This window comes from Haemaphysalis longicornis, unplaced genomic scaffold (genome assembly GCF_048455015.1).
Source record: "Haemaphysalis longicornis isolate Haplotype H1 unplaced genomic scaffold, Haemaphysalis longicornis Haplotype H1 scaffold_5, whole genome shotgun sequence".
NCBI lineage: Eukaryota > Metazoa > Arthropoda > Arachnida > Ixodida > Ixodidae > Haemaphysalis > Haemaphysalis longicornis.
Genome location: NW_027526385.1, coordinates 45,590,946 through 45,660,623, shown reverse-complemented (window position 1 = coordinate 45,660,623; position 69,678 = coordinate 45,590,946). Strand labels below are relative to the sequence as shown.

Below are 69,678 nucleotides of genomic sequence, written 5' to 3'. Positions count from 1 at the left end.
TGATTATGCGTTGCCTTTGTTTCTTCTGGTTGTCAAGACACCATCAGGGTACGCAGCTGCTGGCACTTTTATAGTGCAGTTTGAAACATCTTTCTGCATTGCTGAAGCCCTGAACATTTTCAAACAGTGGGGCAACAACTTTTCCCCACAGTACTGGATGGTGGACTATAGCAATGCAGAAATCAGTGCCATCCGGCAGGTGTTTGTGAACAGCAGGGTAACGATCTGTGATTTTCACAGAATACAGGCATGGCAAAGGTGGCTCCGAAGAAAAGAAAATAACATTTCTCATCCAGAGCATGCCCTGCAGCTAATGAAACGCCTGGGCAGTGCTTTAAATGAGGGCGAGTTTGAGAAGGCACTTAAAGACCTAGTTAGCTCAGAGTACTGGAACAACGAAAAATATCGCAGCTACTTTGAAACGGTGTGGCTAGGTGTGAAGGAGCTGTGGGTAATGTTTCATAGACTTGAATTTGACGTTGTTCTAACGACAAATAACGGCATTGAAGCCCAAAACAGGGTGCTCAAGGCCCACTATGTCAAAAGTGCGAGTGGAAAGCGGTCACTGACGTCTCTGATCGCAGCAGTTGTTTGTGGCTACCTTCCTGACAACGAGAAAAAGTTCCACGAGTCGACAATGAGGCAGTCATCACTGTACAGACAGTACAAAGACGCTGTCCCCGCATTTCTTCACAACCGGCCCCACAGCTTTATTAGGCACATGCTCAGGCGGCTTGTAAATGCAGAGGAGTATACACGCTCTGACATTAGGGAACTGCCTACTGAAGGTGCGTTTGCTGTTCAGTCGGAAAGAGACGACGATGAAGCGCACACAGCTGAGTTCTGCAAGCCTCTGTGCACTTGCCCTGACTTTGCCAAGCACAAATACCCATGCAAGCACTTCTGTGCTGTTTTTAAGCACATTAGTGGGTGGTCGTTTGCATCTCTCCCAGATAGTTACCGTAATCGGCCCGAAATTACTTTGGGCAGCTGTCCACCATCAGATACATCCTCTGATGTTCTTGATCTCGTAGAGCTGCCTGTTTTTGAGGCCCCTCAGCAGGCTCTGCATTCCGAGAGAGAAGCTCTAGGAAATCCGGCAGCATCAGTGCTGCGAAAAGCCATAGCTGAAGAATGGGAAAAGTGCAGCTCCCTTCTTCATTACTGTCATGACGTTGATGCACTGTTGGACACCAAGAAAATGGTTGAATCAGCGTTTCGTAGGTTAGCTGAATGTGTGCCACACAGTTCAGGTCTTCAAATTCGAGGCTCACCAACCAAAGGATGCTCATCTTTGAAACCCCTTCCAAAGCGGAAACGCCTATAGTGCACTATCCTTAGCTGACTTGCGAGTGGTATATGAACTCTTTCCAAGTTGTCCACAAAATGCTTTGCACTCAAAAGGCCATGAAAGCAAAATACAAGTTGTGAAAGATTTGGTGTTTTACAGTGCCTCCAGCACTTGTCAGGCAGCAAACAATGCCTTATTCACTGAGAAATTAAACAATTTAAGTCTAAATTTTCTCCCGGTGCATTGCATGTTTCGCGACATCAGCGATGCATATGTAGGGTAGGTTCCTAAAACAAAAGTGTGTGTTGACTAAGCTTGCTGCAAACGGCGAGACGTGTCATTTGTTGTCTTTATTTACCGTCCACGTTCCTATGTGGCACAATGATACCGCGCAAAGACAGCTGTCCACACTCGCTTTGTTTTTGACCGGATGTGTACCTGGCTTATTTTTGTACAGTTCATAGTAATCGTTTCGTGAAACACTGGTTATGCTCGACAAACAGAGTTACGTAAGTGGCAATGTAGCTTATGCCAGTTAACAGTGTCGTGTCAGACAAGCCCATTGTGCTCGACGGCTCCGCAGCTTCGGCCAGCATTGTGCGTCCCGTTAGCACTGGTGCTTTTAAGTTTATGTTTGTAGCTTTCATTGTTTATTTTATCATTCTTACCGCTATAAAAGGAATAGGCACCAAACTTGGATGCAAATATCTCATTTTACACGCTTACGACCCCTGTTGAATTTGTGTTGCACTTTGTCGGCATCAGCCAATCGCAACAAGCTGCTCATAATGCATCATACAGTGCGAAAAAGTAGCTAGGGTGTTGCATGCCTTTTCTGTTTTGCTTATTAATAGCTTATTTGAGTGAAGCTTGCGCCTAAAGTGGTTATTGTAATGAGGCACTTTTTCAAATAAACCAAACTTGCATTTTGTCTTCATGGCTTCTTTAATGTTACATTTACACTGAAATTTTGACACAGATATCCCGGGAGTGTGTTTTTTGCTGAACTGAACTCCCTGTTCTAAGGACAGTGGCTTGCATGATATGTTCGTGCTCACTTGAGTTCAAAAATGTTCCATCGGCAGGCTGTGTCATCAACTGATATGTATGTAGTTTTGGCGTCATTACTGTATCTATGCCACATGCTAGTTTTTCAACTGCTATAACATTAAAAGGGTCACTTGAGAGAAATTAAATTCATCAACAAAGTACTGGTCTGTAGTATATGCTTAGCAGTCCTCAAATAATAGATATTTGTGTAATGTACATGCTTTGTTCAAGTTTATCAGAGGGGTGTTGCCTCCACGTGTGGCATACATGTAAGCTATACATGCTAATGTATTGGAATTTACCTGACTTCGTGCCTTTTGTATTTTGAGAACCAACTCTTCTCTTTACTGTGTTTTTCTAACTGACCATGGAACAATTTTTGTGGAGGCTTTGTGCAATGCCCGCGAGTTTTAATTTCACAGAGGTGCAGTGTCCTAGTATCTGTACAGCGAAGTGCAAGTGGTCTTGTGTTCTTTGATTTTTATTTTATTACTCCACATAGGATTGTTTACCTGTGTATATATTAGTCTGTCTTTCGGTGTTATTTAACTTTGAATATGTTTGTACACCCACATGTACCTGAGGCCTGCTCTCAAATAAATTGGTGTCTGCTCAACTATCCTGTCTCACAGATCTGTAGCATTGTTGAGTGCAGTTAAGTGGCTTATAAGCTACAGCTTAGACAGTCATTACCATTTGAATGCTTTCCACTGTTAAGGCAGAATTACAGGTACAAACAAGCAGTCAGTCACATCACCAATAAACTACCTACCTGCAAGATATTGCACTTTTTGAAGTAAAATATTCTTTGGTTTTTCTCGTGTTTGAAGTGTACTTATTGAATTCTAATTTTACTTTCGCAGTTAATGGCCTGTTTGCACATGTGCTGATTTTATATTTTATATATTTTGTTTTACCAGCAGTTTCTCTAAAGCATGTGGGAAATGCTTGCTGTCATTTTAACTCTGCCTGATTAACGTAAAGTTGTGATGTACAGCAGCGGCAATTAAACATCGCAACTGTATCCGCCATAATGCAAGCATAATGTTTGGTACAAAATTTCTTTACAGCAAGGCTCTTTCAGTTGTTGCTGACACGCAAAAAAATGTAAAGTTCCTTTCAGGCTTCGGTAATGGTTGCAACTAACGTTAGTGCAGTAGAAGTATGGCGGTTTCACAATTAATATGTAAAATTGGTTGCGAACTAGGAATACTCTTACTAACACTGCGAAACTATGCAGGTCATTACATTAACTTTGTTTTAGTGCGGCTTGAAATAAAATTGGAGAACAAAGAGCAGAATGCACATGGACACTTCAATACCCAGAGGAGGATATATATCAAAAGGCGGGGGTAAGCGCAAAAGAGTTTAAGCGGAGGTTGTTCAGTTAACATGCCTGAATTATAGCAGCCCTAAAAGGGCACTTGTAAAGTGGCCATTTAGTGCAGTGTAATTGCTGTATTTTTGTAAATCTGAAATTCGAAGCTGTTACTAGCTACAGAACCTACTTTTTGTCGTTCATAAAGCTAGGTTATGACGTCCTAGTAATTGGCAGAAGTCTTACCTTTATGCTGGAATAGAATAAGTGCACGGGAGAGGGATGAAGTAAACAAGCGTCCTGCTGTCAACATGGTCTCCGTACCCTTTCACCACCTCCGGTGCCATCTTTCGTCCCCGCAACGCGCAGCATGTTACGCGCGTACCAGCTCCGTTGAGCGAAACAACCTCCCTCGGGCGCTAACCGAACGCCAAAGCGATCGTAACTGCCAGCGCAACCGCGCGTTGCTTGCAGCGGCTGCCTGCAACAATCGCTGCCATGCAAGCATCGCACTTCACCGCCGAGTGCGCTGACATGAAGGGCGACAGCACAAATTAATCGGTACATATGACACAACACACCCTCCACTCGACCACATCTCAATTGCACATTTACCGCAAAAGCCGAGTGTGCTAAGACGTCGAGCTCTACGCTCCGATGCACACAATCGAACCTCACGTCGCCACATCACAGCACGGCGTTTGTTCGTGTGGTGATCTCTGGCACGTTGTTGCATGTCATTACTGATGGCAACGTGACTTGTAGGATAGGTAGTGCAGAACTAGTGGTGGCAAACTTCGTCCTCGATTCTTCACGAGACGGATCGGTGTCGTCGAGGTCACCGTTTCGCCAACGAGGGCTCAGCACGCCGGCTTCACCCGTGAGCTCCCAGCACAGCACACAACGAGAATAGACCTTTCCGGAAAGTTGCGCGCGCCCCCAAACGGCGGCCGCAAAGCAGCCTGGGAACTGTGAGCGCCGCAGCAGCCGCCGCGGGAGGTTCCCGTTTGAACCCATTCCCATTTCACCCTTCCCGCTTGTTCCCTCCCGTTTCAACCCGGCGCAAAACGACCTTCCCGTTTCGCCCTTTCCCACTTGGCCCGTTCCCGTTTGAACCCGTTCCCATTTGAACCTTCCCGTTTGTTCCTTCCCATTTCAACCCGGGGCGAAAGAACCTTGCCGTTTCGTATTTTCCTATTTATTTAGCCCGTTCCCGGAATAACGTACCCAGTTTATGAAACGTTATAAAAAACATTTTCATATTATTTTTCATTTGTTCCCGTTTGTCGCTGCGATAGCATGCTCAGTACATCCAGAGTCCTTGACTGCTTTTCATACCTGGGCTTCACTTTTTGAATATACAGACGATGAAATTTGGTTACAATTCAACTCATACCAATTAACAATTTTTTTAAATTAACAAAGCCTAACAAACAAATTAACAATTAACAAATTAATAAACAAATCTTTTAAATGAACTAACAAGTCTTTTAAATTAACAAACCAAAAAATCATAAAACCAAAAAGCCTAGAAAAGCGCCGCGGAAGCACAAATAAACAATAAGAAATCGTATTTGGCGGACTAACACATTTAATCGTTATATTAGCGCAAGTGTACATCAATGTCGAAAAGAAACAGATGAAAACTATAAAAGATAAAAATATGTATAAAAATAAAGTAACCCTATGTATCTGGATACATACGCCACATCTGGCTATAAAAAAATAGCAGTCATGAGAACCAGCGAAAATTATAAACTTAGCTTTGCGTTTTATTGATTCTGTTTATTCCGGTCACTCTAGCGTACTCAATTTGCATAATAGGGCAAACCTTCAAAAACTGAAGCAGTGCAGGGTCGTCTCTATAGCCTAAATTTTCTTTACTACAGAAATTTAAAATTGTCGCGGGAATACTACCTCCAAGGACCTTTCAGACGTTCAGCCAGAAGACATCATAGTAAGACTATTAGGCAGCCAATCAGCTCAATTACTATTCGAAAGTTCTCTTTGTTTCCTCGTGCAATTTCTTACTGGAATACGTTAACTGAACGAACAGTGAACTCGGTATCGTTAGAAGAATTTTCCCCACGTATTGTAAATATGTGTTCTGATTGAATCGTCGTATTTTAAAATTGGAATACATTACGAATGCATATCCTTGTTCGGACCCCTTTGCTCTTTTACATATTTATGTATTTTACTTATTTGTGCGGGGCGTTTTTAAACTACGCTAACCAATACTGATGTGCTTTTATGTTCACTCCTTCATGAGCCCGACGAGGCCGTAAAGTATCAGTAAATAAATAAAAATATCTGCCATATTACTCACGTAGGAAAGGCATTTGTAGCCAATTATCAGATTTCTGCACATGTTTTTGCCTTTTTTAAAAGTCTCTCCTGTGGACATCTTTGATCTATAGATCTCTCGAACCCGAAGACAAAGCTACGCTCCAAACAATGAGCATAAGAGGGGCTGATAAATAAATTTCAGCTGCACGTACGAACACCAACTGCAGAAAAATCCAATGCGTGCATTCCTCAAGATATTGGGTATCTTTATAGTACACTTTCGCTGCTACAAATTTTGTGTCAAGAGGGCAGTATCGACCTAAGGCATTCGGAAACTTTTATCGGCCGGAAATACCGGTCGATTCCGCAAAATTTGGTGCATACAAGTTTTTAGTGCATGACCCGTTGCTTGTAAGCACATTTTGGGGAACAGTTTCGAAGACGGTAACGCATATTTTCAGAAATTCAAATGGTTTGCAACAATGCGGGTTCAAATGAGAAGGGCGCTTTGGGAGCGGGTTGTAACGGGAAGGGCGTTTTGGGAACGGGCTGAAACAGGAAGGGCCCAAACGGGAAGGTCGTTTCGGGAACGGGCGCACACGGGACGGGTCAAGCGGGAAGGGCGTTTCGGGAATGGGTTCAAACGGGAAGGGGTCGAATGGGAATGGGTTCTTTCGGGCTACACCCGCCGCCGCCGCTGCCGCCCGGGCCGCTCTTCATGTAGCTCTACCGTGTCAAACCGTGCCGTGCGCGACAGCGCCTGTGGAGGGAGCATTTGTTGACGGTGCAGCTTCGGCGTTTAACATTGTGTGATGCATGCAGAACATCTGCTGTCCTGGACAGCTGACCCGCCGCGGTGGCTCAGTGGCTAAGGCTTTGCGCTGCTGAGCACGAGGTCGCGGGTTTGATTCCCGGCCGCAGCGGCCGCTTTTCTGATGGAGGCGAAAAGCAAAAACACCCATGTGTACGAGATTTCGGCGCACGTTAAAGATCCCCAGGTGGTCAAAATTAATCCGGAGCCCTCCACTACGGCGCGCCTCATCGCCTGCGTTGCGTCGGCGCGTTAAACCCCACAATCAATCAATCAAGTCCTGGACAGCTGTTTTCTTCACTGGCTTCTTTTTCAAACTTCAGCATTCTTACCACCGTCCGCATTTCTTCAACAAACTGCTGCATTTTGGGGAGTTGCAGTGTGTATACCGTCCATTCATACTACACTATGTCTGCATTTGTTTCAAGTACTGGTGCCCAAGAGGTGGCGAGTCTTATTGTGCAATCCTAAGCTCTTTTGATGTTTTCGGCTGTGTGTAAATATGAAAATAGAAATGTTTATTTCAGTCGAAAAAAAAGACGTACACTTTTAATTACTCCGTTAGAAAAACTAACCAATACCGACTAAAAGGTAAAACTGTTCAGAGGGCGCTAATGCAAAACACGCATAGTTGACATTTTGCTTAATTATCAATTGAGAAGTGGTTCATGTGTGAAGTTGCTCAGGTAGCAACAAATTTTCCGTATCCGGTTTGGCTTGTCAGCCATGGCATTTGGGAAAACATACCACGGTATTCTCAAGTTCTTCACTTCTCGAATAACTCGCTTAACGTGTCTCCTTAGGTTGGCGATTTGCCGTGTGCGTGTTTCCTCCGTTATAGTGTCAGTTGACGCCGACCATTTAACATGGGGGATCTGTTCAATTTAACGCCAAGTTCACAGAGCTCATCTTCGATCAAGAATCCTGGGTCAGCTATGACGAGCTGTCTCCTTTGTTTTCTCACAGGAAGTACACCACACCTTAAAAGTGGGAAATAATAATTCCACAGTGAGCGACCGAAAAGAAATAGTCGAAATGCTGAACTCACTACAGCAGAAACCCCGTTACTCCAATGCCGCAGGAAATGGGCTGCAGGCAGTCGCTGTCGTTGGAGAAACCGCATCGTTGCCTGCTGGAGTGAAAATATTGCTTTATGCCCTGTTACGCCGTTTGTGCTAAAAATCATTACAAAACGGGCGTTGATTACTCTGAGCTGACAGGGGTATCTCGACAGTGCTGCATATCACTAGTTCGTCTTGGATGCCTGGAAGCGGATGCCTGGAATTTACGTTATAATGCTGGGCGTACCTGTCTTTACCGTAGGACACCTCTCGGAGAAGACCCGGTGTGGAAAAATGGTCGCATACGGTTCATGTAACATTTGCGTCTGCTCGCGTTGAAATGGGCTCCACATATCCTGTGATGTTCGGACGGCTCCCACAAAGCGAATCAGCCATCACGACCCTGGCGATTTATCTGGCGAACTTATTTCTTTTGAAGTTTCTTGTCCTTCGGAAACTTGTGCAATGAAACATGCCGGTCTCGTAGCGTATTGTTGTCCCATCCGATCATACAGGACGTTTTTCCGCCTCCTGCAGCTTCCTTGGCGCCATATCGTCAGTATCGCGTGAACTACAAACGCTAAGGCAGGTCGTAAACGAGTGTAGCTTTACACACGCGGAAATGCATCACGAATAACGTGTGCACACGATATGAGCTTCTTCGTTTTCCCACACAGCTCCCCGCGGGCTGCCGGAGGCAAGAGCTGGTTATTTGTATTTTTCTTTGGGAGCTCAAGTGCACATTTGTTTTTTATTTCCTCGTGTCGAGGAATTTCTATTTTCCCGCGGGCAGCAAGAAGCACGAAGACGCTTGCAACTGCCAGCAGCTAGCAGACGACGTTGCTAGCAGGCGACAAAAGGTTCTCATGCGGTGCAGGCAGCTTCAGAAGGATGCGGAGTTTATTTCTTATTTTGGGTTCTATGGTTTAAAGATGATTTAATTGATGCGCAACATAACTTTGCAAGCCCATCCTTTCGCTCCTTTGACGGACGCCGCGAACGCGGCGCGCGGCGCGACCACCCCGTCGGCGCTCGCCCCGCGCGCGCACGCAGTTCCCATGACGCCTTGCGCACGCCCGCCAGGGGAAGGAGCGGCGCTGCAGTTTCTGGAAAGGTCTATTGCCGTTTTTTCATCAACTTGCACAAGTAGTTTGTCCCCCCAGTACACAGAAGTATTTTTTGTACCAGACTTTGCAATGGTTTTCGATGGGAAGACTAAAAACTAACGGAATGTAACATGTACAACCCGACATTGTGACTTCCGAAAAAACTATTTCGGGAACAATTTTAAGCGGGTTAATTTTTATTGAATGGTCAATCGATGAAACCTCTACAAAGAGCACCCCCTTGCAGGTGCTGTTAAATTTCGCCGTTGACGGGAGCGTTGGCGCTGAAAATCCTTGGCTCTCAGAGGGTTTTGGAGCCGTTTGGCTGAATTTTTGCAATTTTCAAGCTTTTGGAGCAGCCTGGCGCAGGAAAACAAATTTTTATCGAAAATGCGCAACATGCGCAGCTGTCTCACCCCTGATCATTTTCATAAATAAGGGAGCTTTGGCATGGTAGGGGAATTCGGGAGTGAATGCAAATCAAACCCAGGGCCTTTGGAACGAGGGTCGACTGCGCATCCTTCACACCACTTCAGTTGCACAAGTCCAACCTCCGACATATAAAAAGAAATCCGTACACGCACCTCCACGTAGAATGAGGTAGCACTTCCTAGTGCGTCATTAGGCTCAACGTTAAGGTAACCACCCATTAAGGGGGACCCACCTGTTAACATTCCTATTCGACCCACAGACTAATAAACCATTGTGTACCTATACGAAAAGTTTTGTCTACCCATGAAGATGCTCCATGCGGCCTAGTTTGCTTATATCAAAAATATGTCACTTCTGTACTGAAACTAAGAAATAAAACTTTGTTTTGCTTGACAGCCTAGTGAAAGTAAATGAACTAAAATGCATTTCACATTTGTTTTTTATTTAAGTAAAAAACATTTCTAAACGAAGCAAACTAGGCCATCAGTACCATTTTCATGTATTTGTACAACTTTTTGTACAGGTACACGATGCTTTTTACGCCAGTGGGTCAATGAATTTGTAGGTCCCTTAGGAATGTGATCCGGTCAATTTTCCTAAGGCCTGCCAACATACTTGCTCGTGTAGATTGGCCAGTGACGATGACAGCAGCTGACGGGAGCAAACGGCCGTTCCGTTAATTCCCATTTGGCTGCGACTTCAACATGCCCGCCCACAATTCTCACACACCCACCCAGTGGGACTGACTAGAAATGACAACAGCTGCTGCCAGAGGCTCACGGCCGGTTTATTATTTGGCTGCAGCGTGAATGTACCCACTTGAAGGACAACTCTACGGTGTTCACACTCTCGGAGTCACAACACGTAAGTGCTTAGGTGTCATCAGACTTTATTATCCCTTGTCCACTAAAGGTCCCTGTCTGCTTTGGTATTCAAAGCTTGGCACACAAAAACAGGATAGCCTCTCAAATGATGTACTCAAGGCCACACAACCTTTGTGACCACAAACATGACTTTATACAGTCGAAACCCGCAATAACGAAATCGCCGGGGAAACCGGAAAAATTCGTTTTCGCGAGGATTTCGTTGCCGCGAGTACGAGACATAAAAACAGTGATATGGCCAGCAGAACGAAAATTTATTGCCAGAAGTCAGTCAACTTACTTTGCCGACCCTTGCCATGCAACAACTTCAAAGCTCTCCCTTCGCACTGAAAAAAGTGGTCCATTGCCACGTCGTCGTCATGTGCGGCGAAGAAGGACCGAAGAGTGTCGAGGGCATCCAAAACAACCCGCGGGTTGGGTTTCTCCGCGTGCTTGTCTTCTTGGTCCTCGGTGTCGTCAGCTTCGCGCACGCTTTCGATAATGGCCTCGTCGGTCACTTCTTCATGCACGATGACATCGTCATCGGCGCGAACGAACGCATCAACCGTGAGCCCATCTGGGATGTCGATGTCGATGGCTCGAAGTGCCCCCCAGGCGTTGGTCAGCGATAGCGGCACTGCTGGCACTGCGCTGCCAGCACTCTCGCCGTCAAGTGCACCTTCGTCGAAATCTTCGTCTGGTGAAGCTGAAGCGCAATCCGTGCGTGATGCTTGCACGGTGGTGGTGAAGCCCGCGTGCCTGAAGCAGTTCTCAATCAGGGAAGGGGATGTCGCAACCCATGCGGCGGCCACCATCTCGAAGGCCATGCACAAATTCACGTCGGTGGGACGCTTGTGGTGGAGGTTCAGTAGCAGACGCTGGATCAACCTCTCCCTGTAGGCGCACTTCACGCTGCGAATTACGCCTTGATCGAGCGGCTGCAGAACGGAAGTGCAGTTTGGTGGAAAAAAAACCAAGCGCACGTTCGTGAGCTCCGTCTCGTCCATGTGGTGGGCGCTGCAGTTATCTAAAAAAAGGGCCACCGACCTGCCCGCCTTGCGCATGTCGGCATCGAACGCCTCAACCCAGCTGGAGAAAAGAGCGCGAGACATCCACGCCTTCTTATTAGCGGCGTACTGAACGGGCAGCGAGCGGCGGTTTCCTTTGAAGCAGCGGGGCTTCTCGCTCCGGCCGATGACTAGAAGTGGCCGCTTGTCTGTGCCGTCCATATTGCAGCACAACAAAATGGTAACGCGTTGCTTGCTGTGCTTGCCTCCATGGCATTTCTGGCCTTTCAATTCCAGGGTCTTCGACGGGAGCATTTGAAAGAACAACGCCGTCTCGTCCGCGTTGTACACGTCGCAGGGCTGGTACTGGTCGAGTACTTCTCTGTTGGTCAGCAGCCATGACGACGTTACAGGGTCAACGCTTGCTGCTTCTCCCGAAATCGCCTTGGCCACGATGTCGTGCCGGGCTTTAAAGCGACCCAACCATCCAACGCTTGCTCGGAACTGGTCGTGCCCGAGGATGCAGGCAAAGTCCAGTGCCTTCTGCTGTAGTATTTTTCCCGTAAGTGGCACTCTGTTGGCACGCTGTTCGCAAAACCACGCGAACACCGCCTTATCGACGTCCGGAAAGGCCGCCGCGGTCACCGTCTTGTTCTGCGCACGTGCGCCATTATCAAGCGCAGCGAGAATGGCATCTTTGCCCTTCAATATGGTCGAAAGCGAGCTGCACGCAATTCCATACTCGTCGGCGATGTCTTTCTTTTTTCTGCCCTTATCAACTTCCGCAATGATGGCAGCTTTATCGTGAAGCGTCAGAAACTTCCGCTTTTTGGCTGGTGGCGGCATCTTAGCAAGATCCGATGGGCCGGTCGCCACACACACAACGAACTCACGAACTCGCGTGTGCGATGCTACGGAAGTGACGGAATGACGGAAGCAACGCAGGATAGGATTGTGTCGCCCCCTAAGGGTGTCGCTCCAAGGCTGCTTAACATGATGATGATATTGTTGCCGTTCTTTTCTTTCTCCGCGATAACAGAGAATCTGCTCCCGGCGTCAAGCTTTTCTCAGGCACAATTGTAACTTCGTCTCGATTTCGCCACCAGTCCCAGTCTTCTCTTCGTCGTTTTGATTGATTCGAACTGTTGGTGTTGCTTTGGCCTGTTGAGCTCGTCCGATGGCGCCGTCTGGTGGCACCGCTGACCGTATCAGCATGATTGTTTGCCATCGCCTGCTGCAGTGTGGCCAGGCATGTTGCCTGACACAGACCCCATCGCCGATTTATGTAAACAAAAATGGCGGTACCCACGCTAGCACGCCAAAAGCAGACGTTTACGAATTTTGAGTGCGCACAACACGCGTACTAGCATATTTTTGACAGTTAACCTTTGACGGGCGGATAAAATAAGGCCCGCACCGCAGTAGAAAATTCGTTAATGCGGGATCGCTGTTGAAAAACATTTCGTTGCCGCGAGATATGAAATACATGGGCTTCTATGGACGTTCGCCGGGGATCCGGAAATATTTCGTTGCCGCGGGGATTTCGTACTTGCGGGATTTCGTTATTGCGGGTTTCGACTGTATAACATTTTAAAAATGAAAAATAACACTTTCACATTGCTGTGAAGGTGCGTAAAACACACGGACAACACGTGAGTCCAAGTCCGCAAGACTGTCAATTATTGCAGAATTATAAGTTAGCAAAACTCGTCAATTACAAATTGCAAATTGTACATTTATACAAAAGTGCACGGGCGCAGGGGCCAGTGGCAATTAAAATGCACTGCCGGCAATGTCATAGTGATAAAACAAATAAAAAAGGGCCATGCAAATATTGTGAAAACGACCATAAAAAAAATTGTAACACATCATCCAAGCTCTCAAGACTGAAGAGATGGTTAAAGTGAACAAGGCAAACTGTAATGACATGAAGGAGATGATATGTAGTATACATGCTACCACTTGTAAATGCTTCCGTCAATCATGTCACAACTCGTGACACTATACAAAGCCAGGATGAAGCAGGGTGGAAGAGTTTTCATCAGACCATGCCAGCACTGATGCTCTGAATCATCTCTTGCATCTTCTTCAGCTTGTCCAAGTCGGCGGCCATCTTTGCAGCCTGCTTGGTCTTGCTCTGGAGTGCTTCTTCCTTTTTCTGGTACTTGATTTCGAGAGTTTGCAGCTGCGTTGAGAGAAAAAGAGAAAGAATGTTTCTATCAGACAATGAAATATTTCAAGGAAGCGGGCTGGCATGGTATCATAGATCCTTGAGTGGGGCAAACAAAAGGATAATAGTTGCAAATGTCTGCTTAGATTCAGGGTGTAGCTATATAGTATCCTGGACAATGAGTAGTGCTGTTTCCAGTAAGGGGATGGTTTGATGGCTTAGGTAAGCACTGCACATTAAAAATCTGAAATTTTTTTAACATAGTTTTGCCTGCCACAGTAGAACCTCCTTACAAGAGACGCTGTTACAAGAGTTGGTTATAAGAGACATTTTAAAATGGTTTGGTTGGTTTTCTTATGTTCACCATGTTAGCAACATTGCATACAAGATACACGGTTACAAGAAACACTCTGTTACTGAAGACAACTTTTTGGGGTCCCAAGAGTGAATTCTACACCAATTAGAAGACACTTTATAGGGGGGGCCTTATATGAAGGACCTTGTGGAAAACTGCCCTGAACAGGAAGCTTGGGCCTGCATCCAAGAGACCGCAGAGGTTCCAGAGACTTTTGAGGAGCTTGTCTGCAGATGTGGACTTGTCTGCGCGTTCGAGGAGCCTACAGATCATGCGATCTTCACGCAAGTAAATGGTGCCATAGAGGATGAACTAGAGGAGTAAGATGACGACGGTATTGTAGGACAGAAAGTGTCGGCAGTTAAGGCTGACAATTGTCCAAGAGCACTTTAATGGCATTGCGAGAACAGGAACACCTGCAAAGTGAAGGGCTTTACCTACAAAAGTTGGGAAGGAAGCTAATACAACCTGCAGTCCCTAAAACTAATACGAATGAATTTTTTAAGCCATAGCGAGAATTTTCTTGTCGGCCTGTCTGAATATGCTTTGATCCTGATTTGTAACAAAGTGATTACATTCAACTCACCACGGTGTTTAGAGTTTTTGGTTACAAGAGACATTGGTTACAGAAGACATGTTTCCCGGATCCCCTGAGTGGCTATTGTAACGAGGTATTACTGTATATACAAACTGAAGTCACATAAAAAATACCTTACACTAAAAAAATTCAGCAGAAGTTGACGTTGCATCTACCTTTTTCTAGTAATGGTTTACGCATGCGCACACTGCCGATCTGCCTTTTGGGGGGTGCCTCGGGTGATATAAGCAAACGTGTGCATCCTCAGATTTCTGCTGGGGCAGCAGCTATTGCTTTCTGGCGCTGCATCTTTTTTTAACACGAAAGTGTTTTATTCCCGGATGCACGAAGATTTCACTGACGTCATATCCGTCACGGAAGTGACGCCTGTACAACAAAGCAAGCGGCCTGTAAAGGGTGCACCCCTGCACAGAGGGTCTTGTTGCGGGAAGCAACCTTTAATACTACAGAGTATGTCATGCTTAGGGTTGTTCGTTTGCGGGTTTTATATTTCATAACGAAAGTGTTTTATGCCGCGATACGCCAAGATTTCACTGACGTCATATCAGTCACGGAAACGACGCCAGTGCACCTTTGCTGAAGCGACCCGCCAGCAGGACGTCGCTCGCCAAGCACACCCACAAGACAGCCGCCGACCCGCAAATCATGCTCAGCTGCAGATTTCGCTGCACATTTCACTTTCGCATTTGACTGATTCCTATCACAGAGGAATCAACCACAGTTTTTTCCCCAATTTTTCAACCAGAAAGCTTGTACAGGGGTTGAAGCAAGCTTGAGCCTTGTGGGGCTGCTCAAGGAGCAGGAATAACACTGTTTTTGGGAAGCATTGGAGCAGTAACAGAGGAGTTTGGGAGCAGCCCTGGAGCACCAAAAGACGAATTTTGGAGCAGGTTTCTATCAAACATCACTTATTTGCAATTTTTCATTTCTGGCAAGCATAAAAAACAAAAATTCAAATGGCTTTTATTCAACATTTAATCAATGCTGAGCAACCTTTTAAGAAAAATATGCCCCCAGAATTAAAGCATCATAGCTGACAAAGAAACAACTGCAGATATAATTGAACAAATTATATCGTACAATAGGAACATTCCTTGAGGTATAACAGCAACATTTTGAACAAAGAAATGTTCCTGTTATTACAACACCATTACAGCCATGAGAACTAGCAAAAAAAAAAACAAAAAAAAACAGAGATGAACCCTGCAACTCAAGGTTATTAACTGGGAAAAGAATTTTGGCTGCTATTAGCTCTATCAAGCCATCACACTTCATCTCACTGAAATTGGTAGAGAAAGCTTGCCTCACACAGCGACAGAAAACTTCCCTCTTGTTCCGAGTTGCTTACCGACAGCAAGTGACCCAACCATGTCCAGGCGTAAAAACCTTCCTTTTTAAGTGTGAATACACTTTATAAGCGACCCCAAACCATCCACCGCCGGCGTCGGCGGCGGCGGCGTCCGCAGCGCTCTTTAAAGAAGAAACAGCGTCCGGCGCCAGGTTTCGATCCGAGGACTTTGCGGGCCGCAGCCCGACGCTCTACCGAATAAGCTACGGACGCGACGCTGATATTGTCAGTAACGCGCCTTATATCTTTAACGCATTCAAACTACGTCGTCAGCGGCGTGCGTTGGCGACTCAGCGGCGTTATAGCGGCTTGATAACCATGGTGTACACGTGATACTACAAACCCGATGGAAGAGATGGAAGAGAAGGCGGCGAGGCGGTGGGCTGCGGGGGCCGAGCGCAAGCGCCGCAAGCGGGCCGACAACCGTGCATTCGCACTTTCACATTCTCCCCCTCGGGGAAATGCGGGGGAATTTTTTTTTGTTCACCTTAAAGGGACACTGAAGTGATTTGTAAACAATGCGAGATGACGAGCGCAAATTGTAGTACGGAGTCCCTAGGCCCTGTTTCGACCACTCTGAGCGCGTTTACGCGAATTTATTTAGTAGAATAATCAATTCGAAAATGCTGTCCTCCTCTCTGCACTCTCGCCCATCTTCTGTGGCGTTTTCGTGTGATGTCAGCAGGAGAGGAGCTGGCAATTGGCTGCGCTACTGCACGGCTCGCCGACCTTCCGTGACCGAGTCAGTCGGCCCAACGTTTAGTCCGCTGGCCGCCGATGGGTCGTCGCAATTCGCTCGATCAGTTGAAACTAAGCCACAACACGTTTGTGAATGGAAGAACGTGCCTTTCTTTACTTCGTTAGTTTGTACACTGTATCTAGCTCCAAGTCAAGGTCGCTTCACACAAGCGCTGCACAAGCGCACATGCAACGCTTCGCTGACTGGTATGCCAGTAGGAAAATATAAGGTCTCTTAACGGGGGAGAAGAGTCAGCGAAGTCAATATAGATACTAATGAAATAAAATCAACTGATATTTTTACCGTACAGCGTAAAACTAGGGTGCGGGAAGCACTAGGGTGCGGGAAGCACATGGACGCGGAGGGCGTTCATGCACTGCGTAAGTCTCGGCTAGTGATAGCTACGACTACAAGCCGTCCTCGGAGGCTTATCTTGTGCATTTTACAGCCGACAACATGGCAGAAGCGCGGTACTACGATTACTGGGATATTGAGAATACCCATCCAACGACACCATCGGATGTCAAACATGTTGTTTTACAGAACCGAAACCGAAAGTGTGATTGCTAACCTTGGGCATCGTCCAATCACGGTGCCCCCTCCTCTCAACGTCACAGCTTAGTTGGTGCGGCCGCCGCAAACCGCGCATGGTAGTTTTTCTTCTTTCACGCTTTGTAAAATAATTACCGATTTGTCAACCGGATAAACGATGAAAAGTGTGCTAATTTGAGCCAGTCTATGCAGTGCAAGCAAAAACGGGAGCTTGACAAATTCACTTCAGTGTCCCTTTAATGGGTGCACACTCATAGACTAGTTCAAACTTCCCCCTTCGCATGAACCACGCAGAGGACCAATCGGCATGGGCTTAGAATAACGAGTTGCCAGTACTCTATTCGACTGTAAGGCAGTCACGATTACAAGGCGAGGGTAGTTTGGAGAGCAAAAAAATCCCCCCACACACACACATTCATACATACCATACATACTGAGCTTTGAATATAAGGTGGGGTATGACTGAGACTACAGATTTTCGAAAAAAAAAAAAAAAAAACACCTCGCCTTATATTCGTATAAATACGGTAACTGTACAAGAGCAAGACAACTGCGCAGGCTAGCAGGTCACAGGATGGTGAACGTTGCCAGACCTGTTGTTCGAGTGCTGCCTTTTCCTTCTGCAGCAGGACGCCGGCCTCGTGCAGGCTGGACTTCTCAGCCGCCAGGGACTTCACCAGCGTGCTCTTGTCCTCCAGCTTGCCTTGCAGGATGTGCAGGCACTTGGCCTGGTCTGGGAAAGGACAAGCAGAGAGAAAAAAAGAAGGCAACGAGGCCGGTGAGCAAAAAATTAAAGCAGTTCCACTCAACGTGAAAGCTGTTCAGTGCGGAGGAGTGATCCACCAGAGGGACTGTGGCGACCTCTCTTGACTACTTCCAGTATCAGCCTGGCGTTGACATAGAGAGTAGTAAAGAGAGGGCACCGCAGCCACTGAAAAGGCCTATACAGAGCCAATGCTTCGAGTTTTTATTAATTCAGGGTAATTAATGCATTAATTCGTGGTTTCTTATGTTATATTACTGTGTACTTATTTCTGACCCTAGCAACGGCAACCTCCGTGACGACACAGTGCAAAAATCACCCGCAACACTTTCATTACGACGTGTGCCTGTGTGGTGCAATATTGATATCGGCTTCGTCATGCGAGGGACCCAGATTTCATCCCGACCAGGGAAGTGGCGATTTTTTCGAAGCCTCTGTTTCGGTGCGTGACACCCCGTGACAATGGTGACTGGATACTGTAACACCAGATGAGCTACAACGACAAACCAGGCCGCTAAAGTGCTCCGGACTTAAAACGATCGACCAGGCCAAATGAATATGTCTGGAAATGTGAAGAAGAGGGACAGACAAAGAGAAGTTTTATTGATGAACCATGAAGAGGCTAGCCCTCCTGCTAGTGGCAGCAATTTGGAGCTCACAAGGTGAATAAAGAAAAGCTGTGAAATGTCGTTTCTCATCCCAACAATCGCTATTTATTAGAAGCTTTGCAACTATCGGACACAATCAAAACGAAATTGACTGCCAACAGTGAAAATGTACAAGCAGTGGCATGTTTACAAGCAAAACATTTTTCATCGCATCTTCGTGCTACTGTATCAATTTCACGCAGCTCCGAGAAGGCAAATTTGATTTAAAAATTTTAAATACCTTAGCACTATTACCAGTCTTTATAAGATATCTTCAAACAAAGATTAAATTATTGACAAAAAGAAACAACGCAATGCTCAAGAACTGCCTGTCTGAAACAATGACCCCAACCTTTCATCTTGGCTTCATGTTCTTTGATGACCTTTTCCTGGTTCTGGTTCGCCAACTCAAGCTCTTCGTTTGTCTTGGTGAGCCTGAAGGAAGAAGATGGGGCACAGTTGGAGGCATTGAGGGGTACCAACTGTGAACCCTAGCAACATGAAAGCATGGGAAGAAGGTGTCAGAGAATCAAAGTGGAAACGTACGCATCGAACTTGAGCTTGAGGGTGTCACCGTGCTTTTGAAGCATGGCGATCATTTCAGCTTGTGACTGGATTTCCTGCTGAGCCGAATCCAAGCTCTTGAGCACCACTTCAAGCCTGCGGAAGAAAAAAAGATGATCGCGAGTGCAAGTTACAACCTTTGTCCAACTAAAGCATGGAAAACGTGGAATTAGGACACACGGTTCATGAGACAAGAAACGCTTTGAAGTGCTAACGAAGCTATGTGGCAATTTTCTGTCTATGCGTTGCCATTTTTTTTGTTACCCCTTTCATGACCGTGCATATCCTCATCGATAGTATGTTATTGATGAATACAAATTCAAATTTTGGCACACTCCACGCAATTATGGACTGCTAATGCCATCCAAAGGGTAAAAAAGAAAGTATTTTATCAGTTTTGCTTTCGAGTTTCTTTTCTCTGCAGCGGGGGGGTTTTTAAAGCACCTTTGCTGTCAGGCGCACCTGGTTTTGGTTTGTGGCGTCGATGCCACTTGCTGATGCTCCACAGTAATGGCGAATTTTGACACATTCCCATGAAACTGAGCTGTAATCTCTCAATAGCAGCACAGACATGTAAGGTGACTTCGATTCAGCAGACTTCACTACGGATGGCGAAAGTGTGTCAAACTGCCCCGGAGCATCAGCAGGTATCTGCCGGTAGATTTCACTTCCTCCTCGGGCCGTTCTATTGCTGCCGCGCATTGATGTAGACATATCCAGCCTCTTCTAAAGGTCACAGCGCTTATCTGCAGAGTGTTGACTTCGTTCGGGCGAGATCACTTGGTGCCAGCTGCACAGTGGAGCCAAGCCTTATTTTACTGTGTTGAAAAACTGCTTCGCGCGGTGGCATCATAGGCACTAGTGCCTATATTTTTTTATGTATGTAAATAACCTTTGTACTTACAGAGGTCATATTTGCAGTATTATGCTACAATGACCCTGTATTCAGAGTATGGTTCAATTTTTTATGCTTACCCTGTGCAAAGTAGCAATGATGTTCCCATCATTTTCTTCTTTTCGTTACTTTTTCTTGTTTTGATAATTTTTTGATAATATTCATAATAAAGCCATTGTTTGGAATTAATACTGCTGGAAAGCCCTATCCTTCCTCCATCATTTCACACTTTACACTTTAGCATCAATCATTTTCTTTATGTGGCAGGAAAAAAATATTTCTTGGACTACCCAAAAACAACAGATTTTTCCAGGTTCACGAAAGTGTTGCATAAGAGCAGCCCACCTCTTCGCTTTCATGTCGAGGTCGTTGTTCCTCTGTTCCAAGTCCTCGATGTGTCCCTTCATAGCCTTGATCTTGGCTTTCGATGCCTTCAGAGTCTGGACAGTGTCTTCGTTGCGCCTCTCCAGCTGCAGGCAATGGCATTGAATCGCTGAGGTGTGATACAGTTAAACCTCGATATAACGAAGTCGTACTTGCCGGCGAAAATTTCGTTAAATCGAGAATTTCGTAAAATCGAGGTTTCGATTTTACAGTTAATTTAACCAGTTATTGAGGTTTCAAAACCTTGCCCATCGCTCAGAAACAACTGCTATGTAGTTACCTCTCCACTTAAAGCGAAATTTGTACTAAAACTGGCCGCGAAAATTGTGTGAATTAAGAGCCTCAACACTTCGGCAATGGAATTCGGATAGCCGACCGTAGTTCGTGTCGTCGTAAAACCGGCGCTTTTTCCGCAACGCCTCATTAAATATGATAGCAGACTAGGTTTTCACTTTTTCTTTTTTTCATTTCGGTCACTACTAAACGCCGCTGTTAGTCCATTGAACCCGCGTCCGTGCCCCGTGAACTTCACCCCGGCGAGGTGCTGGTTCAAAGTTACGCCTCTTTTCGTCCGTTCAGTAGTAGGCTTGGCCGCGGCGTTGAGGGGTGCGGCGGGCCAACAAGGGTGCTATAAAGCTTTCTAAAGACTTTTTTCATGCACAAAGGCTCTGCAGTATGGGCGCGTGATGCAACCACGACACTCGAGATAAAGCCATGATTGAGAATTGAGCGGAGTACACACAGACCGCTTCACTTTGTGGAGCTGCGCTTACGTGCTCCCGCTAAAGTGGAAAGCTTACATTAAATATCTTCTGGCCAAATTTGATTAAGCAATTACTTGTATGCCCGCTGAGCCCTAAAAAAACGATTTCTCCGCATCGCAGCTGTATAATCAACACGTTTTGACCACGTTCGGAGAGCAATTTATTGCCACCAGCACTCGATGTTCAAGCCGTAGTGAAGAAGTCCGTAAGCAGTGCTTGGCGTTTCTTGACCAGGGTGGGCTTTACGTGACGCTCGTATGCTGACAGCGTTAACAAGGCTTGCTCTTAAACATTCGCGTGCGCCTGCGTGCCTCCGCAGAACGTTGATGGCATCTACCGTCGGTTTCACTGACACTTCTACAGGCTCTTGTTCGAAACACTTTTCTTTCCCTTGGAGTGCTCATGCTGCTTATAAGACTCATCTAATGATGGACGAACAAAATATTACTGTGGTTATCAGCGAGCACAACCTAGAGCAGCAGCACCGTGAGCAAAGACGCGTAGAAAAAAAAAAAAAAAAAACACTTGAAGTAGGCTTCGGCAGCCTAAGCATAGAGGGCGCTGGCGTAGGCAACGATGGAGACGTCAAAATGGTGGCGGCACTATTAAACCGTCCATGACCGCTAGCGGTTTTTGAGCAGCAGCTTTTATCGCTTTTAATTGTTGTCAACCGCATAATTCACCGCTTTTCTTTCATTTTAGCCTTTTATCAGTAAATGTGAGTAATTAATGTTTTCAATGTAGGCTCTGAGAGGCAAAATAAAACGTGCCTCGACCGGAATTTCGTTCTTCCTTTCTCGCCGTGACTTCGTTAAATCGAAAGCACCGCACAAAATTACTTCGTAAAATCGAGATAAAAATGCATGGATTTAGCAAAATTTTGGTAGAAAACTGGAAAAAATTCGTTATATCGCGAATTTCGTTAAATCGAGGTTCGTTATATCGAGGTTCAACTGTAGTTGCCACATGCTGCTGAACACACACTTAAAGGCCAACTGCACTCAAATTTCACCCTGGCTAAATGCCTTCGAAATGTGTAGTAGGTACCATGAGAACTACTGCGACGCGACCGGTAGCTCTGTGCAATGCGTGGTTATTCAGTTTCAGGCACTCAAAATAACGCCCTTGCAGACGACAAAGCACCTGCCGGCATGTCGCGCAAACAGCCATTTAGCGGAAGTGACATGCCAGCCGTCCAGGCCCATCGGCCTGCTTCGCAGCGGGAGAATCCAGGAAACTCGTATTTCGCGCCACCGGTACTCCTGGCCTTCGTGGCTCCGAAGAGGCTTCGTCAACCATGCGGTTCTCTCCTTTTGGAGTGTCGTCGTGACATCATGCCTACGCGGTGTGGCTGGACAAGCGCTCGCTTTTCCTCACGCCTCCCACACCCCCGCACGTGCACACTCACACTCTCCTCCTGGCTGGCCGAGCCGGCCGCGTCGGCCGGTCTGCACAGCTCGCGCCGTCAGGCCAGGCCGTCTGGCCGCTCGCGCCGACGGCTGATAAGTCACTTCCGCCTGCCCGTAATGGCCGCGTTTTGCCCAGTTTCGTTTTCAAAATCGTTTTTGCTCGTCGCTTGCGGCGTAATTACGCACATTTTAGGCGTCATACTTCGTACATCGCGGTCTTTTTAGTCATACTATGCAGGAACAGTGATTTCGCGCGGTCGAAATTTTGAGTGCAGTTGGCCTTTAAGCCCACGGAACTTTTAGAACATTTACCACTGTTGAGGAACAGGCTGCCCCCAGTGACCACATTCAATAAACTCCAATATGGTCTAGTCCAATTATAACAATATCCCACGGAAATTCCTTTGTTATAACCGATAATTGCTGTAGGCGGGTTGACAAAAAAGAAAAAGAAAAACGAAACAGCTCAAAACATTTTATTCGCATGCAAAAAAGGTCGTGCTACTACTAATTTGCAGAAAAGAAGCTATAGCCGGTCAGCTTTGTTCGCTGCACGTGAAGCTGGCGCACATTGTTTTCAACAGCATCTGAGCAAATGGTCTGTGGCAGAAACAGAGTCCCCGAGGGACTGTATCATGCATTGGGCCTCCTCCGAAGACACTACCTGAGTAGGCTGCGCAACCGTGTCCGCAACCGCATTCTCCCAACTCGCTCGTGGAGCAACGAACATTACGGCCAAAAAATGATCAATTCAGTATAAAAACAGTACCCCAGAACAAATAAATGAACATTAAGCATTCCAACCACCTTAGATGACTATTTTTTGAACAACGTTTGTGCAGTAAGTGTCCCCCATTTTCCTACAAATATCTCATCTTTGGCGACTGCATTCCTCACACAGAAAAGCAATCGGAGATGTGTGGTCGTGCTGCCGACCACTGTGCCAGTTCACCCAGCGCAAAATGTGCTTCCCGTCTCGTTGCTTTATGCTGTACGATAAAGGTTTCATTTGATTTTAATTCCCTAGAACCATTAACTTCGCTGACTCTTCTCCCCCCTTCAATTGGCCTTAGATTTTTCTACTAGCATACCAGTCAGCGAAGCATCGCATGTGTGCTTGTATGGAGCTATTTGGACTCACAGCTTGATACAGTCTACAAACTAACAAACTAAAAGCACATTCCCCCAGACACAGAAGTGTCATGGCTTAGTTTCAACTGAGCGAACGAATTGCGATGACCCATTCGCGGCAAGCCGACTAAACACTGGGCCAACTAATTCTGTCAGAGGGTCAGCGAGTCGTGCAGTGTGGCGCAGTCAAGCCAAGTCATGTCATTTTGACGTCATTCCGAATGTCGTAGAAATCGGCAGAAGGGTTGCAGAGAGGACAGTATTTTCGAATTGATTTTTCTACGAGATGAATTTGCGTAAACACACCCAGAATGGTCGAAACATGGCACACTGACTCCGGACTACAATTTGAGCTAGTAATCCAGCAATGTTTACAAATCCCTTCAGGGGCGGTATTCTCATAACTGTCCCTTTTGAAAACATCCCTTTCATCGTGACGTACTTGAAGTTAAGCCCAAGGGCCTTTGATTCAAATACCGTAACTGTTCTTGGAAGTGCATTTTAAAGAACTAAAACCATATTAGAGTATTCTTTATGTGTTCATTTGAAAAGTATTTTGGAAAACAAAACGCGATGAAATTTTTTTTGTTACGACGCTGAAAGTTTTCACCGCAAGGGGAGGAAAGTGCAAAGATGGCAGCTGCAGTCAGCTGTTTTGTTGTGCTAGTGAAGCGTAAACAATGCTGCGGCTACTCAGTTTTTTTCGGTTGGACTCCGTTTTGAGGTTTGTGACAATGCCCGCGCATCAAGAAAACTTCCCGGTTACATATTTTGGCATCGACGCACTTGTGGCAAGCCGACGCGGGCTTTTCCAAGGACCAGGAATGGTGCTTTACGTTGTTGAATTGTATGATGCTCTACGAGTGGAAAAATGTGTAAGAGGGGGGGATTTCCGCTTCTTAACGACTTACCTGTTGCGCGAGACGTCTACGAACGTTAAGCTGGTATGTGTATGCCTAAAGTACCAATAAAAGGTTATAAAATGTCATATGGAGTGCTTGTGTAATTTTGGTCATCTGCTCGACAACTATCAAGCTCGCAGACGATCCTTTATTTCACTGTGCGGTGGCGGCGTATGATGCACAGGCTCACGGAGGGCTGCGACAGCGATATCGCTTGCTCCTCGACGCTGAGCCGCGCGCGTCCACTGACCAAGTTTGTCCCAGAGCTCATCGCACAGCCACCGCCCGGTCCTCTTCGAGAGGCGGAAATGCTGGCGGAATGCTTCTAGGGGCATATTGAACGTGTCTAGATTGCTTCTCGACCACTTGTTCCGCCGGCGAGCCACCAATGAGGCGATAATCGGCGCATTCATGACTGCTTCCAAAAACCGTCTGTTTGAAATTCAAATTGCCTGCTCGAAGAAGCCGCGGTCAAACGCAGTAGGTCCGCTGCGCTTGCGTTACGTCACATCCAGTTTGCTTTTAGCCAATCAGGGCTCGCTCAAAAGGGACACTTTTGAAAGGGACAGAACACGAGAATACAACCCCAGTGTCCCTTAATACAAGCGTCACTAGAGTACCACCAACAGATAAATCCCACCACACTTACTACTAAGCCTGTGGCAGGAATGTTCAACAGACCGTTACATGCGTGCTTAGTCCGGAGCAAGAAATACATTTCAACACTGCACTCAAGGTTCGCCGAAGTCTTTTAAAACTAATATTTCAGTACAGACGTGAAGGAGGGTGGATTAGCAACACTGCTCCCTCTGCCATCGTAGAGAGACAGAATACTCCCCCATCGTTAAAAAGAAAAACGTTAGGAAACTTACGGTGTCCATTTTTTCCTGGGAATCCTCGATTCGCCGTTCAGATACCCTCAGAAGACTGCGAAGCTCTTCCACCTGCGAGCAAGGCAAAGCGTTATATCAATTTGAAATGATAACTATCAATTTCAAATTATAACTGTGCAGCTTAACTTGTGTGGTGCTAAGAGCATCTCAAACAGAAAAAATATTAGAGGCACACGAATATTCGAAACATTTGGACGTCGAAGTAAATGTGATATTTGGTTTGGCTTTGGAATGAATAGCACTGTGGCGGTGGTGATGCCTATTAACAGGCGGACCTAGGCTTGCGTGGTATGCTGGAAATTGCTCCTCCGATCAGCACTTTTTCACTGCTAAGCGCGGGAAGTCACCACGAGGCAATGAGACTTGTATGCCTCAAAAGTCAATAGATCAAGCACAAATGTCGTTCCTTGTGATCTAATGGCCTTTAGGAAAATGACATCGACCAAAGAGGCATGCGGAGCGGCTCTCCCTCGAAGTTCTTTAGACAAAGCTGACCCCTGACCCCAAAGCTGACTAAAGCAGTCCATGAAAAATTGTCCGACGTAACTTGTTGAGATAAGGTTCAGCTTATGAAGTTATGCCAATGGTTGCACTAAGTTGGTCTAGGCGCGGAACAGTAAGGATGCCTCTATCCTCTTCATTTCTTTGGTAACACAATGCTGATGTTGTGGTCGCCAAAGAGATCGGAAATGCTCTTCAATGACGGTTTTTAAAATGCACCATTCGTTTGCGGTGTGCAGTAATTCTAACGGACACCAACTTTTGCAGCTTGGATTTCCTGTGGACAGACTTGCCAATGCTCCCTATGCTCTCTCTTCAGCAGCTAAATGAAAACGGCCTCAGCATTCACTTCCAGTGGGTTCCTTCCCATGTAGGAGTGCTTAGAAACGAAAAAGACGTGGACAAGCTGGCCCGTGAAGCGACATCGTGTACTCGTTTTCTGAAAGTGGCTCCAGACGAATAGCATTAATAGTAGAATGTGTCGAGTAAATTTTTTTCAAAATAAAGTATTTTAAAATTTCAAAACACAAATGGGCAGTTGTTTTAAAGATCGAGAACATACAAAATTAGGCCTTGAAAACGAGAACTGCCCTACTAAAAAGTGCATGAAAATTGGCCATGCATGTGTTCGTGTCACTGCAAATGTCGTCGAAAGACGATAGCCTTCTGCTGCCCCTGCCAATCTACCGTCTAACCTGCCCACCTCTCACGCCGCCCCCCTTTTATCTCGGTCCACCCATTGGAGGTTCCCGCAGTTCAGTTTTGCTGTTGGGACACGGTATTCGAGCCACAAGTGCGAAGTCTGGGCAGCCGGCTTATCTGTATTCTGCATGAAACTTCTTTTTCAACACGCTCTTATAATTTGCTCTCGCGAAAATTGAGCCTACATCTACTTTTAATTAAAATAACACTGAAAAAAAAAAAAAAACACTGGCTATGTGCCGACATTCTTCCTCAAATAAGACATAACATCTTTTTGTCGAACAATCCCGACACATCTGGAGCGTCTTTCTAGATTGATCAGTTTGGCAATGCTTTGCCTATAAACGTCGCACCCAAGAATTCAACTTTTGGCCGGGCGGCTGGATTGAGGGACAGACAGACAATTTTTTGCATTTCATTGGCTGAAGAAAGAATACCGTCCTTGAATATCCTTTTGCAACGAGTTAGAGCTAGTTGGGCACTGGATGCATCGCACCTCGCGTATAATCGACCACGGCAAACACGCACAGACGTTCCCTGTTTGCAGCGACAGGCTTTCCAATAATTCACCGGTGTCACGCAGTTACACGACTGCAGGAAGGCGCTATTGGGGAGTGCCTCCTATCTTCTTGCCCTTGTGTCGACTTCACCCTAATGCTACTCTTTTCCCATTTTGATAACCTGGTTAAACTCAGATGAACACACTCCAGACCAGAAAGCCCCGCTACGTATTGTCAGTCCTCGATTCTTCTTTGACAACCGGTAATGTTCCTTCTATTTCTATATGGGACATAAGAGAACACGAATTTGTTTATCTTTGCACTCCTATAGACACCGAGCTAAAGCTTTCCTGACAAGAAGGTGTTAAGCTCTGCAACTCCCATATCTGGTTTTGGGACTGATGATGATGATGTTAGGTTTTCTTGGCGCAAGGGCATCAAGGCCAAAGAGCGCCAGTACTATGGTGAGGATTATTCAAGTGAGAATATAAAGTACAGAATATATAATAAAAGGTATCTCAGATTTCTGTTGGTGTAGAGGGCCAAGTAAAAACATTTGACACTATGACAGGCATTTTCTACGTGCACCCCTTGCCCCCGTCTTTGCGGTAGCAATGAGTGGCCCTACCGGGTCCTAGCGTGCGATGGTGGCTCGGCTCACGGGTGATACGACACATACCTTAAAAAATCTACGTCTGAGAGGTACTTAAAAACACGGTTAGTAGAGAAAAGTGGCTCGTCTGATAAAAACAGCAATGGGTGTTGAGGGATCATGCGTGTGTACAATTCTGGAAAATGAAGCTTTCTTTGCGGTTCAAGTAGTTTGCATTCTACCAGTACGTGAATGACTGATAGCGACCCTCCACACCTCAAGCAGCGTGGCTGTTCTGTTCCTTTCAATAGGTACGCATGTGTAGCATGGGTATGGCCTATGCGCAGTCTACAGAGAGTAACCTCTGTGATCCTGTCTCGTTTCTCACAGATCGATCTACCTAACTTGGGTTTTACCATGTGCAATTTGTTTGCTGTTTCCCCATTCCAATCTTCCTGCCATTGGTCTCGCAGCCTCTTACGTACGTACGCTTTAAGATCCTCGTACGGGACGCTTTGAATATCTAGATCACTCCGAAGAGCTGCAGTTACAGCATTCCTGTCTGCTTGCTCATTTCCGGCTATGCCGCAGTGACCTGGGACCCAACAGACAGTGATTTCAAGTTTTTGTTTGTGGGCTGAGCACAGTAGTTTTAGCAATTGATTAAAGACTGGATTTTTTTGTAACTTTCCTGACGCTAAAGCCTGCACAGCACTTTGAGAATCCGTGAATATCACTGACTTTGGGACATTGTTCTCAATAATATATTCTACAGCCAATACAAGGCCGCGTGTTTCAGCAGTGAATATAGATGTGGCTTCAGGCATAGTCTTTGACGTGGAAAAGTTGGGACCATGTGCAGCACATGATACTGCACCAGCTGACTTGGATGCATCTGTGTAGAACTCAGATGCTCTGTACTTGTTCTGCAAAAACAAAAAATGCTGCATAATTAATTCCTTTGGAGCGGTTCTTTTGTCAATCTTCATAAAAGAGAGATCATAAGAGATAGGGCAGAGATCCCATGGAGGGACAAAGTCAGCAAAGCTGGTTTTCTGAGCGTCAGTGAAGGATATTCCCAGGCCTGCGGCCAGTGCCCTCACCGACAGAAGGAATGGCTCAGCCATGGCAGGTCGCTTTTCAAAAAGCTTGATTGCCTGGTTACCTAGAGTGCTGTTCGGGTGTCCGGTCAAGGATGTCACTTTTAGAGCATAATTCAACCCAGTGTACTTCCGCTGTGTTTCAAGAGACCACTGATTGGCTTCCACATACAGGCTTAACACAGGGCTTGTTCGGAAAGCGCCTGTAGCCAGACGAAGGCCAAGATGGTAGACAGGGTCTAACATCTTTAGTGCTGTTCTCGCGGCAGATTGATAAACAAGACACCCGTAGTCGATGCGGGACCTCACAAGGCTATTGAATAAGGCCAATAGGCACTTTGTGTCAGTACCCCAAGACTGGTGTGAGAGGACTTTCAGGATCCTGACTGTATCCAAACATTTAACTTTAAGGCGTTTGAGGTGTGCAATGAATGAAAGTTTGTCATCAAGCACAACCCCAAGGAACTTGTGCTCCTTTTTTACTGCTATGGGTGTTTCATTGAGTTTAATAACAGGATCTGGGCGGATACCACGCTGCCTAGAGAAGACCACACACGTGCTTTTTTCTGGGTTAAAACAGAAGCCATTCTCATCTGCCCATTTTGTAAGTTTGTTTGCAGCTAGTTGGATTTGCCTCTCACAAATGGACATATTACATGATTTAAACGCAATGTGCACATCATCAACATATAGCGAGTAGGATATGGAGCGAGGCAGTGCAGTTCCTAAGGAATTCATTTTAACAATAAAAAGGGTGCAGCTGAGCACACCACCCTGCGGCACTCCATTTTCTTGGACGAACATCCTCGAGAGGACATTTCCAACCCTAACCTGAAAGGTGCGCTCCGAAAGGTAATCTTTCAAACTGTTCAGCATGTTTCCACAAACTCCAAGGCGGCGAAGATCGCAAAGAATACCGTAACGCCAGGCTGTGTCGTAAGCTTTCTGGAGGTCAAAGAAAACTGATAAACAATGCTGCTTATGAACAAATGCATCCCTGATGTAGGATTCAATAGCCACTAGGTGGTCTGCTGTCGATCTACCAGAGCGAAATCCCGCCTGGCGATTGTCTATAATACCATGGTACTCAAGAAAATAGATAAGGCGACGGTTAATCATTTTTTCGAAGACCTTGCATAAGCAACTGGTTAAAGCGACCGGTCTGAAACTAGTTGCAAGTGATGGATCTTTCCCCTCCTTTAGAATCGGCACCACAATAGCTTCTTTCCACACTTTTGGAAATTGCCCTGCACGCCAGATCTTGTTAAGGGGGGAGGCTGGTCTTAGACAAAACTTTTTTATTTTTCAAGCTATTGAGATGAAAACTTCCAAACAGATGTATTTCAGCATTCTGATTTCAAATATCAATTTAGATTTTGGATATCGCAAGTAGTTCTCATTTCATACAGATTTCATTGTTAAAAGCCTATCCCCAATTTAAAAAAAAATCTGCTTTAATGATGCTTCTTAACTGCACTTCATTGCATTGCTTAGCAACCAGGGAGCGCAATAAAAGTATTCCCATGCTTCTAGCCTTCCTACAACCAATTGTATGAGGGTTCAAACAACAAAGTTTGAATCCTCATACAACGAAGTTTGTTCAAACAACGAAGTTTGAACCCTCATACAATTGGTTGTAGGAAGGCTAGAAGCATGGGAATACTTTTATTGCACTCCCTGGTTGCTAAGCAATGCAATGAAGTGCAGTTAAGAAGCATCATTAAAGCAGATTGTTTTTAAAACTGGGGATAGGCTTTTAACAATGAAATCTGTATGAAATGAGAACTACTTGCGATATCCAAAATCTAAATTGATATTTGAAATCAGAATGCTGAAATACATCTGTTTGGAAGTTTTCATCTCAATAGCTTGAAAAATAAAAAAGTTTGTCTAAGACCAGCCTCCCCCCTTAAACAACAGTAAGAGCGCTTCTAGCGTGTCGTCGTGCAGGTGCTTAATCATGGTGTATGTTATTCGGTCTCGACCTGGTGATGATTTACCACAAGTAGTGAGCGCCACTTTAAGCTCCTGCATAGTGAAGGGGCAATTATACCCTACCTCAGACTGCCGTTTGTCACGTACAATCTTCCGTTCCTCTGCATTCTTGTGTCTCAGGAAGTTATTTGAATAGTGAGCTGAGCTTGATACATACTCAAAATGCTTGCCTAGGGCATTTGCTTGGTCTTGTAAAGTATCTCCACTTGTGCTGACCAAAGGCTGAAAATAAAATTTTCAGTTGGAAGTACCGCTTGTCCTTGTCTCGTTCGTCTTCTGTCTAATTTTTTGCACTTTAAATTTGCACTATGGATTACCAACTAGCTCGAACCCACACGTTGTTATGCTACACTAGTGCGACAAAAACAGGTAGAAATCACTCTAGACCACATGCTCCTGGAACAGTGCCGAAAGCATTGTGGGTTGTGGGAGCTTTTTGATTGTAGGGTTTAACGCGCCGACGCAACGCAGGCGATGAGGCGCGCCGTAGTGGAGGGCTCCGGATTAATTTTGACCACCTGGGGATCTTTATCGTGCGCCGAAATCTCGTACACACATTGTGGGAGGAGCCAAAAAACAACAAACTCAAGCAGGCTCTTTTCAACATATTATTGCAGGAGCACAGATGCAGAAGTTCTGATGCCTTCGAACTCCACAGTTCTTACTACTTGTCAATAGACGTATGAAAAGGCCGCAGGTCTGCCTACCACTCCACTATCCATCTGGATAATACAAAGATTACTTGCATTTACAATTCAAACACGTTTCTCCCCACTGAAGAGCCCCACTCTCTCCGTTCATTTGTACACGCGTACGCTGAAGCCACTGACAAAAATTGCTTGCCACTTTTTGGAGCGCTGGATGTAAACAAACATTTAGCTTCCAGCAGCTACGTCAGCACACTCCAAGGCTATGATTGGCTATCCGGTTTTGTGATGGCATCGCGCCACGCGGGAATTCGGTCCGGGAGTGATTGGATCCGCTGTCGCAAAGCGACGAAAAGTGACGGCCAGCTCACCTTTTTACGACGTCGCACGATGTGCCGAATCACAAGTGGGAATGTGCCTTTAACCGCATATAACCACAGCAAAATCCACGGCTCTGGTTCCTTGTATGTATACTGTGAGACGGAAAACTCTCAGGGATGACTGCTGTCAACGCTTAAGAGGAATCAAATTTGCCCGTACCTATCGCATGAATTCTGTTAGAAAGCTTCACTAGTCATCCACCTCCCCAGAGAGGGACGGCTCGAATTTTTTTTAGGGGCAAAGCCCCTGAGGGGCTGGGGCTGTTGGCGTCTCCTGCCGTCGTCATCGTTTGTCTCATGTAGTCACGATACTAAAACACTCCGACACTCGTTTATGCCTCACGATAGAGCACTTCGAAAGGCTGAGCAACGTGAAAACTTGGGCGAGTTGGTGATGCATGTTGAACCACAGCGCAAACGACGATACAAAGGACGATAGCAAGAGGACACACGAAGCGCTGACCTGCTTCCATGTCCGAAGGAAGGTGCAACGCCTCCAAAAGAGCGCTTGAACCTCTTGCGGAAGCTGATGGTGGTGCAAACAGAAGGAGTAGGTGCGTGCGCGGCAACAGGCGATAGCGATGAGGGTGACGAGATGGAAGTGCTCTTTTGGAGGCGTTGCACCTTCCTTCAGACATGGAACCAGGTCAGCGCTTGTGTGTCCTCTTGCTATCGTCCTTTGCCTCGTCGTTTGCGCTGTGGTTCAACTTCGAAAGGTATACTAAAAAAATGATAATAAAAAAACAGTGGGACACTGGTTTCTGCCTCGCGCTGGAACGCTTCGTAACGCGCACTCGTTTAGGCCTCTCACTAGAGAGCTGCATACTTCAAAGAGAAGAGACTTTTACAGCACAGCTGTATACCTCTACCCACTCCAACGGTTTCATCTCCGTTGGCGAAAACGCCAAGGTGCCAAGAATACATTCATACACTGCATGCTTTGCCCCACCCCAGGTTTCACGTTAGTGGAGATGTTTCTTCAGAAGCCACAATTTACGAACCACGACTTTCCTCCCTCATGAAGTGGAGGAAGGCGACGCTCCCGCATTGACCCACCTGAAGTTGAACCGGCGTGTTGTCCTCGACAAGCCGATTCTGGAGCAACTCCACGAGCGCAGAGTGCAGTTCGAATTCCTCGCGCAGCCAGTGCAACAGACGCGGTTCCTTCGCCAAGTGCTGCAGAAAGGTGAGAACTTTGCCGGCCAGCGGCAAGTTTGGCTGCATGTCGAACAGGATGGCGACGCAGCACGTGACGCACTCGTGGGCGGGCCGGCTGAGGCCAGTGAAGAAGCTGAGGTCTCGCGACCCCACCAAGCCATTGAGGACCTGGGCAAAGAAAGTGCGACAATTGTGAGGGCAGTGGCACCAACTGCCACGTACAGAAGTGTAAAAGGTTTGATCTAAAAACTACATTTTGGGTCACTGCCCTCACTTATTTATTTTCATTGGCTTTCAACCTGCCATCGCTTTACTGGAGCAAGTGTTGTTCCACACGCTCCACACACGCACCTATTCCACCGTGTGTATCAAACCTCCCTGGTGGGCCACGAAGGATTCGCGTCAGGGCTGCTCTTACACCAGCTGTCACCCACACCTGGCCCCCGGATCGACGGGCTCCGTTTGGCCGGACATGTCCATTTTGCAACACGTCGACATCGACCGCAGACATTCCCCATCTTCTGTGGACTTGCCGTGGCCTCCAACGTTCCCAACAGCAAGTACTACATAGTGTGGGACTCAACCCAGGCCGGCCTCCCGACTACAGACGCTGGCTCTTTAGGCCGTATCACCGGAGCCTTATAGACTTTCTTAGTGAAAACTCCCTGTTTACGTACATTTAAACACACTCGCCTGCACCGTTTTATGCTGTACAGGAAACTTTCGCAATTAAAAAAAAAAGTGTTGTTCCCAACTTTGTTATTTTTTGGGGAGAGGGGAACACGGAAAAATAAAAGCCGTTCTACTCAATGTGAAAGCTGTCGGAAGTGCAGAGCAGTGATTCGCCATGATGAGCTGTAGAGCCGTTATCCGCTCACTGCTACCACCCAACGCATTTCGAATTTCCCACTTTCGCAGTGCTCGCGTGCCCCCTGCCTGAAACTGCAACAGCGGGAGTTCTGTTCATTTAGTGCTCGCTGTTCCTCCCGCACGTGCCGGCGTTGCACTGCCGCTTTTTCGCTTACTATCGTAAAAACCAACCCAACGAGCGTTCCTAACTAAATGAACGCGGGCGCTGCTGGTTCATTACGTATACTTCGCCTCAAATGTACCTGCAGTTTTCTTTGCGCTAAACAACGGGGAGATGTATGACAAGCGCCAGCGGTCCACGAGGTTCAAACGTTTATGACTATATAAACCGCTTGGCTTTAGAAGCCTCTGTGGGACGCCATTACAACAGCTACTTTGACGGAACGCCACGTGGCTCTACTTGGGCCCAACGAGCGAGCAACGGTGACAAAGTGAGCCCCTAAAGTGCTCTGCCCTTAAAAGGAAAAGGGCAGTACCACGAACTGCTGTGTACAGAACAGTGTACGGGGGGAGCAGGGCCTGTTGGGCATGGAGCAAGAATAAGGCAGTTGCCATGTACTCGCTGTTACACTGGGTTGTCAGCTTCACTTTCTTTGGCCACGTATGTGGCAGAAAAGGTGAATAGTGTGCACCTTTGAATGTACCTTGATGTCGCAAAATAAAATATTCCTCGAAGTGCCTGACCCTACTCGTGTGCTTTCAAGCCTGGCGGTACTTATTAAAGACTCCTTGACTGCTACATGTTTGCATTTCCTTCTTTGCCTACGTTTGTTCATATTTCGGAGCATAATACTTCAACGGGCAGACTCGCGTCACTTCACAGCACAGCTTCCAAAGAATCCAAGATCTTGGTAGGTGGTGTACACCTTTTCCATTCATGTTTTACCACTGACACTGTGCTTTGTATCATGGTGGTAATGCAGCTATTTTCTATGCTGGTTAAAGGCAATGCCAGTTTTTTTGCACGGACACAAAATTTGTTCATCATTGAAAATCAGCGCGGAAAAAACACTGCACAAAAAAGGAACGAGAAGTAGACAGGACAGCACTGCACTGTCCTGTCTACTTCTCGTTCCTTTTTTGTGCTGTGTTTTTTCTGCGCTGATTTTCAATGATGAACGTTCACCAACTCACCCAAATCACAGCCCTTTTTAACAAAATTTGTGTTACTTCTTTTTCACGGCTATGGGTGGCTACGAGCCCAGAAATCATAGAATGGTACTAGATGGTTGAATGCAGGGTAATTATTCACAGCCTCGTTTATTCGTGTTAGTGTTGGTTTTGACAAAACAAACACTGAGGTATCCACCATGACCAGACAGCACTGTTCTCGTTGCACCTTGCCCCGGTCTTCACTTGCACGTTGAGACCGGCTGGCGTGTTTCCAAACGCTTCGCTGCACAGAGCACCCATGTGACGCGTGTGATGTCAATGCGCGCGCTATTCTTTTCAGCGTCGGCTAAAACGCGCCCACCGTTTGGGCTCTGTGGCCTCTGTGAAGAGTACCGAATACTGGCGCTGACTGCTTGGGTTCGAGTCCCAGAACGTTTATCTCTTAGGTTTTTTTTTATCATAGCTTAGTTTTTTGTGACTTTAATTTTTAAAAATCGAATCTACGCGTTTTTTTTTTGTTAGTAATGGTGATTTGGTATGTTTTAGGTCGCTTTAGGTTTGGGGAGCAGCCAATGACGTTTAATTACCATTCTGCATCGCGCCTACAGACATGTCACGTGGGTGCTCCGTGCAGCGAAGCGTTTGGAAATACGCGACCGACTGTGGTCGCAAGCGCCAGGGCAGCATGACGTCAGACGTGGTACACAAGATGAAGCAGAGTGCGCCAACAGCAGCCAGCGCTTTGGCTACACCACAGGAGCCTTCGTGTCAACAGTTTGGGGCGAGACGCATGCCAAGGCACTTACCGTCACGCTGATGCCATTGTCGAAAGGGTATCCGTTCTGAGCTTTCTGGTGCATGCAAAGATTAACAACGCTTTAAAAATATCTTATACTCAACAGTTGCCGTTGAAACTTCCTGGGAGATAAAAAAAAAAAAAAGAACGTTTTCAGGAGGTTAAAATTTTGATTGCAGTTGGCCTTTGTGTAAAGCGACCAGACGTCCCGGTTTTGCGGCTGTGGTCCCGCTGTCCCACAGCCTGCTTGTGGGACGGTGTTTTGTCCCGCTTTCAGCCGGAAATGTGGAAAACAGGTATCAAGCTCAGTGTCACTAATGAAAACGTGGAGGAATGAAAGGGCCGAAAGAAACCGCTTGAGGAACTTCAAGAAAAGAGTGCACACGATGGAACTAAGCAAGCAAGGGTTGTGTGTTCCTTGCTTAGCCCGAATGTCTGAGATGCTTTGTTGCAGTGTACCAACAACACGTTACGCTGGGTAGGCATGCTTCAGCACTTTCTTATTCAGCAAATAACGCATCATTGCTCGTCGAAGAAAGACCGAGAGAACTACGAAACGTATTATCTTCCAGTTAAAACAAAATTTCACTGAGCCTTAGTCTCCCTTCAACCTATTCTCACACCTCCCCTCCCCTAGCTCCCGTCCCGCTTTGCGGTCCGAGGAATATGGTCCCTTTACCTTTGTGAAGAGGCGTTACATTCCGTTGACGAAATAGGAGAGATTCGGCGACGCTTACTAGACGCTTGCCCAAACGTAAAACTGCCACGACTAAATGATGGAGCTGCAAGCTGTGTTTTGGAACTGATTGAGACTCAGCGCATGACTTTTTTAGATAAATTAGAAAGATAAATTTCGTGGCATTTTTGAGCATCTGTTCGCCAGTCGGTAGACATGTCACCTAGTGTCACAGAGTAGCTTATTAGTGGCTCTAATGTCAACTGTCAATGCTGCGAGCATTGCGCTTAGGATAATGTCGCGATTACGCGAGGTTAACGGCGAAATACAGGGCATTGACACTGAAAAGTGGACGATATTCGAAGGCACGACGCCGACAACAAAAGCAACGCCGAAGCACTCACGTCTAGTTGCCGCTGGGCGCCGCCGCACGAAACCGTCGACTCGTCGTGCGATGGCTGGACGTTGCAAGATTGCACGAACGACTTGACGACGTCAGAAATCTCCATTGCATTGCACGAGGAACAACCTAAAAACAGCTTAAACAACTTAAAAACAACTAAAAACAACTAAAAACAACTTAAAAACAGTCACAGGACACCAACAACGCACCACGCCAGCCGTTGAGAGATTCAAAAAACGCTCATTGAGTGAAAGAGAGCAGAAAAAGAAAACCAGGCGTTCCGGTGTCCGCCCCCTAGGCGAGACAAACTACGCCTGTTGGTGGCTTTTCCTTTTCCTAAGTACAATAAATACATACATAAAACATGTCAAACTCTACTATTGGCGCTGCAAGCAGGTTCAAAATTTTATTAATTTTATAAATAAGTTAAACAACAAACAATCGTTAAATTATTAAAGTTGCAAAGTAAATTTTATTTGTAGTTGTAAAAATTGTGGTAATTTGTAGCGTAACGTTGAGAAGTAGATAGACGCGGCCAAGCCTTGCAGTTGCGGAAGGGCCACGGCTCGGCTGCGGCGGCTGCTGCTGTGTGGTTAGAGAAGGTCAAATTTTCCGATTTCGCCAAAATGTTCGGCGGTTTAGTTAGAACAGCCGTCAAAGCTCGCAGAGCCATCGTCCCAGTCACCCGGGCAAGCGTAAGGCACAGTGGAGGGTAAGTTGTCGCTTCCTCACGCCTTGTAATTTCCTGTACTTCATAACCTCTAGTCGGTTCTTGCAACACGGACACATGCCTGGTTGCTTGTAAAAATAATCTCGTTTGGCGCTTTTAACTTTTGTAATTAACTCTACTTTAGAGCTACTGATATTACAGAATAGGTAGCGGTTATCTGAGCTGCAGATCGATATGATTAGATCCGAACATGAACGCAAAAAGATTGCGGCAGCAACGAAACTAGTTTTCAAATTTAGTGGCTCTGGTTTGCAACGCTTTCTGCAGTGTGTTGCTGACTGGTGAAAAAAATACTTATGTGCTTTAATGCAAGCTAAAACTACAAAGCAGCTTAACAGAGATGCGTAGTGTGCAAATGAGTATTATGGGACCAAAACCGCAGTTTGCGTATTGATTTTGTAATGTTTTTTTTTTTTTATGTTGCTAGTTTGTGGCAGCAATATCGATGCAAATAAGACAATGCACCGGGCTTAAAATATACTTAAGTAGCTTTACGCAGGGAATGAAAGGAGCATCATTTGTACTAACGTTTGGAATGTCGACAGCACTGAGCCAGCCTGAAAGGCGTGAGTGAAAATATTTTTCCGGTCAGCTTCTGTGCCAGTGGCAGACACTGGTTTTTGATCGATTGCTGGAAAACTGGTGTGCTGGCGTCCGGGGTGTTATTTTTAATTAAATTAGGCCATAAATTTAGAACTTCGTGTAGTATTTCACTGCAAAAGGGTCATTGTGTTGTAAATTAAGGTAGTTTAAAAATGCTCATGTATTATTGTAGCACCCTGTGTATGCTGATGTTCATTGTGTTGTAAATTAAGGTAGTTTAAAAATGCTCATATATTATTGTAGCACCCTGCGTATGCTGATGTTCTCAGGTTACGAAGACGAAATACAAATTTGTTCACTTTGAAATAAACTAATTCTTGCTAACTAATTCAGCTCTATTCCAGCCACAAAATACGGTTTTTTCTTAGTGAAAAAAATTCCAGAAATATTCGACGTCAACAGTGTCGCAGTAGGGGCTGCAGTGGCACAACAGAGGCCACAACTGCAAGGTATCGTGCAAGCGACACGACCAACCGAAACTACTGGCTCCACAACAGTCGTCCAGTAATGTTTCTTGACAATGGCATTCACTGATTGCACAGACACGAATCTGTAACATTGTAGAGACCCTGCCAGAAAGTTGCTGGGCAGTTACCACTACTTTGCCTTCCTTCCCTAAGATCGCCATTATTTGCTCGAAGTTTGCGATAAGAATGGTTTCACTGTTGTCGGGACAACGTAGTCTTTTTAACGAACCAGAGTTGTGTCTTGGCTTTGTGGCCCTTTAAATAGGCTGTTGTTGTTGTTGCTGATGATGGTGATTATGATGAACGTAACCCGTCTCCCCGCAGTGGTGGTGACTGGATCTACCGGTCGGTGCCCGAAGTGGACCCCCGGGACACCAAGATGGCCGTGGGCATCATGACCCTGGCGTGGTGGTGGTTCTTCTACCACATGATGACCGAGTACGAACACGTCACTGTGAGTAGGCGCCGTTCCCATGTCATGTTGCTTTTACACTCCTAAAAGGTGACACAACGCTCAGAGGGGCTTGAGAGACTCGGGAACAACCCGTTGTTCTGGCACTGTTCTGTTGGTGCTACCTGATATCTGGCCACCTCTTGCATTGTACAACACGATAAGTTGGGTCAAATGCCTGCAGCTTTTTCCTTTCGAGCAGTTTTAGAGTCGGGCCTTAAAATGTCCGATACTCTGCAGCAATGTCAAATGGCTGTTGACTTGAGTCATAGTTTGACTTCTTTGTGGTTACTTCATGAAAAGAAAAAGCCAAGCTTGGTGCTCCCGAATACGACGTCATAAACTAGTTTTTCACTTATATGTATATACTCTAGCAAGGTAAAGAAAGCTACAAAAATTATAAAAATTGTCTGCAAGTGCAGAAGCATTCTTGCTCTTTCTCCTTTCCACTAAGCTTATGTTTTCTTGGTGGCTTTGAAATAACATGTCAACCCAAGCAAGGTCGTTTTCTTCTTATTTGGTTTATGTGGAGGCACTAGGCTATATGGACTTTTGTGATTTCATGGCTTCAATTTAAGCTCCTTTTTAAGTTAATTGTGTGACGCCTTTGATTTGGGTAGACCTTTGCGTTCTTGGTACTTTCAGTTGTTAAAATTTTTTACTTTTTTGCGACCAACGGTGGGTGCCGGATTTGGCTATCAATAGCAAAATTGAGTAGGTCTTCATTTCATTTGGTTTGATTTTGTTGTCGTGTTTTTTTTTACAGTTGTCTACATTTACGTGGTTTTAATGACTAAATGTCTATAGTTCACCAGCTACACATTTTTGGCAACAGACTGTTTCCTTTCGGGTAATCGGTAACCTGCCACAATGACTGAGTGGCTAAGTTGTTGCACAGCTGAGCCCAAGGACGTGGGTTCGATTCCTGGCCACGGTGGCTGCTTTCCAGATGGTTGTGAAAAGTGAAAACGCCCGCGCATTTGATATTTTGGCGCACATTAAAGATTCCCAGGTAGTCAAAATTTCTACGGAGCCCTCCATTACAGCGTACCTCATAGCCCAGCGTGTGGCTTTGGCGTGTAAAACCACCAGAATTTGAACTTTTTAAAACAATTCTCACTTATTAGTGCACGCACAAGAACCCTCAGTGGTCATGGAATCAGCAGGTGCTGTGTACTTGGCCTGTTGAAGTTTCTCTATTAACAGTAAAGCTGTTTAAGCTTGAGTTTCATCCCCGCCTGGCGTCGCTCAAAGCTGCTCGCTTCAACAAAGCGCAGTGGAGAAAAATGCTGGGCCAAGAAGTGTGAGCGAAAGTGGCGAGGAGGAAAAGAGCCGACAAGCAGGTGTGGGGAGTGCGTGCCTCAAGAGAAAAAAATTCCTCAAGTGGTTGCAATTGAACCTGGGTCCCTCGTGTTATGAAAAACGGCGTCTATCTGATTGCGCTGTCATAGCATTTGGCGCACTCAGCATTTCCTTTGGTTCGTAGCACAGACGTTGGCTTTGGACTTTGGCTGAGTTCAAGCGGACAGATGTTCAGGTGGAGAGGCGTGTTTCTGGGATTGGCTGTGCCTAGTGATGATGTAAGCTCTGACGTTCTCCTAGTTGAGAGAGACGGCGTATGCTTGGCGCCATCAGTGTCCAATCTACCGATAAGATGGGCAGACCTAAGAAAATCCAAGTTAAAGCTAGGGACTTAACCGCAGCACTTACCATCGACTACTCGAAATGTATTTTGGGGTAAAGTCTATTGTCCCAGCAATTTGCTCCCGCAGGAATTATGAAAATCTGTTCACTATCACCAAAACTTTGGCGATGAGAAATCGCGCATAATCTCAACTCGACCACGGACGACACGACGAAAACTGTGTGCTCTCTCCCGGAGAGGGGAGTGGCTCATGGCGTTCTCTTTGGCGGCCTTCGACATATCACATGCCGGCGAGTTTTCTTCTTTCTTTGCAACGTGGAGGGGTCTATTTCCGGTCTGGTGCCACAAAAAAAGCAGGCATGGCAGCCCTGCAAGCACTCAGGCTGGTAGGGCATTTTTGAAGCAATAAACGTTTGTTGTCAAGCTGTCTTGTTGAAAGGGGAGTATTGAGTTCGCCACTAAAACTCTGCGTGCACTCATAGCACAAAAGAAATGCCAAAACTGTGTGTACAGGTTCAGGCATGGAAGAGGTTGGTACTCAGCGCCGACGACGGCGGATCGTCACAGGAAATGCGACAAATAAGCCGCGAAGTTGACCAGCGACAGCCAATAGGAGAGCCATGGCCTTGATGATGTCATTTAGGCCATGCCAGGGGTGCATAATACGGAAAATTGAAGAGAGCGCGGTTGGCTTTTCCCGCATCTTTCACAGTGATTTGTGTGCTCACCGCTTCACGTGCACGTGTATTATTTGGCTCAGGTATTCCTGGCAGTGTAATCTAAACGTCGTGCAGGTTTACTTGCACTACTCAAATATTGTTGCAGGGTCCCTTTAAAGCTAGTGAAGACCACTAGCTCCGCTGTTTCCCCAGTCTTCCCATCTTAATTGCGAAGGTGGCTGGATTTTTATTTGACCGCTCGTCATTCATTCGCTATGTATGTCGTTGCAGGGCCACTTCCTTCGGCCGGACGGAACCAAATGGACCGACGCCGAGCTTGGCGTCCCTCCGGATGACGAGTAGGCACGTGACGGCACCAACATCCCCAGCCTTGGAAGTTTGCTTCCTTTGTTTTTCTAGTTCATTGACGTAAGACTTAATAAAAGAACTTTGTTTTTGCCGATTTGTGATGAGAGTAGTCCTCCATTTTGCATGCCGAAGGCGCCGACACTTGGTCAGTATCCATTTATGCACCAATGGGTGTAACACCACTGAAAATGTGGGCTGAAGCAAAGAACCAAGCACATGTTTATTCCTTTTCTTAGAGAAAAGCTGTACATGGCTACCCCGGATGTAGACAAAGAAAAAGTCGTAGTGTATAATGATTGTTTGTTGCAGGATGGGTGGGTGGGGAGGGGGGGGGGGTGCAGAGGGGAATAGGTGCAAAGAGTAAGGGCTTGTGGTATAAGAAAATGTGGGTTCACTCCGCACTCCTGGCGCAACAAACGAGCTATCGCTCGACAAAACTTTGGCTTCACTCTGCACTCGGAGTGTTCACTGCTGTGTACATGATGCCTGTGGTGCAATTTTAGTTGCTGCTGTGGACCAGGCCCATCGATGGGTGCTCAATTGGCCTTAGTGGCTTCACGCAGTCGGCACACCCATTCTCACTGTAGTCGTGCATGACTATAGTTTCATCGTTTTAAACATCACAACTTCGTTGGTCACCCTACTTCAGAGAGTGGGAGGGCTGATAAACTCTTTTTATGTTAATAAAGACAAGTTATGTATCTGTTAGGTATCAGTTTTTCTGTTATTCAAATGATCGATTGATACCAGATTGGACATTTTTTTCTTGTCTGCTGGTTTAAAGATAAAATTCACGAAGAAGCCTTAGTGGTAGAACCAAATTGAAGTACTTTTTGTTCAAAGTATATCTCTTTGCTGCTAGGTAAGCCACATTTTTTGGGCCAATATTTGGCAAGTGTTGGTACAAAAACTGCGTGACACATGCTTTACACTACCCCTCTCTATACCCGTGGCAAACGTGCACGAAAAATAACACAAGTGCTTAATGCCTTGTTTTGATGCCATTAATTCGCTGCTACACGCAAAAATCTAATGCCACTCGCTCTAATGTCATTTTTGGTTTAACTTCATTTTCAAGGAGTACCGAACAACTCGTTGCCTTTACTATTGCCTTAAATCTGCCCACTCTCGAACGCGATCACCACCAAATGGAACCAACGAAACTCTCAGCACCAGACTGTTGACGCAGAAACGTATTTGAACTTCCAAATAAGATTATTTTTTGTGCACTCTTTGTAGCGAAGTTCTGAAGAAGATGAAGTTCACTAAATAGAGGCAAAAAGGCAAAACATTGTGTCGCTAGTCATTTTGAATTTGCCGTCGCCTACTGCTGGTAGGCGACGGCAGCTGCTGAGGCCACTTTTAGGAACGGCTCGCACCATTTTTTAGATAACACTATTTCCCATAATGTTTTCTTTCACAAAAAACCTTTGTAAGACGTTTTTTCTCTCCGTTAAAAACATCTAAAATATGAGTGCATTTCTCTTTTGGGTCATTATTCCCATCATGCCTAACACATTTAATGCCTTTGCGTTTTCTTGAGTAGCACGGCCCGCCCAAATAATGTCATTCAGTCATTTTTCGTGTACGTGTGGCACGGGTATTACAGAAGCTCTTCATATGCCCCCACAGATGTAACTGTGCGAAAAACAGGTATCTGTTGTCCTTCAACACCTGCCACGCGGAATGCCATCACAGAGCTACTGTGTAAAGACTGCTGCCAAGAAATCACAAGCTACTTCACAAACAGCTTTGCAGTCACTATTTGAACTGTGTGCCGTGTACGTCTTAGGGAGAACTGTAACTGCAATGAACACTCCAGGTCACCTATTGTGTGATTGTCCTCTGCGTTGAGTGTATGCAGCCAATGGTTCCACAGTTAGTGATTTAACAGCACCGGAAAAGCCACAGTAGTGAACTGCAGGATCAGTGCAGTCCAATCTGGTGATATCGACAAAGACGTTTGGAGGCATCATGTCGGCTGCAATGCGCTCGGAGCTTCTTTTGAAGAGCGCTTCTCGCTTGGCCTGTACAGACGGTCGTCAGCCATGCGCAAAGCGGTCTTCTTGTAGAAGTAGTAGTGCCACACACCCACTGGAAAGAAAAATTAGAAACGGATTTTAAAAAGTGCACCTTATTATTTAAATTAAATTCAATTGCAGTCGAACCTTGATCGTTATAACAAAGTAGTATCGGGACTGTAATTTAGTTCGTTATATCCGATATTCGTTGTAACAGTAGAGCTCAAAATCGATTCAAACCAATCAGTAATCTTGCTCCTGGAAAAAACCTTGATACAAAAACACATTATTTTAGTCTTCGAACCTTCTATAAACAAGGTAACCCTTATCTTGGTCCTTGTGGAATTTCAAGCTCAATGAACCAGAACATGAAACAGGAAATCACAACAGAACAAAGTTCATTTGACAGAACAGGCGTGCATTCCTAGAATGTGATCTGGTGGCTTTTCACAGCACTGAGCAGGATGAAATTTTCCACAGTGTTCACAAACAAAGGGGCCTTTTCTACTGCTGCAGTTTCGTGCACTGGAAGTTATTCCAAGTACACTGGTCACGCATCTTCCTTATATCCGATATTTCGCGCGGCTCTCACAGTTTCACTTTCGTTATAAAAGAATAAGCGTCACCAACCAAAGGTAGTATTTAGTTCGCTACAGCCGATAATTCGCTATATCAGTGTTCGTTATAACGAAGTTACTCTGTAGATGTAAAAACAGTGCGAATGCCCTACAAGTTGCTGCGGGCGCATGTACTCGTGTTTTATGTCAAAAGCACATCGTTCGCACCGCGCGGCAAATTTATTTCTTTGCATCGCTATCGCCGTGCTTGGCGCAACAAATTAGACTCGATAGTTGCGCCAACGTCGTTTAAATCGTGCTTAGTTATAGGGTTGCGCCAAGTCTTGGCGCAACAAATTAAACTAGGTAGTTGCGCCAACGCCTCTTAAAATCCCCCTTACACGGCGCTGAAATTTTGACGCACGAACAAGGTTAGCACGCCAATCCCAATATTTTCCGAACGCAATAAATTACCAAATCTCTGAAGAGTAAACAACGTGACATCGACGGCGCTGCTTTGCCGGGACAGTTGTCGCTGCTTTGAAGGCTCATCTTCCGTTGTTTCCTGAAGAAAAAAAAAGCTTGTAAGATGCTACGCCCTTCTCTTGCAATTTTCTTATTTTAACGGAGAGCGGATAATTGTAACTTGCCATGGACCACACGTGAAGCCCTAGGGACAGCGCCAGGTACAGTAGGTTCGCCGCTACCGGCGTCTTGAACCTCGACATGACCTCTCTGAAGAGTCCTGCCTGGAACGCATAGGTGTTGAAGATGGTAAGGCACATGACCAACAAGCTTGATACGATGCAGAAGTCTTGAACGCTGTACGGACAAAACAAACGCACTAGATTTTAGATCGAACTTAAAGCCACGAACAACCGGCTGAAGATATTGCCGTGTCTTACATGAAAAGCAGCAGTAAAGTGACTGCCGAGCGTCCATGAAGTTCCAACAAGACGTTGAGTGTAACGTCAATGGCTAAGAGCCCGAACTGAAGCAGTATAATTGCACGAAACCGACCTCGTCTCATGTTTACGAAAGCAGACTCGGGAGCACGTTTGTTTACAAGCCGTTGCCTGGCAACCAAAAATTAGAACCGCGGTTTAACATTTTGAAACAAGCAGTAATCAATATTTTAAATATTTTTATCTACAAATATATTAAAATAAAGTTATAGCAATATTTTATGTTGCTTAATTATTTTTAATTTTGGACGATTGTGGAACTAAAACAAATGCGGTCCGTTTAAATGGGCTTGTGTCTGTTATGGATACCTGACGTTCAGGAACGGTGGACGAGCACTACTGCGCATGCGCCAACTAGACATCAAAAAACAAAGAAAGCGACTTTTTTTTTTTGCCGGACGTGACGTCATGGTTTTAAAAAAATGGCGGCTGTTGTACGGTTACTTTGCTGCGATCTTCTCGCCATAATTTTTGTCTGCCGTTGCAGCGGTGCATAGGTGTTCGGCTTGCGATTGTGATAAGGGCGCTCTCGAAGAACTTCTGGAGAGCACTCACGGTGGTGTGCAGCGTGTGATTGAGACGCTGAGTGTGTGCGGCCGCCTTATTTGCGCGTAGTGCGTTACGACGGTGAACACGGGCGTTCTGCATCAGTTGTGCCGCCTCGATTTGCGAGAGTGATGAGTGCGCTCGCGACAAGCTTCTGCGCTGCATTTCATTAGAGCACCGTGTTGAGGCCGCTGGGCGTTTCACCGCCTACGTGCCGTGGCGAGAGGCAGCAACGCCGGTCAGACGAGGGCACTGGGATGGCGCATGACCACTCCCATCGTAACCAAGCTAGCCACTGCAAACGTAGACCACTTCTACGTAGTCCACAGGGCTGTGTTTTTGTTCCAGTACAACGGAGTTAACCTGTGCGAAGATATAATTGTGTGTTCGGAGTCGTGAGGCAGGCAGGTAATGTTCGCCATTGCGAAGGTGTAGTAACTACCATAATCTGTCTGCTAATCATTTTATTGGTCTGAAACCTTAAGCCAGCTGATAATAGGACATGCAGCCCGGTGGGAGGTAGGGCTGCGCACAGGACAAAGGTTTTTTGTTGTTATTGTTGTTACCAGCTGTAGGAACCAAGCCTTAATAATACACATCCAGGCTTCAAGTAGTGAATGAGAAAATATTAACTAGTTGCACTTAGCCCTGGTGCCAAGCATTTTTTTTTTTTTTTGTGGGCCCTCTCAAGTTACTGTTTTTGAAATTATCCCTTCTAAGGCACGTTCAAGCTGGTATAATGCCATGCATTCAACAGATGCTGGACAGTTCACTCAATATGTCCTTGATGTGTGCTGTAACATGCCGAAGAACAATATTGTACTTCAGTTGGTACTTTTAGGAACAGATCTTATGATGTGCAATGCTTTCGAGTTCATTTCTTCTGTGTTTAGCGTGACTGAGGACTTGTCTGCAGCAATCTTATCGCAAATAAGTTATTGCTTGTCGAACAGCACAAAAGTAGCACTACAACTTAAAACTGAAATTAGTCAGGGATGAGGTTTTGCTTGTCAGTTTTCTCTCTCCAGAAGTGTGGCAATGGCAGCTGAGCAGTGGCATTGCTCGGTAAACTTGCACCCGGGGCACAGAAAATTTGTCTCCCCCTCACATATACAAAACAATTATTAATAATAAAACTAGTGTTATTGTTATTATTGATAATATTAATGTCTTCTATTGTTAGCATATGAAGGCTGGTTCACACTTGCGACTGGAGTTACCAAAAGCGATTTCTGTCACTCTTGTCACTCAGCATTGCCCTCATCGCGCCACAAGAGCGATTGGTCTCGACAAATTTTGTGTCTTTCATTTGGATACCAATGTAAACAAAACTTTTTACAGCTACTGAATGCATGGGCTTCGAAACGTCAATGCAAGCATGCATAATATGCGACATGCGATGCGAAATGAAGCCACAGGATACTTGATGTGTAGTTATTTATAATGAACTGGCAATATATTAGAAACGTAAGCAGCAAGATAAGAAGCCGTGTGTTATTTAGGCAATGATAGCTACACGAGCTTGGTTTAGAGAACCCCAGACGACGACTCTGGTGCAGATCTTGATACACAACACCGACCTTTTCAGTGAATTAGGCATCAATAAAAATCCTAACAGTAAGGAGCATCATGGTGTGTCACTCGTGAGCATGAAAACACCATTAGCAGCCGAGAAAAGAGTGGCCAAGAGCTACTTGCGGCAGCACAGGGTGTAATGCGCCAAACCAAAGTAGGGTAGGGGAAAAGTGAAGGCTGATATGCGGCAGTGTTAGAGTACCACGTCTACAGTCGATACCAAGCGAATGAATGCCTGCAAGAGCAATGGAGGTGTGAGAGAGTCTCGGGCCTTGTCAGAAAACGACACTATAAGGTGGTCGCCACAGGCGTTCGGAAAGCTTTGCAGCTTGCTGTGCCGACTAAATCATGCAGACGTCCCGCGGGCCTGGAGGAGGGTGGCCAGCAATGATAGGGCTGTTTAAAGGCAACACATGCAAGACAAATAGTCGCTTCATTCGCATCAATTTTCCTGTGTCTAGGAACACACCTTGAACAAATTATGCTTGAAGGACCACAAGCGGAGCCTGGTGAAAGAAGGCTGGGGGAGAAATAGAAGTTGTCCCAGCAAATAAACAACAGCCGGACTTAAAAAAAAAGCTATTTCCAAGTATTGTGCAGGAAAAGTTGTATAAAATGTGAAAGAAACGGCCACCCCATAAATTCGGAAAAACCGCCTGCGCCTGCCCGTTTGTAACTAAAGGCAGCCTCTGTGGCAGCATGCAACTGCTGGAAATTTCTCTAAGTGAGAATTTCAGTACAGATACATTGTCGGGTCTCTTTATTTCTATGGTTATGTGATTACTGAGAATGGAAGCAGATAGAAGTGGAACATTTAGCGTTGAAAGAGACGACTGGCCGTACACGAGTCGTCTAAGCAGCTAGTGCACGGCTAGTCGTGTGGATGTTTGTCTGCGACAATGTTGTCGTTTCCTTTCGTACGTTGTAAAAAGATTCCACCACACATTTGCAAATAAGTTAATTGACATTGGCGTCTTGGGAAAATGAACACAGTATAAAGTATAAAATGTGAGGTTCGGGCTTACCAGTGAAGCAGCCACCAGCCAATGGAGGAAATCTGAATCGAAGGAGGTTACGAAGCGATAAAGAAAGAACTCTTGAGTAAAATATCAGATTCATACGGGCCCGAGTGTATCAGCGCCACACGCTGGCTCACAACCGTTCGGTCGCACCTATCCTGATGTGTTGGTGACAACGATTTCATTGACGTCGTCGTACAGTCAACTAGTCCAAGACATATCCTAGATGAAACAACCTTTTCCCAGTAGCTGAGGAAATAATATCGACCTCTCCAACCAAAAGTAATAACCAAGAACAAGACGTTTGGGACCCATCTCGATTCCCTCTTCCTTCAGGGGTGACTGGGGTCGCATTGTAGCGCCGGTCACTCACAAAGCGCCTCGCTGTGGAGCGCGGTGCCCGCATGTACACAAGTGGGAGGGTTCGGAGGGAAGGATTTATGTTCTTTGCATCTCTTCCTCCAGTTGGTCACGCTTCTGGAGCGTTTCACCGAAGTCTCTTTTGTGGTCTGATGTTTTGCAGCCGTACGTCATCGTCGTGCTGCCCGAGTCGTTCCAGTAGATTTTTCCTCCCCAGTGCATGGGGAGGGGCACTCAGCTCAAAAATCTTGCATACGGCACCGGGCGTCCTGTCCTTTGCCGCACAGTCTTCAACATTTTTTTTCTAGTAATGTACACAAAGCACTCAGCAGAATGCTTTCACTAACACAGAAACTGCCCCTCACTCCCACCTCAATTATCGTGGGGTCTCCCGACCATATTCCGGGATGGGAGCACTCAGCGGACCGAATGCCTAATGATAGAAAGTGGGTGACGTGCCTGGTGTTTATCTTTTTGTTATGCACTTAATTTCGTTGTCCTGTCCTTTTTTTTTCTCACCCTCCACCTTGAAAGATGAACCTACCAGAGCAAAATATTTAGGTCATCCGCTTCAAATATTTCTTCACTTAAAACTCCTTGGGACGGCCACACGAAAGCCATGATAAAATGGAACAAAGATGAACACACGGCTATCCGCTTTATTTATGTTCGCAACGCAGATACTCATTTATATTGCTCTTAACTTACAGGGGAATGAAATAAAAAAACGTAGATTGACCTGATTAAAAGTTAGGTAAATAAAATAAATGCCTACATAATTATTCTATTTCTTACATAATTTGTTCGACAAGCTACTCGTCCGTTGTTCTTTTAGTTTAATATTAGGGGCCGCATGGGATATACCCCTTCCATTTAATGCCATCTTCGTACAATTGCCATGTGCTGGCTGCGTCGCTTGGCACGATGGAGGAAAGTCGACGACATAAAAAATATGAGCTATCAACACCCGATATCAGATCCTTTGCAATTGCTTAAATCGCGAATTGGTTGGTTAGTGCAAGCAATGAAGGAATCGGGTGCAACCAAGGGGAAATCGCGACAACCCATTTGTCTCACCTAATGTTGGACACCTGAGCTCCCACCCCTCTTCTTCCACTTGCGCCCCTCCTCCCAACACAGGCTTAATTTGTACAGTTAGCTCCCCCGCACCAACCTTCATTGCATGTTTCACGCTTACTTTCATTTCGTTTTAATTATCAGTCCCCGCTTCCTCAAGATTCAGTTTTCCCCATATTTGTTTTTTCAGGTCATTTTCACCTTGGTTTCCTTCTGAAAATATGACAACTGGACCAGGGTACACGGTCTCCGACGCGTCACTGCGAAGACTACAGAAAATGCTAAACATTCACCATGACCCATACACAACATCTCATGTGCGTAAAAAAAGCCACATAAATAACTGCCGAGGACACGACTAAAGTCTCGTAGGCTTGGATGCCTCCCCCTTCACTCCTCCCCCCTACTGATCTCGTCCGCTGCCCCAACAGTGGTCCTGGACGTAATGAAGGGGCTTTGTTAGGCCCCTGTCGTCCCATTGAAAAGCAAGCTCGCTCGCTACACCCCTCCGAGCGTCACAGTCGTATACCGACGCACCCTCTCTCTAGGAATCGTTCCTTGTTCGCCTCCGCTCGCCCTGCAGCCAATTAACTCCTCAAGCCGCACCCATCCTCGACTACCGCGACATTCCTGGACGCCAAAATTCTCCTCGCTTTCTTCTATTGTACCAGGAAACAAATTTGAATAGACTGGTGGGGACGTAAATTGAACAGGCCAAAGCTGTGGTCTCGTTACAGTTGTCTTCCAGTTTTCGACGTCAGCATAACACATTGTAGGGGCCCAAGTGGCACCCCCCCCCCCCCTCTTGCCTTTATCGAGGGGCTGGTACCCGGGGCCCAGGGACCCCCGGCCCCCCCTTAGCGACGCCACTGCAGCTGAGTGTTTTTTGTCACTACAAATGACAACTTACCTTTTGTATATATATTTAAAGGTGTTTGATTATCAACTTGGCATCTGTGAATTGAATACAAGTTAAACTTGGCTGTGAATTCAATAAAATATTTTTGAATAGAAATAGTAACAGCTGGCTGCGAATTGAATATTTTCAAACCACACTATCTTTGTTTTGGTGGTTCTAGAGTGTGTAAAACATAACTACACCAAAAAAGACAGCTTAGGCAGTCAGAACTAGACACATCTCTGTTGAGGCACTTGCGCTTGACATACAAAAAATTTAATGTAGCAGGGAAAATAAAACATAGACATGCAAACCAGTGCAACAAGAATTTTGCATACATTGCCATAAAGAAATATGGGTTCCTCAAAATACTGTGAACACAGTAAGCATATTAGGTATGTTTAATATCCTCCTCAATGATTGAAAGGAGGCTGGGCATGCTAGTTCCCGGTGGGACCTCACCAACAAGCCAGCAATAACGTTTTATTTCTCACTTCTGCTATTATATTTATAGGAAACCTATTTTAGATTGTAAGTTTTGCTTTCGTAGTGTTGCACTTGACCTAGCATACACCACAGTTAGCGAACACTTGCTTGGTGCAAGGCTTCTGCATTAGGCTTTTGGCACGGCTTCGGTGTCATGCAGAAAAACCAACCCGCAAGGTCTTATCATGTAGTGAAGCTTGAAAGTTTGCATGTCTTCAGATAGAGGAAACATTCATTCCTCTACTATTTGTAAATTTCAAATATTTGAAACAGAGCTGCAAATCGAATATCAAAAAGTTCTCGCACAGTATTCTAAGTTGCGAATGTTCACACACCTTCAAATATACTGCCTGGTCACTTCAGTGTAAATGTATAATTTACACAAATAATTTCATGAATGAAAGTTAAAAATGCAGTAAGGTGTTTCATGCAAGTTTGACGCATTTATTTGAAATCACTGATAAGCATTGGGTGCAGTTGATTGGATGCTTAACCGCTCTGTCTTCCCTGTACTATCTCCTACATCCCCTCAAACTCAACGGGCATGGCTCTACTTCTCCTACTCCCTTCTTTAGACACTGCTATGCTTTCCTTTCTTTCTCCACCGGATTCGACCTCCCTCAAAGAATACGCCATTGCCCTTGCAATAGAGCACGCTACTCTTAACGTTCCTACCACCACGCCAGTATATATCTTCTCCGACTGTCAGTCAGCCCTTCGTAATTTCGCTAACCACGAGACCCAGCCACACACCACTGATTTCGTCACTCCGAGACTTGAATCAAATCCTCGGCCACGCTTCACACTGGTTTGGGTTTCTGGCATGTGCGGAAATGACTTGGCAGACGCGATCACCCGAGTACCTTTCCCGGGTTCGCCCATGTCCTGGCCAACCTTGTACCACCCGCCGACGGTTCGTACTCAACACCGCGCTTCCCGCCATTACCAATTACACGCCCAACGCCTATCACGCACCCTCTACCCACCCCCCAGTTCCCATCTAACTCATGAGGCTGCGTGCCTCATTCGACAGGCTCAAACCTCTTCACTCCCCTCCCATCACATTCTTCACCGCATCTATCGGTGCCCTGGCCATCCTTCCTGCCCCAGGTGTTCTTCCTACCCATCCATCCCTCATTCTAATCGGGACTTCACCCCACCATCTCTTACCCAGTCCCTCACTTTCATCACTTCCTGGGAGCTCTGGCTGTATTCCCCGCCGACAGTGAACATCCAGGCTGCCCAGGAAGCTCTCTACAAACACGTGCACCGGATCCGCACAGGCATTCAGGAGTACTGTGTGGATCCGGTGAATTGAACTTTCAAATTAGGACCAGGCATTCAGGAGTACTACGTGGATCCGGTAAATTGAACTTTCAAATTAGGACCTGGACTTAAAAATAAGTGTTTGTTCTCCCTCTCTCTCCTTCCTTCCTTTGCAGGGTGGGCATTCATAGGGGCACGTGTTGGGTAATATGTTGTGCTGTAGTATGTGTGGGTTTGTAGGCATCTGTAAAACGGCTTTGGACTTAGAGGTTGGTGAGAAAATCTGGCAGGTCTTTTCTGCTTTCTACGAATCCGTGGCTAGTAAATTTGAGGGCAGCAGTGCGTGCCGCTCATTCCCTTGTAGTTTAATAAGGCGTGATGTCCAGATGAGGTAGATGATCACTAGCTTTTGTATGCGTCGTAGTGTATTTGAGGTGTGATGCATCCTTCTTGATAAAGGGACATGCTTACTGGGAAGCACGGTGGAATCTGTCATGGCTGTGCTTGCATCTGTTTTTTGCAAAGTTGTGGAAGTGGTAGTGGTAAGTGTGGCGGGCATCAAGGGTTTCTTATGAGTGATTAACGGCAGACGTCCCAGGGTTTTGTGCTTAAATATGCATCAAAACTGAACTGAATAAAGGTGGCTACGCAAGCTAGTTGAGACTTCATCGTGGAAATTTTGGTCAAATGTCAAGCATGACTCAAGGAAAGGATAGAGACAGGAATGAGCTTCATCAACGAAGCTTCATTTTGCTCTGAGAGTGATTACAAAGTAAACAAAACCCTCATATGACACTGGTTTAACACCACATGTAAAAAGCAATCACAGCTGCTGCACACTTCACACTAATTATTCAGTATTCTATAGTGCATCTGTCTCCCACCTTAATCACATAGGCCTCAAAGATTTCTCGTTCCTGTTTTGTGCCATACAACGTCAGCACTCTCGTCGTATCAAATTCTGGCATGCAGCCACCTGCGTGCATTGAGTCTTGGGGTGGAGCACCAAATCGGTTTCTGTTCCAGTCGTCAGCAATGTGGCATGCTCCCACCACCGCCTGTTGGAGCCTTGTCTGCCCTATCTACCATTAAGATACATTGAAATAGGAACAACAAAGCATGTGACTTTTAGTACATGCTGTGCATCATGGTGACGGGCTGTGTAGCCACAGGAGAAACAAAGTTACAAGAATTCGTGTCCAACAGTGTTATGGAAATATCATTTGAGCATGTTAATTTGGCCCACTGCCGCATGTCGTGCGGGGTCCCGCTACGGTTATCAAACTTTGTCACTGTGTAGGATCAAGCAGAACACGACGAAGGCTGATAGCAGAAGCACAAACGGGCACCAAATATGGTGGTGGGCGAAATAAATATTTTCACAGACCGAACAATGCCCTCTCGACACCCACGTGCAAGTTGGTCGAACTGGGAGTACATAATACCTTAGATAAACTGCACGAAGCTTACCATCACTCCCAAACCTCCCGCCTTAACCACCTACGAGACGAGACACCCTTGAACACCCAGCGCCCCAAGAATAGCAACAAAGTGTGCCCTCGACATCCGTCAACACATTTGTACAGCTCCCATACCGCGATATACGCATCAATACGCTCGTCAGGAAAGCAACCCTCTGGAGATCAACGAAGCTAACGTGGATAATTACAAACTTTTCATTTCTGCGCGCCAAGAGTCCTCTGCAATGATTTAACAAGAATATGCAGCAGGACCATGACCTCCTGAATATAATGTCCCGGAGCTTATGACAGCACGCAGCGACGCGCCAAATGACAGCACCAAAGCGACGCGCAGGAATCACCTTTGCAGGTCGCTATAGTCTTGTCAACGACCGTGTGGTGAGCGACAAGAGTTTCGTGCGAACGATCGTTCGTGGCTGGCCGGTCGCAATAGTCTTGTCTTGATATTTCTTAGTCAATGACCGTGTGGTGAGCGACAAGAGTTTCGTGCGAATAATCGTTTGCGGCTGGCCATGATAGCACCGCCGTTTGAACGCGCACTCGCACGTCGGAGACGAAACGCCCAGCGGCCTCAACACGGTGCTCTAATGAAATGCAGCGCAGAAGCTTGTCGCGAGCGCACTCATCACTCTCGCAAATCGAGGCGGCACAACTGATGCAGAACGCCCGTGTTCACCGTCGTAACGCACTACGCGCAATTAAGGCGGCCGCACACACTCAGCGTCTCAATCACACGCTGCACACCACCGTGAGTGCTCTCCAGAAGTTCTTCGAGAGCGCCCTTATCACAATCGCAAGCCGAACACCTATGCACCGCTGCAACGGCAGACAAAAATTATGGCGAGAAGATCGCAGCAAAGTAACCGTACAACAGCCGCCATTTTTTTAAAACCATGACGTCACGTCCGGCAAAAAAAAAAAAGTCGCTTTCTTTGTTTTTTGATGTCTAGTTGGCGCATGCGCAGTAGGGCTCGTCCACCGTTCCTGAACGTCAGGTGTTATGGATCTAGCGGGACCTACATTTGTTCGCAATAATTCAAATAATACAAAATTTAGTAAGTTTCTACGAGGTGAATGAACGCACATTTGACTTTGCGCAAGATGAGCAATCGAACAAGCAGTGGCGGACGGAATGTCAAGCTTTTACAAGACATGTAGGTTGCTCTCTTGACATTTTACTTCATACGGCTGCTTTAATTGACTCTCCAATTTCTCGCTTACAGGGCAAAAAGCAGCGCAAATACTACATTCCTATCTAACAAGTACACTTATTGAACGCGGATATTGAGCGCAGAAAGGCAGAAATAGAAGACCTAGTATCGAATGCGCCGTTTTATTGCATTTGCGAAGTTGTGACAGCTAGCTGCGCTGCCGTGCGAAATTCTATCGCAGGTGTCTGGACACGCTGAGCGTGCGAGCCGTGTTGGATTGCTTCTGCAACATTTCCCTGCCTCCACGTCTAGCCGATTACTACTACGAAAGAGTGCGTAAGCAGCATGGAATTACGGACGAAGTTCTGCCGGTTGTAAGTTCCATTCTTTCTCTCTACCTCCCCTCCCCCCTCTCTCTGCACACTTGCGCATGCACTCACGCACGTAGTGCTATCTCGCTCTCACGCTCCCTTATCTCTCTCTCTCTCTCTCTCTCTCTCTCTCTCTCTCTCTCTCTCTCTCTCTCTCTCTCTCTCTCTCTCTCTCTCTCTCTCTCTCTCACACACACACACACACACACTCACTCACTCACACACACGCACACACACGCACGCGCACGAAGGAATAGAGGATAGTTAAGCCGCGCAGATGACAGTAGCTTGTTCAGTGAATCAGGACTATCGCAATAAATTCCTAATGAGCTCCAGTCGCAGGAACACGTTGAAAGGTTGAATGGGCCATGAAGACAAGACAAAGTACAAGTTGGTTCATTAAAAAGACACTTTGTACCGATAACAGGGGTACCAATTGTTATCGCAAAGTTCGAACAAACAATGGAAAATATTAAAGAATGCATGATGACACCCTGACCACTTTCGGGTGATTTCTTAATATTACGTAACAGTATCCTGTTTGTGCAATTGGTGGCTGGGCGATTGCAGTGGGTCCTCTGGCTCTGTTTTATTGTATCATTTGAGCGCTTATGCGCAATTAACCCCCTTATAACTATATGCTAATCATCACCACTATCATAATCAAATCACATTTACTTTGCCGTGTAGACCCGCAGGGCCAAACCGGATGTCATTTATGTCTAATGTCATTCGATTAAATGACGTTAGATTTGCCGTGTGATGTGGTTATTAGACACCAGCACACCCTGCCTAAATGAGTGCCTTTCTTCTTCCTTTTTCACTCATAATTGTGCGGATCACTGCAGGCCGACTTGGCTGGAAACCCAATTACCGGCAGGGGTCTTACCCACCTAAGGAAGTGCGTGAAACTCAAGAAGCTGACTCTGTCATCGAATCCTGCGGACGCCTTCGACGAAAACAGTTCAGCGCATTCTTTGTGCATACTCGTGTTGGTTGGTACCTAATTCTTACATATCTTTTGAGAAAGTCGCCAAAGTTCGATTTCTAAAAATTGACGTCGTTTGCTTTGTGAAGATACGAAGGTACTTTTCTGTAATTATCAGCATCAATTGTTGCTTGAAAATTAATTTTAACGGATCTCGAGCAGCTGGGGAATGGGAGCTTAGCCGTTTTACGAGGTGAAATGGGCTGAAGGTGTGTGATGGCACTGGCGTAGGTAGTTTCAGCCAGTCAGATTCATTGCCTTACAATGGACTGCATGTTGGCCAGGAACGAAACCAACAATCCTTAGCATAGTTAAAAGGATGACTCAAAGTCAGATGTTTCTTGGGTCCTTTAATGTCTATCGTCACCTTTTTGGTGTATTTTTGTCACTTTTACATCCACTAGTGCCCCTGGCTAGTTTCAGACCTACTGTTTGCGACGGGACTAATGTTTTGAGCTAGGGGAAGGGGGCTATAGGGTGCTTTTGAAGCCTATGCCAAGGGTGGAATCTTGATTGGAAAGACAAAAATGTCTGGCGAGTTGGCCGGTCGTAATCATTATTGTTTTTGTGTTTCCAGATACTCGAAAAAGCATAGCAAAAATCTAAAAAACAACACACATTTGTTGCCAGTACTTCTATATAGGTGCCAGTAGTCAAAAGTTTTGAATGGCTGGCAACATTTGTCAGTGAAAGGAATGGTATGCGAGTGTGCACTCCCAGTGCTAACACACACTTCAACTATTACTAGGTACTTTGAATAAAAAACCAAGCGTTAATCAGCTTTAATAGCCCTGGAAAAAAAACGGATCTAACACTAGAGAGAGAAAGCGAGCATCGTAGATTTCCATAGATCCATACAAACGTGTTGAAGGTGTCTGAATTTGAAAACGAGAGATAAAGTGTACCCAGGCCTGTTTGTGGTGCAGAGGATACTCAGGTGGCTTACCCAAAGCAGAATTTCTACCAAGGGATGGATAAAGAAGAGGGGTAGGTGCGAGTTCCCGTGAAGGAATAAAACACAAACACTTAGGTAGGGAGGAAGAAATGGATTTGCATGACGGAAAGTGGGAGTTGTCTGAAGTACGTGGTGGAGACGCGGCACATTAGGAAGAAGCATGTAGGATATACATCAAGTTTCAAGTGTTCATTGTTTGAAGCCTTCTCCACACAGGTTCTTTTTAAATCCTAGGCAATGATGTACACCTTTTGTCAAATTTTTCTAGGCTAATCCTAAGCCTAACCGACCACAAAGAATTCAAAGAAAAAGAACTGGGGACCTTCCTCTCTCTGTCACCACCCCTCCCCCGAATTAGCCCTTGGGGCAGTAACAGTTTTCTCTTTTTCTCTCTTACCTTTTAATGTGACAAAAATATTTTATTACAGTAAGAAAGAAAGGTGTTTTTCTATCTTTTTGGCACAAAACGTTTTTTCAACCTCGCTCCAGATGTAGTCTTGTAAGTTAAATTTTTTGCGGCCTGCGCACTTCCCGTGTGGCCTAGAAAATTTTGACAAAAGGTGTACACCTTGCTTCAAGCCAGAGTTCATCTGCATCTACGTGTGTAGATCGTGACTCACTGTCACAACAATCTGCTCCTTGTGGCAGGTAGCAGCGGATTAGATAATAAAGGGAAGTAATGTGCCATAGTGCATTTTGACGACAGGAGGTCACGACCCCCCTCTCGTGAGGTTAGCATTTGTCATGCTGACAGCAGAAATTGGAAGCAGAATCATCATATCTCTTCTCAAGGCAAACCCAACATTATTGAGTGGCAGATTGAGTAGGGAGGGGTCTGTGTTTGTCTTAGGGAAGAAAATTGAAGGGGCAATGAAGACAGAATACAACTTTGCTCAATTTGAAAGAACAAACCTGTGGTAGCTTACTCAGCCCCATTTCAACCCCGAAAGATTTTTTTTTAACCAAAAAAACAAAAGAGATATTGAAAAACTTTCAAATTCTGCATTGTATCATGGGTGGGAGGGACATAGTGTGGACCAGCACTAAAAAGAAGGTCATCAGTATGTGTATGGGACATGTGTATGGGACACTAGGGAAAGAATTGACAAACCACAGCGTTCAGTTCTTTCCCTGGTGTCCGTGTTTAAGTGCGCTACCTTCAAGATGTCCCGTATGCATTACCAACTAGCCCAGTTGTCACTTCTTCATCAGTATGTGAACTGCATGTTAGCATTCAAGTGATACAGTCAAGTGTAACAGAGGCCCCACTGCAGTCGCCCAGTCACGTTTCTTGATAGTGGCTTAGGCCGGCAGCTGCGAATCGCACAAACGAGATACAGTGACATCGTAGAGAAATGGCTGGACAGTCACTGCTTCATCTATTGCTCTTCAACATCTCCATTATTTGTTCGAAGTTTGCAATAGAATTGGTATCTCTGTTAAGCCCGTTCTACATGGAGCGAATTTCGCCTGCGAATCCGCTGGAACGAACATTCGCACTTGCGAAGTTCGCAATGCCTGGAATTGTCGTCTACATGGGGCCTGCGAACGCCGTGATTTTCATTTCAGATGCACCTTGTTTGCAGACTGAATTAAGTTTGCCACCAGCAAAGGTTGTTGTAATTTTAACGAGGGCGGTTTAATTTTACTTTCTTGGCAAGTTGTTTCTGCCTGGTTTGCGGTAAATATAAGTTTATTTGCGGTTTTATATAAGAATCGCCAATTCTTTTTCAATATACGCACACACAGCAGAGAAGACAAACGTTTTGGTGTGCCAGCGCTTTTGTCACGCTCATACAAGCAACGCCATCTGGTTTTTCAGGGCAGAAATTTGGGCTAGTTGGTGATGGGACTTCGACATGGTAAAAAAGCGCACTAAAACGAGGACACAAGAAAAAAGCGGTGACACGGGACGAGCGCTAGTCCGCTCGTCCCTAGCGCTCGTCCCGTGTCACCGCCTTTTTCTTGTGTCCTCGTTTTAGTGCGCTTTTTTACCATGTCGAAGCCATCTGGTTTCCAAGCGTGCAAGTGGTGCCGAGCTGTGCTCCTATTGGCCGCAGGTCCGGCCCCTCTACGCCGCACACGCCGCACGAGTGGCGTTTGCTCTACCGCTCAAATGTTTGGCACTTTGCCGCAGCAACGAAAAAAGGTGGTTTTGCCGCACGAGCGGCGCCGCATCAGCGAATTCGCAGGCGAAATCGCTCCATGTAGTACAGGCTTTAGTAGGACAAAGCAGTTTATTTAATGAACGAAATGTGGATTTTGTCTTCACGGCTGCTTTAATTAATGCTGAGTTTCTTCTTTTCTTTTAATGCGATGGCTGCACAAATATGTCCTTTGACGGTACTCGCTGTTGGCTGGCTGTTGTTTTTGCCAGGTCTCCTGGAAACCCTCAGATGCTTTCACGAGCTCGAAGAAGTGCAGCTCACGGGACTGAGGGGCGTCACACCTGAGGTGGTCTCGGTGATTGCTGAGCAGAACAAGAACTTGACGACCTTGAGGCTGGACAAGTGCCCAAACGTTGACGATGCCTGCCTGAGAGCACTCGGAGAGGGCTGCCCAAGCCTGAAACACGTCAGCTTTTCGTCCACCCAGGTAAACCTGCTTGGCTTGATGACAAATTACTGTTTCAGGGTCTGTCTGTGCGGTCGGAAATTGATGCATTTAAAGTGGATGGCATGGGCAGTGCGCAGAGTTTATTTATTTATTTGTTTGATTCTGTACCTTCAATGTCCAGAAGGCGTTACAGATCGCTTGAGCACTGAAGCTGTGCAAAAGGTTGAGCACCCTCTCAATATACACGTGCAGAGATGATTCTGATATGTCAAACCTGTCAGATATGTCAAACCTGTCAAACCCGAGGTACTTCAGAACGAGACACTTTTCCCGAGCACTGATCCGTGGGCACCCTACGTGAAACTACAGGAGGAAAGATGACATAGTGGTAGCTGCCAGATTATTGCAAGTCTCGTGTGACAGCTGGAATATTCGCTTGAATTGGAGCTCAAGATATCTGCCAACGACCTCTTCACAGCAATGGGAAACATGATTCCTGCCGGTTCTCCCCAGTTTACAGCTATCGTTGCGACCAAATCGTCGAACTCTTTGTCCTCACTGTCGGAATCTACAAGCTCTACGGCTACTTGAATGACAGTTGGGAATGTGGCACAGTTCGTTATCTTTCGGCGAAGCGACGATGTTCACACACACAAAATATTCTTCGCACTTCTCAGAAGAAAAAAAAGTCTCCAATTGTGCTAAACAAGTTTAGTGTGGAAAACCACGTGAAGAAGTGAAAGACTGCCCAAACAACAATGGGCTACGCAAAACAGAAAAGCTGCACGCCTACAGTTTGGCATTTGTTTCTGTATGGCACTAGTGTCGCTCTGAAGCTGCACCCCTTGAACTGGTGCAGCAAAAAAAAATGGAACCATCAATGCACCATTGTGAGCTCTTTCAAGCAGTGTGGCTGAATTGAACAAACCCAAGGAAATCACTGATGTTTGGTACACTAGGATGTGAACCAAAGGATGTTGCTTTTATGTGAAGGACTATTCTTTGTTCTTGTATGTATTGTGCGCATGTGTGTATTCCCAGTTCTTTCGAAGGAAAAAATTAACTCTGAATTTTTCCACTGCAGATAACTCCCTGTGGTGTGAGAGCTCTCCTTGAAGGTGCATGTAGGTTCACATTACAGGTAAGCTGAATTTTGCTTTGTCAAGTAAAGAATACTGCGCCAGAACAGAACACTTAAGAACAATGCCCAATAAGTACTGGAGCTACTCACAAAGATAGTGGTTGTTCATATTTTTCTCCCACTCTGAATGTGTAGATTGTCTGAGGGGGGCATCTTTTAGATGCGACTGCATCTCATTCAGTCGCCTTGTTCCTCCATACGGCGTTGTTGTTGTCCGTCCACACCCCTCCCCCATTCTCCTCGCCGCGCGAGCTGCGCTTTCCGCCGCTCACCCCCTCTCCTCTCCGATAGCGAACACTCTCTCGCGAGGGGCATTTGATTGGATTCGATTGGGTTGGATTGGATTGGATTAAAGTGGATTGTGTTGGATTGTGTTGCGTCATAGCCGCGCCACGTTGCTTCATAGCTGCGGCAGGGGGTTCACGGCACGTTTCACGCGATGGGAGAATAAACCTAACGGAAACAACAACGGAACCCCCTATGCGTCGCATCTACACAGGGGTTCCCGCGAGGGGAGGTGGGAGAAATTTTTTTAGTTAGCACTTTTACCTCTTTCTGTGCAGCTCAGTTTGGTGCAGTCTGTTCAGAGGAATTGGTTTCAGCAAAACACGTGTGACCTGCATTGTTAAGGGGGCCACAGAGACAAGATACAAGTTTGGTTTATTAAAGAAACTGCTGTCTGCCAGTTTTATCACAAACTTCAAACAAATGATGGAGATGCTAGGGGAAACACATGCAGCGCACGGCTCCGCAGCCGCTTTCTGGCAATTTCTCTACGACGTCAGAGAATCTCGTTTCTGTGATTGGTGGCTGCCGACCTGAATTAACCAGTGCAAAAAACATAACTGGGCAATTGCAGTTGGGCCTCTACATTCGCTTGATCGTATTACTGGAATGCTAACATGCGGTCAAGATGTTGATGACTACGTTTTAGTTTTAGGTTTGGTTTTAGTTTTGGCCCATATTACTCTCCTGCCTACTGGAGCGCGAAATGTAACAGTTTTTCAATATTTCTTGCGTTTTCTTGGTTAACCCTTTGAGGGTCAAATTTTTTCGTCAAATAAAGCGAACCCCCAGGGTCGAGTTATTGCTGATCAGTTTTTGCTGATCGCTGATGTAAATTCTTCGGACAAATTTAGCTCGAGGAAAAAATGTAATTTTTTTAGGGTGATACGGTTATCATAAAGCAACAAGAAAATCGTTTGTGTTGTTACATACGTGTGGTTTATTCATGAGTAACATTAGAAAAATTCTAAGAGTTTCACGGGCAGAAGAAGCGGGAAGCGCACGGTGGACGAAACTGAAACCAGCCCCCGCAGGCCCGCGCGTGAGCCGATGCGCAAGCGATAGTGGGCTGAATTGGCGCTGTAGTAAAGCGCAAAAAAAGAAAATAAGAGCCATCGGTGCAAAAAAAAAGTTTCACATATTTCCACAATGTGGCAGCACATGCCAAGCGAGAAAAATGATCGAAAAGGGACGCACTTTTTAAACAGACAAGCGATGACGTACATGTGCATCCTTGACCATTTTGAAGGTGTTTGCAAAGGACGTACCTGTACGTCATTGACCCTGAAAGTGTTAAAAAAACATCTTTCGTGGCTGAGATGGCTGAGATGGAGCTGAGTGAGTTACCGAAAGCTAGTTCTTTCAAATCAAGCAAGATTTTAATTTGTCTTCATGGAGCTAATTCCAAAAAAGAGACATTAATGATTATTGCTAATCTAATGATGTAACAGTGACACTTCATAACGTGCATATGGAGGAATTTCCCGAATGGAACAAAGCATATGTCATATTGTACACCCGCCCAATTTTTTACCAATATCACGGGAGCGTCGACTGTTCGGTCGATCATCGCTGCGTGATGGAGTGATACGGCAAACTCGACAAGAGTAGCCGCATGCGCACCAAGCAAGGGCGCCGCTGCTGCCGTCGTCTGCTAGGCTGTTCCAAGAGCAGAGGGCCGCCCTTGATTTTCGTTATTCTCTTATCACACTGCCTGCCATACTCGAAATTTTTCTTCAAGACCAGGCACGTGGCACCAACTAAAAACAGAGAAATCTACCTTGCCGAACGCAAGCTTCATTCAGCGCAAGGTTCGTTCGGCAACGCTCCTGTGATATTGGTAAAAAATTGGCCGGGTGTACACTGAAATGTTGTGAACTGTGAGAACAATATACACAAGGCAATGATTGTAGTAACAATACAGAGCTGTTTTTGCCAATGTTTGTGTAACATCAGTGCTTATTAAATCCAAGTTTTTGTGGCGCAGGAGTTTCTCATCAATGGCTGCTGCAACCTCAACAGCGATGCAGTCAGCGTACTTGTTGCGGGATGCCCATCTCTACGGATTTTGGGTGCCGACTCACTCAGTGGTGAGTAAACCATATGTCGTGTTGGGTTTGGGGCTGAAGGCGTAAGACTAGCGAGAAAAAAAGAACTTGCACTTAATTCTTCTTTGCGAAGAATTGGCTGGAGTGGGAAAAATGATGACAGGTGATGGCTGTATTTATATGCAGGCAAACGTCCACACGTTCCTCTTCTTAATCTGCACCTCACTGATGTCAAAAGTGGGATGATACAGCCATTTAGTGCGAGGAGTAGGGTAGGGACGGCAGGGCCGCATTAGAAGACATTACGCACAACCATAGTTTTGCTTGTGGCTATGCATACTATATCATATCCAATAATATGCTGACATAATTCTAATTTATAAGCACTATCACACAGTTAAACGAAGTTCATTATACTGTCAGCATATCTGTTCCATGTATTTACTAAAGTAATAGTTTTATAAATTACCACCTTAAGTTTATTCAATTTAGTAAACATGTGATCACATTTGTGTAAGCATGCAAGTTAGCTAAGAAATCTTCCAAATATAATCAACCTCTTTGCCCTGCCTTTATATAAAAAAACTTGTCTAATTCATGAGAGACCACAGCAGCTATAGCAGCACTGCAGAGCCAAAGTCATGACTGGGCCTGCATGGTATATTGATGACATGCAATCAATGTGCAGACATCATTTGAAGAGCTCTCCACTGTTTGACGAGCTCCCTGCGGATGTTGGGCAAGGAGACATGTCCACTCTTTTGCTATTCACTGCCGTCTTGGAGGGTGTGTTTGAGGTAGTCGAGAGAGTAGTCAACGCGTCAAAAATGACGCGAGCGACATTTTGTGGACACTTTTCTTGTGAGCCATTCTGGCAGCAATCCACAAAAATGGCTCGCCCGCCCATACGAGAAGTTAGTCCCACACTTAACTCTTAGAGAAGTGGTCCTTCAGTTTGCGTGGATAAAAGTACACATGCAAACAATATTGCAGGATACCAACACACATCCGAACTAGTGGTTAGGTGTTCAATGAAAAAGTGTAGCGGGGTTGTGTTAGTACTGTTAAGCAGCAGTAGCTCTTCTGTGCAATCGAGTAGACAAATAGGTAGTTGTGAAGTGTACTTTCCTCATCTATGGCCAGAGCCTGGCGATGGTTTACAACGTACCTGGAAAATACCAGTTTTTTTTTTCCGAGGTGTTCCTTCCTTTTCTAAGGAATTGGTATCTAATGGCAGGTGCTGGGGGTATTTGTACGCATGCACATGTGCACACACACACACACACACACACACATTCTTGTAGTGGAAGTAACGGGAGCGTGCGAGTGTTCCTTTATCTGGCCCCTATTCCCGCATTGCAAAAAGCTGCGCGAGAGCACACCCACTTAGGGAGATTGAGCAAGATTTCCCCCCCTCAAAAAAAGAAAGGAAAGAACTCTAGCTTTCGCCATAATTGTGGCAATACTTGCTCGAAGCAAGAAAGACACATCACATCACAGCGTACGGCTACCCTTATTTAAAGAAACCAACCTTGTTTATGAAAACAATGTGTAGAATTGGGCCTGAGAACATTTTACAGCAAAAGAGAGTGAAGCAAAGCTTTCAGCACTGCTGGGGCTCGAACTCAGGCCATTCGCGCCAAACCCCATAATCTTACCCATTGGACTACTGGGGCATTCGAAGCAATAGAGGGTGTGTCGGGAGTGAACTGCTGGGTGGCGCTGGGTGTGTAAAGGAAGTGGGAGGCTTGTTCCCACAGGGGAACGGGATCTTGTATGCTGATGTCTTTAAAAAAATGTTTTCTTTTCTTTCTGACAGGCATAGAAGCGGCATTGGGAAACATGCGTCAGAGGCAGCAGTTGACGTGGTTCATTTCCTCCTGACTCCTGGTGTACTGTCTGACCATCGACGCCGAGGCAGGATGCTTTTTTGTTCAAGGGAACACAAGAAGCTGAACTGGAGGAAAAATGAAGGTGGTGGGTGTGTGGGCAGTACTAAACTTACCCTTGCCTTCAGCTCTCTCCTTTTTTAAGGGCAGAGCACTTTAGGGGCTCGCCTTGTCGTCGTAGCTCGCTCGCTGGACCCAAGTAGAGCCATACGGAACTCCGTTGTAGCGCCCCACAAAAGCGTCAAAAGCCAAGCGGTTTATACAGTCATAAGCATTCGAAGCTCATGAATGGCTGGCGCTTGTCATACATCTCCCCATTGTTTGGCGCCAAGAAAACTGCAGGTACATTTGAGGCAAAATATACGTACTTAACCGGCAGCGCCCGCGTTCATTTAGTTAGGAACGTTCGTTGGGTTGATTTTCACGATAGTAAGCGAAAAAAGTGGCAGTGCAACGCCGGCACGTGCGGGAGGAAAAGCAAGCACAGAAAGAACAGAACGCCTGCTGGCGCAGTTTCAGGCAGGGGGCACGCAGGCACTGTGAGGGCGGGAAATTTAAATGTGTTGGGTGGTAGCAGTGAGCGCATAATGGTGCTACAGCCCATTATTGCTGGGAACTAATTTTACAGCTCATTAAACTTAGGTGTTTGAAATGGGCACTCAAAATGGTTCCTTGCCACTGGTGCCACCGAAGTTTAATGAGCTGTGAAATTAGGTCCAAGTGCTGCAGCAAGAAACCGATTCTCTTATTGCACTCACCAGTGTTCACAGTATTGGAAAATGTAAAATTACAGTTTTATGACCAACACTGTTTTGTCTATTGTTTGACCAAAAATGGCTGATTATCTCTAATTATCTTGGGAACTAATCGACCAACTGAGAAAATAATGGCGTATTTGAAACCAGTGGGAAAAAAAACAGCAAGACTGACAAGTTTCACGAAGGTTACTTGAAAAGTAAAAGAAGTTGTTTTGAGACAGTGTCCCCCTTAAACAAATTTTCTCGCTGTGGCCGCTTTTCTGATGGTGGCGAAAAGCAAAAACTCCCGTGTGTACGACATTTTGGCGAACATTAAAGATCTCCAGGTGGTCAAAATTAATCCGGAGCCCTCCACTATGGCGCACCTCATCTCCTGCATTGCGTCAGCGCGTTAAACCCAGAATCAATCAAACAAATTTTCTCCACGAAAATTTTCGTTAGTAAAAATCTACGATCACAAACGGGTGATCCTCAAAAACCTGAGATGTGCTATGCTGATGACCAGCAAAAAGATGGGCTTTATTAAATTTTGGTAATTGGCTGTACAATTTTAGGTAATTAGGTTTACATCAAAGTAAGTACAACAATCTTTTATTTTTCAGTGACAGGAAATGGAAGTTTGTTCAGAGCCGAGTTTCACCAGCCCAAGAGAAGTAAAAATTTGAGCGCCAACTTGTACAATCCACTCACTACTGACAGCGGAAGCTGCTTCACTGGCATCACTGGTAACCACAAATTTGGTGCCGTTCTGTACTGAGGTGTAACGAACATAACAACCGTAAAATGCCTGCCGGGTTCAGGCATCAACAAAAACCTGTTTTCGCGTTCTTACCTTTGTTGTGCGAACCAGTCTGTATTGGCACATTCTATATAAAAACTGCCGCTTGGTTGATAAAAAAGTGAGTTTCTCACTATCAAGTGAAAAGAAAACACCAGGAAAATGTTCAGAAAGTCAGAGTGAAAACACCACCCAATTTTTCCTGCCTTTGTAACAAGTGCAAAATAAGAAAACAAGCTATCTCTTGTCATCGTCATGATAATGGGTAATGTAACCAATATACATTACAATCTTAGTATTAAGGCAACCTGAATCGAAGTAGTTTTCTTTTAATAATTACAACTGGGTTTAAAGATAAAAGAACAAGGCGGTTTCAAGAGCACATCAAGCGAAACGAAAAATATTCTCTAGGCTATGGTAAGGTAACCCTGCATAATGGTTAATAAAACTCTTTTCTAACTTTTTAGGAAACAAGGGAACAGGTCCAGACATGCCTCGATGCAATTATAGCTGAGACAGCCAATCTGCCTTTCAATCCCAACAACACACACCTGTGTATGCCAGACGCCAATTATGTACATAAATATCATTCAAATGTGTTTATTGTAGAAATACAGTGCAGTTAAAGCTCGTTAATTAAAACTTCAATAATTCGAATTTATGAAGAATTGGAACTGGATGATTTGGTTTGGCCAAGTCTTCATTAAAGTCTGTGTGTAATGAAGCCCGTTAATTTGAACCCCAATAGGTTCAGTCCTGGATAATTCGAACTAGTGCCATTGTGCCTACAATCTAGGCTGCGTATAATGAAGGGGGAAAAATTGGTTAAAACCAATCTAATTATACCACACGGTGGACATTTTGGAAGACGCTTTGCGAATTATGTTGATGAAAAAGTGGGTGTGTATGGTGCGCTGACAGCAGAGGGCATCGTATCTTACATCAAAAGTGCAGTACCGTTCACTGCCACTGACAACGAGGACGAGGACGATACATAGCGTAGCTATCCTTCCAGAGGTCGTGGACGGATAGAGTGCCTCTGACAGCCCATCTCTTCTGTAGTTTTGAAGAAGGCAAAGACTTGGCTTTCCGCTAGATACATTTGTTGGAGCAAAAAGTGCCGACTGTCAACTTCTGGAACAAAAAGCAGGCTGCAATCCCGGGCTTTTTCGCGCATCAAAGTGCTGGCATGCTCTGCTGCTTCCCAATTGGAGCGTACTGCTGTTATGGTCCACTTTCATTACTAGTTTGAATTTTCAATTATTCGAAGTGAGATGGCCTCCCCTTGGAGTTCGAATTAACGAGCTTTTACAGTGACGTGCTGTTCCACAGGCGATGATTATACAACTTTCTCAGGACAGCACATAATTGTAATACAGTCGGGGCATCGTGTATTCCTAACTGCATGTATCGTGCCTTCAGATATAACCCAAAAGGTTAGCAATAAATTTGTTTAACCTGTGGTATTTACTCAAGTAAATTGCATCTTCACATAATTTGGGAACACGTGAGTTGAATTCCAACTTCAGAGAGAAAACATGCAATTTTGGAACTCCTTACTTGAACCCTGACTGTCTGAGATTGTCCTACCCACTAAAGCGAAGTTTTAGTTCAGCTGTTTAGGTGTTTCAGTTTTGCGGTGGGTGCATGGGTCACACTAGTAGCCACCTATTATTTCCTTGAAACAAAAGTGCAGAAAGGCAATATGTGCTGTGAAAAATAAGGCAAATGATTGGCACTTCCCTGTTCACACCTAACAATTTTGGGAGCTTAGATTTTTGAATGAGATGGAGGCAGCCTTGCAAAGAAGAAAAGTCTTATTTACCATTTTAGTATCTTTCCCTGGGGGCAATGTTCCAGCAACGACTGTTTTCTCGACCACTTTTCTGATGGAGACGAAAAGCAAAAATGTCTGTATGTACGAGATTTCGGTGCACGTTAAAGATCCCCAGGTGGTCAAAATTAATCCAGAAGCCCTCCACTACGGCGCGCCTCATCGCCGGCGTTTTGTTGGTGCGTTAAACCCTACAACCAGTCAGTCAATCAATCTCAAAGCTCACTGCATATGTGGCCATTTATTTATTTTGTATTCTGGTTTGAAAGGAGATGCTTGTACATATTCGAGGTATTCCATGAACATCCACATTGTGTTGCATTATAAGAGTTCGCTTTTAGAAACTATGTACCCAGTGTTGTATAGGAAGCATTGAAAGTGATTGGCAATGTTTTACTCTGTTGTTAGAACATATTTATTGTGCTGCATATTTTGTGTATCTGTTTCTGTAATAATTCCACTGTGTGGTTGACTGTGTGTTGCAATAAATAAATGTTGTTTTTCTCCTAACCACAATGACTCATTGAGAGCACCTTGCACTTCTTCAAATGCCCTACTTGCTTCTAGTGCCAGTGCAAGTGTTTTTAAACTGCCAATGCATTTACTTATGTACGGGTCTATTCAGAGTACTTTGCAACACCATTCATGTTCACATGACGGTGCAGGTAAGTTCCTATGCTGCATTTTACAAAGTACACCACTTCTCCGGTTTAAAAAAGCATGGACATGGTGATTTATGGCATGTTTAAAAGCACGGACTTCAATAGGAACTTATAATCCATCATCACAGCCTTGTACAATGTGGAACAGTAGCCAGCTGAGTTTACCAGAACATAGCTTTACAAGCGGGGTGGCGGAAAGGCTCTCTTAGCAAGATATATGGGCACGGCTTCAAATGTTGGGCCTTACCAAACTCCTTGCCGCACTGATCATTATTTGCTGAATGTTTAGTCAACACATTAATTGCTCTCTCT

At 45.6% G+C, this 69,678-nt stretch overlaps 5 protein-coding genes across 10 annotated transcripts in view; 3 read left to right on the top strand and 2 right to left on the bottom strand.

Moving 5' to 3' along the window:
• Positions 1-2,948, top strand: part of LOC144138167 (uncharacterized) — a 7,816-nt gene extending 4,868 nt beyond the window's left edge. Inside the window, exon 4 of the mRNA XM_077670319.1 lies at positions 1-2,948. This exon is cut by the window's left edge and continues 650 nt beyond it. Within this exon, the coding sequence (XP_077526445.1) occupies positions 1-1,327 (1,327 nt within the window). The 3' untranslated portion in view covers positions 1,328-2,948.
• A 9,331-nt stretch (positions 2,949-12,279) lies between these two features.
• Positions 12,280-37,119, bottom strand: LOC144138163 (uncharacterized). The gene is made up of 9 exons (XM_077670308.1): positions 36,985-37,119; positions 36,777-36,901; positions 32,816-33,085; positions 25,322-25,393; positions 20,205-20,329; positions 18,947-19,060; positions 18,753-18,835; positions 17,584-17,723; positions 12,280-13,413 (listed from the first exon to the last, which is right to left on the bottom strand). The coding sequence occupies exons 2-9, from the start codon at positions 36,879-36,881 to the stop codon at positions 13,270-13,272; spliced, it is 1,053 nt and encodes a 350-aa protein (XP_077526434.1). The 5' UTR covers positions 36,882-36,901; positions 36,985-37,119; the 3' UTR covers positions 12,280-13,269.
• A 184-nt stretch (positions 37,120-37,303) lies between these two features.
• LOC144138166 (NADH dehydrogenase [ubiquinone] 1 beta subcomplex subunit 2, mitochondrial-like) lies at positions 37,304-41,793 on the top strand. Its single transcript, XM_077670317.1, has 3 exons — positions 37,304-37,487; positions 38,900-39,029; positions 41,622-41,793. Exons 1-3 carry the CDS (start codon positions 37,402-37,404, stop codon positions 41,691-41,693), a joined length of 288 nt encoding a protein of 95 aa, XP_077526443.1. The 5' UTR covers positions 37,304-37,401; the 3' UTR covers positions 41,694-41,793.
• A 107-nt stretch (positions 41,794-41,900) lies between these two features.
• Positions 41,901-59,210, bottom strand: LOC144138165 (transmembrane protein 138-like). Of its 3 annotated transcripts, none has more exons than XM_077670316.1 (4): positions 58,916-59,210; positions 44,928-45,026; positions 44,752-44,842; positions 41,901-43,793 (listed from the first exon to the last, which is right to left on the bottom strand). In XM_077670316.1, exons 2-4 carry the CDS (start codon positions 45,003-45,005, stop codon positions 43,672-43,674), a joined length of 291 nt encoding a protein of 96 aa, XP_077526442.1. In that variant the 5' UTR covers positions 45,006-45,026; positions 58,916-59,210; the 3' UTR covers positions 41,901-43,671. The 3 variants fall into 3 exon arrangements, with proteins under 3 accessions (XP_077526442.1, XP_077526440.1, XP_077526441.1); XM_077670314.1 differs by lacking the exon at positions 58,916-59,210 and adding an exon at positions 45,183-45,515 and having other exon boundaries at positions 44,928-45,099; XM_077670315.1 differs by lacking the exon at positions 58,916-59,210 and adding an exon at positions 45,183-45,297.
• Positions 54,927-69,214, top strand: LOC144138164 (protein AMN1 homolog). 4 transcript variants are annotated; one of them, XM_077670313.1, is made up of 9 exons: positions 54,927-55,104; positions 55,343-55,475; positions 56,321-56,435; positions 59,793-60,010; positions 61,056-61,112; positions 63,385-63,487; positions 65,265-65,422; positions 66,695-66,817; positions 67,338-69,214. In XM_077670313.1, the coding sequence occupies exons 1-7, from the start codon at positions 55,025-55,027 to the stop codon at positions 65,327-65,329; spliced, it is 771 nt and encodes a 256-aa protein (XP_077526439.1). In that variant the 5' UTR covers positions 54,927-55,024; the 3' UTR covers positions 65,330-65,422; positions 66,695-66,817; positions 67,338-69,214. The 4 variants fall into 4 exon arrangements, with proteins under 4 accessions (XP_077526439.1, XP_077526438.1, XP_077526437.1 ...); XM_077670312.1 differs by having other exon boundaries at positions 65,265-65,426; XM_077670311.1 differs by having other exon boundaries at positions 65,265-65,419; positions 66,695-69,214.
• The last annotated feature ends 464 nt before the right edge of the window (positions 69,215-69,678 follow it).

Bases quoted from the DNA above. Each gene is read 5' to 3' on its own strand.
- LOC144138165 (XM_077670314.1), bottom strand. From the start codon at position 45,307: ATGAGACGAGGTCGGTTTCGTGCAATTATACTGCTTCAGTTCGGGCTC. The intron at 45,100-45,182 runs GTAAGACACGGC...TTGTCCGTACAG, and splicing joins ACTTTACTGCTGCTTTTCAT to CGTTCAAGACTTCTGCATCG. The intron at 43,794-44,751 runs GTAATTTATTGC...TTTTCTTTCCAG, and splicing joins GTTTACTCTTCAGAGATTTG to TGGGTGTGTGGCACTACTAC.
- LOC144138163 (XM_077670308.1), bottom strand. From the start codon at position 36,881: ATGGAGATTTCTGACGTCGTCAAGTCGTTCGTGCAATCTTGCAACGTC. The intron at 19,061-20,204 runs GTGGGCTGCTCT...TTTCTTCCGCAG, and splicing joins CTCGACATGAAAGCGAAGAG to GCTTGAAGTGGTGCTCAAGA. The intron at 18,836-18,946 runs GTACGTTTCCAC...TTCTTCCTTCAG, and splicing joins CTCAAGCTCAAGTTCGATGC to GCTCACCAAGACAAACGAAG.
- LOC144138164 (XM_077670311.1), top strand. From the start codon at position 55,025: ATGAACGCACATTTGACTTTGCGCAAGATGAGCAATCGAACAAGCAGT. The intron at 56,436-59,792 runs GTTCAGCGCATT...TGTTTTTGCCAG, and splicing joins GGACGCCTTCGACGAAAACA to GTCTCCTGGAAACCCTCAGA. The intron at 60,011-61,055 runs GTAAACCTGCTT...TTTCCACTGCAG, and splicing joins TCAGCTTTTCGTCCACCCAG to ATAACTCCCTGTGGTGTGAG.
- LOC144138166 (XM_077670317.1), top strand. From the start codon at position 37,402: ATGTTCGGCGGTTTAGTTAGAACAGCCGTCAAAGCTCGCAGAGCCATC. The intron at 37,488-38,899 runs GTAAGTTGTCGC...GTCTCCCCGCAG, and splicing joins AGCGTAAGGCACAGTGGAGG to TGGTGGTGACTGGATCTACC. The intron at 39,030-41,621 runs GTGAGTAGGCGC...ATGTCGTTGCAG, and splicing joins CCGAGTACGAACACGTCACT to GGCCACTTCCTTCGGCCGGA.